At 36.3% G+C, this 72,089-nt stretch overlaps 3 protein-coding genes and 1 long non-coding RNA gene across 5 annotated transcripts; 2 read left to right on the top strand and 2 right to left on the bottom strand.

Moving 5' to 3' along the window:
* Positions 1–14,796: 14,796 nt before the first annotated feature.
* Positions 14,797–18,127, bottom strand: adra2da (adrenergic, alpha-2D-, receptor a). Its single transcript, XM_042737962.1, has one exon. The coding sequence runs from the start codon at positions 17,818–17,820 to the stop codon at positions 16,603–16,605; it is 1,218 nt and encodes a 405-aa protein (XP_042593896.1). The 5' UTR covers positions 17,821–18,127; the 3' UTR covers positions 14,797–16,602.
* A 12,631-nt stretch (positions 18,128–30,758) lies between these two features.
* On the top strand, positions 30,759–36,425 carry LOC122139532. Its single transcript, XR_006156370.1, has 3 exons — positions 30,759–31,196; positions 32,322–32,490; positions 34,450–36,425. It is a non-coding gene; the product is annotated as an uncharacterized LOC122139532 (long non-coding RNA).
* A 2,093-nt stretch (positions 36,426–38,518) lies between these two features.
* Positions 38,519–44,458, top strand: trim35-27 (tripartite motif containing 35-27). The gene is made up of 8 exons (XM_042737721.1): positions 38,519–39,164; positions 41,300–41,793; positions 41,896–41,908; positions 42,021–42,148; positions 42,231–42,461; positions 42,926–42,948; positions 43,032–43,150; positions 43,586–44,458. Exons 2-8 carry the CDS (start codon positions 41,389–41,391, stop codon positions 44,161–44,163), a joined length of 1,497 nt encoding a protein of 498 aa, XP_042593655.1. The 5' UTR covers positions 38,519–39,164; positions 41,300–41,388; the 3' UTR covers positions 44,164–44,458.
* A 3,849-nt stretch (positions 44,459–48,307) lies between these two features.
* im:7150988 (Golgi-associated plant pathogenesis-related protein 1) lies at positions 48,308–51,400 on the bottom strand. Of its 2 annotated transcripts, none has more exons than XM_042737682.1 (5): positions 51,198–51,400; positions 51,064–51,097; positions 49,674–49,883; positions 48,786–48,863; positions 48,308–48,663 (listed from the first exon to the last, which is right to left on the bottom strand). In XM_042737682.1, exons 2-5 carry the CDS (start codon positions 51,080–51,082, stop codon positions 48,506–48,508), a joined length of 465 nt encoding a protein of 154 aa, XP_042593616.1. In that variant the 5' UTR covers positions 51,083–51,097; positions 51,198–51,400; the 3' UTR covers positions 48,308–48,505. The 2 variants fall into 2 exon arrangements, with proteins under 2 accessions (XP_042593616.1, XP_042593617.1); XM_042737683.1 differs by having other exon boundaries at positions 51,076–51,097; positions 51,198–51,394.
* Positions 51,401–72,089: the final 20,689 nt, after the last annotated feature.

Here is a 72,089-nt window from a genome sequence, read left to right on the forward strand (position 1 = left end):
CTGCAGTGATGATGCATTTTGGTACACCAACCTGTAAGTTTGCAGCCCCCTTGGTACTGTGAAAAAAAAAAAAAAAACAACAACAACAGATTCTTGCATGTCTTGTTCTCAACTTAACACAACTTTTATGATTCTTTTGGCCTAAATATAATTAGCAGAAGTAAACTGCTAAACATAGGCTATAAACAAACTAAACCATGGTCACATGACTTCAGCATCACCTCCATTTAGCTTCCAACAACTCTTTCAGCCTTTAACTAAAATATTTTTTCCTGAAAGTTTAAAATCACAAGCTTTAAAACAAAAGCAGGTATTACTGTATTTTATGTCATAAAATAAAATGTGAAGACTTGAGACTTTATTTCAACCACAATAAAAATAAAATAACAAAAAATTAAATAAAACCCAGGAATATGGAACCACAAGTGCTAAAATGCATCTTGGGCATTTATATCCAAATATTACAAGGACCAAAGACTTATATTCGCCAATTTTAACTAAACCACAGTTGATGGAGCTGTCGTGTGTTGTTTATATTTGCAAGGCTGGGTTGCCATGTCTACTTATTGTAAGCAACAATTAAAAAGCATCTTTAGGCTTGTTGTTTGCTCAGCTCATAAAGCGATCCAGTTTATTAGACTTAATAAAGTAGGCAGGTGCAGGTGGTGATATTTTGGTATGTGGCTTATTTCCAACATAAAGCATTTGGATTTAAAGTTATTAAGCTTGTTGTTATTTGCCATTTTTGTATGGCAAGATCTGGCAAAAGTGAGTCAAAACATGTTCTGTGATTTCTTGCACCATGCATACAGACACGACTCCGGTAGAATGTGTCATCACTCCTCTAAATGACTGAACTGTGTGTGCACAGAACAAGAGTACGCACTAAAATGTGAATTTACAACTAAATTTAGCTACAGTGTGCAGATGATGCTCTGCAGGTGTGCTGGTTTAGGCATCAGTCCAAACAAACCAAACATGCCACATTATTGTCTTTCATCTCTCGCTAGGCAATTATTTGTACATCAGCTTCTGTTGTTTCTCAGTAGGGAGTGTCGTGTTTGCAGTAATAAGTCTTTGTCTTTAAAGTAAGCACTAATTAGTGAATTTGAAATGAAAATGGCATAACTCAACAAGGTGCTTCTGTTCACATCTGTCTGCATGAAATTCAAGCTAAACCCCAATGCGAAAGTGCATTGTATTATTTAAACAGCGATGTTAGCGCTTCACTTGAGCTTTTGTCCTTGAACAGCTGTATAGCGTCGCAGTAGACTAACAGCAATAAACCATGACAAAGTACCAAACCCTGGAGTCTGACAGAAAAACACATCAGTCCTGAATGGCGACAGGTTTGTTCCAGAACAGATGTGTGATTTCAGACTCAGAATAAGTTTGAAAGTTAAAGTTTGTGTGTGTATACATGTGCATACATATACACACTTATGATATAAAATCATGGATTTCCTATTAAGGATTTTTGTTGTCAGTGACAATACTTTTATTTAAAATGCATTGTATTGGGGATAGTGATTTGTTGACTTTCCTGATTCAAAAGCTGCACATCAGCATCTGTGGCTGAAACTTAAAATTACATGTTTTATACAAAGTAGTTGTTCAGCAATACTGTTATTATTATAGTTATCTAAAATTATACCATTCAAAAAGAAAAAAAAGAAAAAAAAGAAAATCACACAACAAAATTATACAAACTTTACACTAAGTGCAAACAGAACATATTTGTTTTAAATCAAATTTAAAACATTAATAAAAACTATAATAATATCTAAATGCAACACTTGCTAAATGATACTAAAGTAACTCACTGCTGCACAGATGACTCTGATGATTTAAGGAATTTCATATATGTTTAACTACAGTGTATTCATTTTTTTTTAATAACCATTGCTGCACAGATGAATCTGGTGATTTGAGAAATAGCAATTTTTAAAAAACATTTATTTATTTAATAAAATTACTCTGCTTCACAGATAAATCAGATGATTTGAGGAATTTTTAAACTAAAATGTAAAAAATGTTTTTAATACAAAGAAGAGCTTGTTTGTTTGTTTTTTTTTGCACGGTTAACCACAATTAACGGATTATAATGCTAAAATAATCCGTCCTTTAATAGCCTACCAGTTTATTGTTTCTCCCAAATTAAATTACTGCTGGTTATTTTATTTTATTTTATTTTATTTTATTTTATTTTATTTTATTTTATTTTATTTTATTTTATTTTATTTTAAAACTATAGCATGGTATAAACTTATTATTGCAATTCTACTGCTAGAGGCACATAAGTGACAAGTCTTAATTGTAATGATCTTGTACACGGAGAAGAAAAATTGCACTTTTACTGTCCAGAGTCATTAACAGATGTCTGACCTACTAATGCACAAACACATTCATGCCAGTTTTTGGGCCATGACCTATAAACAACAAGCATTGCCACGGAAATCTCTGCTTCCATTATTTGTTGCTTTGTTTATCCTTGTTTACTGTGAGTGTTACATTACCTTACCTAATTACATCTGCTGCTCACACATGAGTGGCTGACTCAATATGCTAGAACTAATGTTCTTTCTGTCTCATCCAACAGATACAACAATGCAAATTCCTCAACAGTCCAACTTTCCCAAGAATGCGGTTAACTTCGTTCAGGGTCAAATACTTTGAAAAGTGATAACATTACGTCTGATTCCCTCCCTCAAGTCTAGGTTGAAGATGTCTTCCGACTGCCTCTCTCAGAATGGTATTTTGAACCTTTGCTGCTGAATAATTTAAAAATCCACATACGTATACCATGATGATCTGGTAAATTGGATTGCAGTAAATGTCTAGGGAATACACAGTATACAGCAGTTACATTACTTATAAGAAAATATTTATAGACATCAGTGATGTGGCAGAAAAAATACTTATTTGTGCGACGAAAGAAAATGAATGCTGTAGCCTTTTCTGCATATACGTTTGTGAATAAGTGTCTGAATCTTCTGAAAGTGTCTGTGTGAGATTAACTTTGGCAGGTTAACTTCTGGTCAGGGTTAGAAGAAAATGCTCCTCTCTCTTATCCTGGATGAAGATTGCCTTTCATAACGGTCCTTTGAATCTGCTGCTGAATTATTCATAAAATCCACAGCTGCCTCATTTAGTAAAGCCTATATTCTGATGATTTGCAAAATTGTTCCACAATGAATGCCTAGGAAAGTTAATAATTGCGTTCTTCTTTGACCTCTGCCCCAACACTTAGTAGAAATCTCCAGTTATCTCCAAATGCTTAATTTTGTTTTATTTTCTATAAAAAAAACAAAAACAAAAAAAACAAATAGGCACATATTTGCAAAGATGCTTGTGTTGAAATGATAAAAGGCTTTATTTAAGGATGCCCTCCCAGTGATAGCTTTTGTACCTTTTTTTCTGTGTGTACTGTAAGACAAGTCAAAATACTGAAAAAAAAAAAAATCTAGTTTGAGGGTGTTTGTTTTGTGAAGTGTTTTGCTAACTGTGCATTATCCCACTTATTGCTGTTTGTGCTATACTTACAAAGTTACTGGTATGAAATATTGATTTGAGTTGCAATTATTTGACATGATCATTCAGAAAGTCTGTTGTGAGGGTGCATGTTTGTGCATGTGTTTATTTTTCCAGTGTTCAAACATCCTTAGTCTCTCAGTTCTCTGTGGGCACCACCATGATGCCCACTGCACAAAACTCACATCACTGCCAGATTGATGAATCAGAGTTGCTTCACGCAGATTTACATGTTCATACATAAACACACATGCAAGAATTACGCAGGCACACACAAACAATTACAGGAGCTGCTTTATTTATTTTGTAAACATGCTTTTCCTTGTACAAAAACATTGAGTCAGCTATTCTGCATCCTTTTTCACACAGAAAAGAGCTGTGTTCCAAATGTCTTCGAGACTTATTCATTTTCTATGCAGGAGAAATTATAATAACAATGAATACAATTTTTACTGTAGCTGTGATAAGCTCTGGTGCTGTTATACATTGATTTAAGCATACAATAGCCCCAGGTGGTGTTAGTTTAATTATTTAAATAGCAAAATATTTTGCAGAAAATATTAAAATGGACCAATGTTCAAAATTTGGTGTTGGTACTAGTATTTTAATAATAGTAAAAGTGTAATATTTGTTACATATTATTACATTTCAAAATGTCTGTTAGCAATTTGAACATGTTTTAAAATATAATTTATTCCTGTGATGCAAAGCTGAATTTTCAGCATCATTACTCCAGCCTTCAGTGTCACATGATCCTTCAGAATTAATTCTAATATGCTGATTTGATGCTCAAGAAACATTTCTAATTATTATCAATGTTGAAACAGTTTTGCTGCTAAATATTCTTTTTTTTTGATGAGTAGAAAGTAAATAGAATAAATAAATAAATATAAATCTTTTGTAATATTAAAAATGTCTTAACTGCCACTTTTAATTAATTTAATGCATCATTGCTGAATAAAAATATAAATTTCCTTCAAAACTGTTTTTTTTATATACTTTTGAATGATACAGTATAATATATAGGCCTTTTCTGATTTCTGATGCTTTATTAAATAAATAGTTTATGTCCTTTTAAACTTGTCTTGTATCTTCTGTGTCTTTCATGGCTTAGGAGTCTTTTTTAAACATTTCTTTTTAAATTCCCCATAGAGAAACATATGGATCTAAGACCACTTTAAATGTCCCTTTTGTGTGCTTTTGGATATTATTAAAGGACTTAAACATAAAAGAGCTGTTTGTGCCTTGACGTTTGTCTAAACAGATGCTTTATTTCTGCAGGAAACTGAGCTGCAGTTGCAGGCTCTTGACTGGAGATCTGAGATAGAGATGTGCTTAAGAGCTGCATGTAGTTCTGGACAGGTTTAGCTCCATCTGTTACCCATCAGACCACCAAACAAAACCAGCTGACCCAGTCAGAGGAAGAGTTTGACGGCTAGTCATCTAAACCAGCAGTGAGGTGAGAGACTGTGCTACACTGTGAGTATGATCATAGTAAAAGCTGCTGTCATGGGATTATGCTTATTGCTTTTATAAATGACTACACATAAAAAAAGAAAATTAAAAATAACAGAACCATTCACTTTGTAATGTTTTCAAACCTGGATGTCTGACTTGCATGTGGAGGATGCAAAGTGTTATGAATCATTTTGAAAAAGAAAAAAAAAAGTTCAGTTCTTTATTTGTGAAACAAAATGTCTGGGTGTTATTTTCTTCCCTGGTGGCTAGACTGTGAGTGATTTTTTTCCCCTTCAAAACAAAAAGTGAAAAGTTGGCCTTGAGTTGGTCAAAAACTGTGTTTTGTGAACCAAAAAAATCCAATAAATTGATTCCAAAAGTCAGTTGTTAATTCATCACAGTGCTGTGGAGTCTGACGCTCCTGTGTGCAGCAGACTGTGACTTTCACAAGTATTGGGTTACACTTAGTCACATTAGCTGATTATGTCACACTTATGATGGCTTTTTATGAAAAGCGATGTATTAGTATAAATTAGGTATAAATTGAGGTTGTAAATGTCAATTCATTAGAAAACCAAATTTAAAAGCAAGTTGCATCTGCAAACAAAGCTTTTCTCCTCCCCAACTTCAGTTTTTTTTTTTTTTTTCATTGCTAGCATTTCTTGTGCCACATTCTCCTCAAAATAAAAAACACTTTTTATACCCCTCTATAAAACAACATCCTAAAAAAAAAAAAATAAAAAATCACCACCATTGTTTCTGAGTGTTTTTTAATCAATGGGTTTAAAACGCTTTTGTGAATTTTTGGGACTTTTTGCATCTAATGCAATAACATTCATACATAAAGTGTGACATAATTTTAAAGGCAACTGAATTTTACAAGAAAATACTATTTTAGACTTTTCCCGAAGTTTGATGTTTAACCCTCCAATTGTTGGAGTCAATCTGACACGCACTTGATTTTCAAACTGCTTGAAATACTGGTAAAATTATTTGGTCTGTTCCTTGAAATCTGGTAAATATTTTTCCTTTGGTTTAATAAATGTGCATGCAAAGTTTCAACACATAAGTTAGGTGTGTTTTGAAAAGGCTCTACAAAAATTGTTAGGACCTTTGTGTTGACTTCCCCATTGATTTAAGACTTAATTTGAGACTCAAAGTTTACTTAAAAGTGAGACTCATAACCCTAATGCAACAGAAGAAATACAACAAACAATATAAGGGAATTTCTCATATATTTTTGACATGCTACAGTAGAGGTTTTCTGTTTTCACATGAATCTTAAGTAGGTTTCATAATGTTGATTTTTGGTAAATTGCAGCTGTACTCAGTTTTTGAACACAACAGGGGGGTTTTATTTCATTGTGTTACTTGCTGTGTAATTGTTTGTGAAATTTACTAGCAATATCTGAGAGAAAACTATAAATCCTACATAATTTTTTAGTGTATTTTCAGAAATGAAAGGAATTAGCTAACCCAAAAATTACATTTCTGTTATTATTTACAAACCTGATGTCACCGCAAACGAGTATTACTATCATAATTCTGTGGAGCATAAAAGAAGACATAATACATTGAAAACCAATGTTTGGTTCCTTTTGGTCTTCAAAATATCTTGTTTTTGTTTCAGCAGAAGAAAGAAAACATGAAAGTGAGTAGAGGTAGTTTTGGGTGGACTATCACTTTAAATCAAGTTTAGATTGTTACCATGATCTGTAACGACTCACACGGTATATTTTTGTCATACCGCCCACACCTACTGCTGCTTTAAGCACTTCCTGTTGTTAAAGTTGATCTTCCTGTGTCAACTGAAATCCCCAGCAATCCCTCTTCTGCATTTTCTATCTTGATGGTCTTTTTCTCCATTCAAACAAGTGTGCGTCTTTCCTTTGTTTATGGTAGCCCTTTATTTTTGGTGACTGGAATTGTTTTACTCCTTTTCCTCTTGCGTCTGGATCTCTCATTAGTTGTGTGAGAGTGATAGAGAAGGACATACGGGTTAAGGGTGAACGCAACTAGTCCCAATTCCCTCTCTCATTGTTTACAGCTGATATGAGAATGACTTTTAAGACCGAGGCTCTTGAGAAAATGAAATGAATCACGCCGGCGGAGGCCAAAAGCTCAATGGGTTTTGGGAGAGATTGAGAAAAAGCCCATGAGATGCGAACAATGTGAACATGCACTGGATGATTGCTCTCCATAGAAGAGAACAAAGCTAAATCACAAAACCTAATTGAAAGTGTTGTATTTCTTTTCAAGGCAATGAAGCAGCTGATTAGAAAGATAATTGAGCTGGGAGACAAGATCTGGCGGGGGACTCTGTCACTAACCTAACATCTGACACCTGAAATAACCATAGCGCTGGCATGATGCAAAAACAGATTGCATGAGAGGACTTCATTAGGGACTTCAGCGTAAGACTCTGAGCTGTCCGTGTGAATTTGCATATTCTTCCCAAGCTGGAAGCACATTCTGCTGTCTTGCGTGTCATTTCGGCGATCCGACACGCGACTCTTTGTGTCAAAGAATTGTGCTCCATAAAGCATCTTCCAAGATCTACACAGCCTTTAATTAGTTTCTAGCATCCTTTGAGAGCTTCATAAGTCAAGTGTTGATTAATGCATCATTCCATCTACATATTATGGTTTCCTTGAAGCTCAATTAGTTATGGAAGCTTATTTTCACCACTGAATGTAATTGTGAATTTTTATCTCACAATTCTGATGTTTTTTTCTTGAAATTCCTAGTTTATATCTCACAATTCATTTTAAGATGTTAACTTGCAGTTTCTGAGAAGACAAGTTGAATTGTGAGATTTAAACTGGCAATTGTGAGAATAAGTCAGAATTATGAGACAAAAAAGATGCAATTATTATTTTTTAATTTTTTTTATTCTGTAGCAGAAAAAAGGAAACAAAAAACAGAATTGCAAGATGTAAACAGAATTTTGTAATTTTGTGAAAAAAGTCAGATTTCTAAGAAAAAATAAACTCACATTTGTGGGGGAAAACAGAATTGGGAGATAGAAGCTGCAGTTCACTTGTTAATTTTGTTAATTTTTTTATTCCATAGTGAAAAAAAAAAAAAAAAAAGAAAAGAATTGTGGGAAGTATACAGAATTTCATGAAAATAAGTCCGAATTCCTATAGAAAAAAGTCCGAATTGCAAGCTTTTAATTACAAGTTTACTAGTTTATAACCCACAATAAGTCAGAATAATTAGGTAAAAGATGCAATTATTATTTATTTATTTATACTTAGTTGAAAAAAAAAAAATCAGAATTGTGATATGTAAACTTAGAATTCCATGAAAAATGTCAAAATTCCACAAAAATCTGAAATTTGTCATATTTTTGAGAAAAAACTAAAAACTCTTAATTGTAAGATATAAGGTCATTCATAATTGCCTTTAGATATTATTCATTTTGACACTTAAACTAATAACAGATTTTTGACTGGTTGAGAATGAATGGTGTTAAATGTCAGTGAAATCAAACTTATAGCAGTCTGTAAATATTAGCCACATTTCAAGAAACTGATAACTATCAATACACAAACTCCTCCACAGTGTTACATAGATGGAGAAGTATTGTAGCAGGAAATGATGTCGAATTCTGGCTGCATTTCAGAGACAATCAGATCGGAATCAATAGGGTGCAGAAGGAAACCACAGGCATTTGGAGGTCCTGTTTTTCTCATGCATTGAACTCTGTGTGGTGTGGGATTTCTAGCCCAGCACAACTGGATTTGGGCCAAATCCATCCACAGAAGAAGGACATTAGACAAATTCCACAACAGCTAAAAATAGAGCATTTATTGTAAGCCCGCTGCCAGGTCTCAGACAATAGTCCTCATTAGAGTCTCTGCCTTGACCTCTGAACTCTGTTTCCAGCCCTGACCTTCACCAGAGGACTTCCAGACACCATGCTGTTGCTTCTATTTGTGATTCGTTGATCATGGGAAATATGAGAATCATAATATTCTAAATTATTTTTGCTTGTTTGTTTATTTCTTTACTTGCTTATTAATCCATTAGTGTTTGTGCGAAAGACATTAGATTTTTCATTAGGAAAAAATATTTTCTTTTCTTTTTTTCTTTCTTTCTTTTTTTTTTTTTTTTTTGAAAGTGAAATCCGATTTTGACACTTTCACAAGATTAACCGGTTTAGAGAAAATCCCAAAGGAAAAGCTGCAGTCTATCTGTTTGTGAGACTGGTGTGACAAAATAGATTCTGGCTTCCCCTGTTTCTGAGGCTTGGGTGGGCAGAATTTGTGTTTGAGAGCGCAGACGGGATGTGTGGATGAATCCTGGCTGCCTCACCTTACCTGCAGGGAACTGCTCCTGTTTGCTTCACACTGCCATTATAGCCGGTGTTCTGACGAATAATGATACCTATAAGATTATGCTACCAACACTGTATTTATCCTACTGTAAGGGTAGGTTTAGGGTTGGGGTAGGTGTACATGTTAATAAAGTCTCACACCTTATTAATATCATGCTGGAAGCAAAATCTGACAGGTAGCACTTTTCACTATCGAATTACCATCTGTTTTAATGGGAGGTAGCAAAATCTGACAGTGTAACGTAGCACAAATTGTCAGAACACCAGAAATCTGTCACACACGACACGCCTGTGCAGAATGTCTCATAAATTCAGTTCCACTAAAAAACGGAAAAAAAAAAAAATAATAATAATAATAACAATAAAAGCAGAATATAAAGAGTTTTGTTCCAAAATGTGATAAACGCCTTTATTTTTTATTTGTATTTTTTTTTATTGAGTTCCCACCAAAATCAGTATTGTATCTGGTCGGTACTGAAAAGTCCATTTTTAATTTTACGCAAAAATGTGATATCTGCAGTGTTATTCTGTCGTGTTTTCTCCCTTTCTTTCAGAACCCCGACAGTGGCAGTGTTGCCAACTGCTTTTAACTGAAAGTAGTTAAAACTGTTAGCTAAATGTCACTAGATGACATCATAATAGCAAATTCACTGATCTATGTAAAGATGAATGTAGATCAGTGGGCCAAGATGAGAACTTAGGTAAGGTTTGTCCAAGAAGTTGCTATATTTGTCCCTAAACTTTTGAAAAAAGTCTCAAAAGGGGCGGGGAAGTCACTAAATCTAGCTACATAGTAGCTAAATTGGCAACACTGAACGCTAGTCTCCCTCCTATGCAGAATGCGATATATCCGCTTAACCAATCACAGCGCACCATTCCATTCATTGTAAACTCGCAGATGAATTACCTTCAGTTATGAACGCGATATTGCGTAGCTTGTCAGTGATCTACGGCTCTGTGTATTAAATGCCGCTCCATCTGAAAGCATGTGATGTATATTTAATACTAATCACAGAACCGGCTTTACTGATGAGATGCGCATGACAATCGCATGCAATGTATCGTGCAGCACTAAAAAATTATATATTTTTAATAATAATAATCATTTTGACAGCATCGATGAACCTTTCTGCGGCAGGGAAGAAACGTAAGCTTGTTTAGAGGTCATATGTGGATCAGCTTAATTTGCTACTTTGAAATTTCAACAGATTCAGTATGAAAAATTACTTTTATATTGATTCAAAGGATTTATTGCATTTTGGGGAAAAAAATAATTCGGTTTTATAATAAACCTTTTAAAATCAAAATCTGGATTTGAATTTTTAATGTTAGTCTATAATAAGCTAAAGATGCTATATGTGAAAGTTTGAAACAGAAAATAGTGGTTTTCATCTTGCCACTTTCTTGGTAAAGAAAACACATTTTTACTCAAATTAATCAAAATATATAGTTTAGTCATGAAACTCTACATCGCGCAGGCTGATGGGTTGTTAAGTAACCAATGATATTCAGAGAATTAGATGACTTGGCACAAGCTGATTGGTTCATGCTGCATATGCAGCCAATGAGCTTACTGCCTTGCATTTATATGGCTGGCTAGCATTCGGAGATTCCTGCAGCGCACATTTTTCTAGAGTTTCTCTGAAATTCAACAGCTAAGTAAACAGATAAGTAAACGGCCTTCACTCTGATTCAGTGGATTATTGCATCATATTTACATTTTTAAACTAGAAAAACAGAATAAATTACTAAGCATGTCTTGTCAAATAACAGCAGTAGCATTAGCAGCAGCAGTAAGCAGTTTTAGTTCATGTTTGTGAGAATATAACGTCAAGCATCGCGGATTTAGAATAGTATAGTGAATTAGGCATTACCTTATTTGCCCAAAATCTCCAATTTTGCCTGTGGGCAAAATCTCCAAAAAACTGTGAACTTTTTGATGCATCACTACTGTGGGCGTTTCAAAGTTCATTCATAGTTTAAGTCAAAAATAACTGTGAACGGTCATGCTATTTAATGAGCAGCAGATAATATACTCGCACACCTCGTCACGCTATTTTTTAAAGGGGTCGATTGCTACTTTGTTGGCGTTTCAATTAAAGTTGTTTTGTGACAGTTTAAGATCAAATTTGGTGGTTAACCCTACTAATAACCCAATCAGTCCCATGTCATGAACGTTATACTGTCACACTCTTAAACTACCTATTACTAACCATAACAACTTAATCAAGATTGTATTATTAGCACATTGTTAATAGCAGTAAATAATATACTAAGCACAATTATTACTGTCGGGCAAGTAAACTTTATGGAATAGGCTTTTACATGGGGTAAGTACTTTATGTTTATCACTTCGTTTATTCAACAGGGTGTACAGAGACTTTGTGAACTCTTCAAAGTGAAATAGGCATTATTTGTTTGCCTTCCTTGTTTAATAAAGACACTTTAGTAATTCTATGTACTTGCGTGCAGTTGTAGCAGCAGAAGCATTGCCTTATTCAGATCTCAATCTTTAGCAAATTTAATAGCAAATTCAGATGCAGTGTTATAAATAATATTAGCAGCAGTCTGCATAGCAACCAATTATTATTGTTATAGTAGGGGCAACAGAAAGTACTTTAGTTGCATGAAATTTCAGTGATAATGCATGGATGGGCTACAGCAATTCTAGTATTTTCATGAACGTAGCAGCAGTATCCATAATCAGATTGCATTATTAATAATAGCAGTATGCGTAGCAAATCAAATCATGCTTTTAGTTTACATATTTAGTTTTCATAGTTTACATTCACATTTATTAATTTTGCAGACGCTTTTATCCAAAGCAACCTACAATTGCAATTGTTGAAGTTTCATTGACTAAAAATGGATGGTATGTGAGCTCTTCAAGCGAATAGGCATCACTTGCATTTCATTTATTTAAAAGGGGCTTAGCAATTCTAAGTACATTTGTGCTGCTGTAGCAGCAGCAGTATGCATAGTATTCAGATTGCATGTAGCGAATTTAACAGCAGCAGCAAATTCAAATGCAATGTTAGAAATAATATTCGACAGGAAGTCACATTGTTGCTAATATACTGTAGCAGCGGCAGCAGAAAGTACTTTAGTTGCTTGAAAATTCAGTGATAACACATGGGGTAAGTAATTATTTAGTTAAACAGGCGGTTTATTTCCTTGCTATTTAACAGGGCTTACAGTAGATTTTGGGAACCCTTCAAAGCGAAATAAACTTTTTTTTTTTTTTATTGTGTATGCTTGTTAATAAAGACGCTTATAGTACATTTGTGCAGCTGTAGCAGCAGTATGCATAGCTATTCAGATAGTTTAGTGATTTTTAATAGCAGCAGCACACATAACAAATTCAGATGCAATGTTAGAAATATTCGTAGCAGTCTGCATGGCAATCCAGTTATCATTGTTGCTATATAGCAGTGGCAACAGAAAGTACATATAGTTGCATGAAATTTCAGTGATAAGATAACGCTTGGATGGTAGTGAACTTTTAGGTGAAATAGGCATTTTATTACTTTGCTATTCAATTCAACAGGATTTATAGAACTCTTCAAAGCGAAATAAGCATTAAATTTTACTTGTAATTTTACTTGTAAAGGGGCAATTCTAAGTACTTATGTGCATTTTAGTTAAATAAACCTAAGGGTATAGCACCCAGGTTCACATCATTAAGCCACTAGTTAGCCCAGAAACACTTAACTCAGGTCACTAGTTTAAGCTATCTGGTAAACCAGCCCGATCTCACGGCAATTCGTACATATTTTACGAGGTGGCTAATTCGTACGAATTCGTACGACCACACTCGTACAAATTCATACGATTTTTGCCAAATCGTACGTATTTTATTACGAGTTGCACATTCGTATGAATTTGTACGAATTACTTACACCAAACCCCCCCCGCCCCTAAACCTCCCCGTCACTGGGGTCTAGGCAAATCGTATGAAATCGTACGAGTGAGGTCATACATAGCCACCTCGTAAAATACGTACGAATTGGTCGTGAGATAGCGTTGGGTAAACCGATCAGGTACAGACAGCAATAGTTTACTAGCGTTAAGCCATTCGTCACATAGATGGCAAACACACGGTCTCACGGCTCTCCGGAGCAGCAGCAGCAGTACATATGTCTTGGCAATAGATCTGCTTGTTCTCGGGGGTTTTACCTTTTATATTTCTTCTGCCTATAGGGATGATTTGAAGCATATTAATGTATAGCAGCAGCATACATATTTAATTGTTTTGTTTTCTTCTTCCAGCTTTGATGGGGGGAGGGGGGGGGGGGTTATATGCTATTTGTGCAGCAGCAGTATGTCTTAAATACTCACGGCACCGTATCGCCGTATGCATGGCAGTAGCAAGTTCCTGTACTTGCTTGCAGCAGCAGCAGCAGCAATGATCTACAACTACAACAATAACCAACAGCAGCAGCAATTCAGCAGCAGCAATTCAGCAGCAGCATAGCAGATCTATTCCGCCAAGACCAAATACATTAACATTGTCATATCCATCACCATGCTAAAATCTTCCGAGAGTTCTCATGATTAAAATGGATTAATAGCGTTTTGTAACCAAACTCTTCATATTCTGAGTCTAAGCTGTGGGCAAAAACTACAAGGTGTAAATCTGAAAATGGAATTAGTTTCTTGTGACTCTATATTGTGGCTAGATCCTGATGTATTTTATTTTTTATGCTACCAGTAGAGTTTTGAATAATTAAGATTTGAAATAGTCTGTTATGCTCACTAAGGCTGCGTTTATTTGATCAAAACAGTAACATTTTGAAATATTATTACAGTTTAAAATAACTGTTTTCTATGTGAATATATGTTAAAATGTTATTTATTCCTGTGATGCAAAACTGAATTTATCAGCATCATTACCCCAGTCTTTAGTGTCACATGATCCTTCAGAAATCATTCTGATTTGCTGCTCAAAAAAAAAATTCTTATGATTATCAAGGCTAAAAAAACAGTTGTGCTTTTGTATTTGGCCCAAAATTGATATTAACAAATACCATTATTAATAACTGAGCACAAAAAATACATTATAATACAGTACTTGAGCACCAAATCTACATCAGAATGATCATGTGACACTGACAACTGTCCACTAAAGATTCAGTTTAGCATAACAGGAATAAATTACATTTTAGAATATATCAAATTAGAAAACTGTTACCTTAAATTGGAATAATATTTCACAATATTACTACTGATCAAATAAACATGAAAAAAAAAAAAAATCTGAATTATTTCAAACTTTTGAATGGCTTGTTTTACCAATCCTGTGAATTTTAATTTCAGCTTCTTGTGATTCCATATTTTATATTTTGCAAATGCAACTTGTCAAGTGGCTGAAATTAATATTTCAAATTAATGTAGGTTTGTAATTTCCAAATGAGAAGAGAAATTAAATAATCAAGAAATAAAGTCACAATTACAAAAATAAACACACCATTTGTTTAATACATTGCAAATGTGACAGTGATGATACAACCGTAAAACTGCAGTAACACATGTGCTGCGGATGTGTGGGATGAATGATATTTATTTTACACCCTGCTAGTAGTCATTCAAGCACTGTTGGTGGATCAATATCAAATTTTCTCTTACAGATTCTTATATTTGGCTGCCAGGCAGCTTTAGACCTCTCAGTTCGAGGCCCTGCTGGCCTGGTTCATAATCCAAGCATTGCATTCTGCTTGATGGAGCTGATGTGAGCTGTGCATTGCATTAATGCAGTTTAAGCATGAACTTTCACATAGATCTACATTTATAGCACAGTGGTTTTTTTAAAAGGAAGTTTTGACTTTTCTTTAACCTTTTCTAAGCAGCATGTACCATGCTATTTTGTTTGTGAAGGTCTCTAGATCGTGATAACAGTGGATTTGGGAAAGCAGTATATTGCGTCTCTTTTTCGACAGCGTTTTTAAGATAAAACCTCTTATGCAGCCGCTCCCTCAAGAATGCAGGAATATTCTGTCTGACTTTAGATTAAGATACAAAATATGATGGATTGCAGTGTGCATGAATCAGATAATATGTCTTATTTTAGCTTTATCATTCTTGAATTAGAAACCAGCTTCCTTTATGTCTGTTTGTGTTACCAACAACTCATGTAGATTTCAATAAGAGCTTTTGATAGAGTTGTGCCAAAGGTGATTGAGCCAACCCCCCCAGCACATAGAGGATCAGAAACTGAGACCCTGGAGCCCTTACAAAAGCTGCTTTTCCCCACAGATTGAAGAGACCGGGGTTAGTTGTATTTCTGTATATAAATATATGGTAAAATATACGGTACAATATACAATAGAATATTTAATGCCATTTTAGTTCACATTTATACATTATATGTATTTACAGGGAGTGTTGATACTGTGGTGACGAAAGTCAAATATTCCTCATTTAATATATACAAACAATATGTACATCAGAGGCACCAAGAATTATTTGAACACTAGAGTCACATTTTACAGTTTAAAATGTCTGAATGTCATTGGATTAGAAAAAAAATCATACCAGATGGCACATATGGTTTAAATGATAAAACAATGAAAAAACTGACTTTAAAACCACCACAGTGTAAAAAAAAAAAAAAAAAAAAAAAAAGAGTTTACAAAGTTAATAAAACAACGATTATTGAAGTACGCTTTACAAGAAAATACTAGTAAGTCTTCAAAATTGCACATTTGTGTCAAGGTGTAATTGCCATTTCTGAACGAAAATGGTTTCAAAGTAAATCTTATCATTTATTTTCAGTGCAGGTGATTAAAAGACACTGAGTGTTTCTTCAGCTAAGCATGTTTGGCCTTGTGGCCCTCGCTTCAAACACACTTTTACACTCTTTTAACATTTCCATTAACAACATATGCATCACAGCAGAATTCTGTCAATTTTATATAGCATTTTCTGGTGAAAATGTGTGTGTTTTTTTTTTTTTTTTTGAGTAAATATGTCTCACTGATAGTTTGTGAAAATTGACCATGAATTCAAATAATAACAATAACATTTTTAAGCTCATTAGTTTTAAAAATGCACTGTTTGTTGCTTTAAACATATTACATTTATATTTTATAAACATTAAAAGGCATTTGAAAAGTAGCAAAAATAAATTTGAACATGAAAAATGTTATAATGCGAGTCACAATGGTAGAAGAAACAAGTTATAATTAGGCCATAGTTTGCAGATTCCACTTGGTTTGATTTCTGATAACATTCGTGCATTTTAATCGTGCCTAAAGTGCCCAAACACGGGTCTCTCAGGTGCGCTGCGCAGTCAAGCAAACGATTTTCTTAAAAGCCTTTCTAAAGTCCCTGTTGAAAATCGTGTAAATGATGGGATTCACTGAGCTGTTGCAGTAACCAATCCAAAAGAAGAGCTTGAAAAGCGCCTCGGGCGGCTCGCAGCTCTGGCCGCAGATGGCCTGGAGACTGTAAGTGAAGAAAAAAGGGAACCAGCAGAGGACAAACACTCCCATGACCACAGCCAGAACGAAGGTGAAGCGTTTCTCCCGCATCTGAGCCACTTTGGTTTTCGACGCCACCGCGAGCTGTTTGCTGCTCTGCTCCTGACTGGAAACCCAGGAGATCCGGCAGGTCCTCTGAGGGCAGCAGCGCGCGCCGTCCACCCGCCTGCGCTTGGAGAAGCGCGAGCTCTGGGGTTTGTTGTCGGACGTCGCGCTCTCCTCCAGGTCGATATCATCCAGCTCCTCCTGTCTCTGGTTGCTTTCCGAGCTGTTGCTGCTCGGGGACTCCTTCTCAAACTTATCCTTCCTCACAAAGCACGTCTCGGACTGGGAGGGCTGCCTCTCCAGCCCGTTCTTGGCCACGAACACTGTGGACGAACGCTGTTTGGCGACGCGGTAGATTTTGCAGTACACCGTGATCATGATGAACCCCGGCGCGAAAAACGACACCATGCACGAGGAGAGGATGTACCAGGTCTCGTCGTTTATTAAACACTCCTTCTCGTTGTGCTTGGTCATGATGAGAGGTGGGAATGAGATGACGGCTGAGATGACCCACACCACCGCGATCATGGACTTGATGCGCTTCGGAGTTCGCTTCAAGTTGTAGCTCACCGCTTTGGTGACGGACCAGTACCTATCCAAACTGATGGCGCACAGATGCACGATGGACGACGTGCAGAACAGAACATCCAAAGCCAGGTAAAACGCGCACCAGGTGCTGCCGAAGAACCAGTATCCCATGATCTCGTTGGCAAGGGAGAACGGGATCACTAGCGTGGCCACGAGGATGTCCGCGCACGCGAGCGACACTAGGAAGAGGTTCTGTGGCGCGCGGAGAGCGCGGCTGGTCAGCACAGCCACGATGACCAGAACGTTCCCAACAATAGTGACCAGAATGATGACGGAAACCACGAGGATGATGAACGCGGCGGCCGTCTCCGTGTACGGCCACGAGGTGACGGTGATGTTGGCATCTTCCTTCGTTGCATTGGACGGAGTTACACCCATTCTGAGTCCATCTTTCTGACAGCCAGGTAAGCGCTTCCAGACTTCACGCGTTAGGTTGTGTCACCGACGCTCTGAAACACTTGAGCTGTCAGTGCGCTCTGGTGACGCGATCTTCTTATGCTTGAATGGGAAGAGCTGTTCATCGTGTTAGCAAATACTCGTAAAATCCCAAACTGTTTCGATTCGAACAAACTGCCGCGCGAAAAGAGTCCCAGAATAGTTGCGCTGCGCGCGCTCCGGGGAGGCACACGCAGCTCTCCACACACGCGCTCCACACCAGACTGAATGTGGAGATGTGTGAGCTCGAACTGGAGATTTTCACATGACGTCATGCTCTAGTCCAACCCATAGCTAAACACACACACACACATAGAGAGTATGTTGTGAATTTAAATATTTTGCATGACAACTAATCACAAAGAAATTCCAAAGCGTAATCCAAAATGCTACATTCATTTTTACTATAGAAATGGAATTGCTGCATAAATCTTTAATACTTATTAATAACAAAAAGAGAATACATTTTATGGAGTTTTTTTTAAATACATTTCACAGGGTTTCTGCAGGTTTTTTGAAGGTAAATGTAAGACTTTTTAAGAGCAAGTTAAGAAATTTTAAGCAATAAATTCAAGGGAAGGCAATATGGTTTCTAAATGTAATTATCAAGGGAGCACAAAATGAGTCTTTTTAGTAACACTTCAGAGTTTTAAAATACAATCTCTATCAGTTTTCCTTAAAAAAAAAGATTGAGGCTTGAATAGCTCTGTTTTCAAGCTAGAATTTGGAAATAACCTTTACTGTGCATTCTGATCACACTGCAAAAAGACAATGGTTGTCGTCAGTATTTTTATCTTGTTTTTTTTTCAGTACAAAAAGATGTTTAAATCAAGATACATTTATTTGAGAAGCAAAATGTCACAAGATAAATAGTCTTGTTTTCTGAGAGACTGATCAAAATGAACTGAGTTCAATAAACAAGAACAACCATCTGCCAGTGGGAATTGTGTATTTTCAATTGTGTTGTTTCAGTGCAACTGAAAACAAGTTTTCTTTCACAAATGACACATTTGTTGCTTTATGAATAATCTCACTTACTTTTTTCAGTTTCTTAGAAAACAAGACAAAAATACTGAGGAACATATTCGTTGGCAATCTATGAAACGTTTAATGGCCTGACTTTATGAATTTAAGCGTCTCTGCTCTGTTTCAAGACCCATTTAAGGTTTTTATTCCTGGAAGGGGGAATTAAGACTTTTTTAAGTCCTTTTTAAGACCCACAGAAACCCTGAAAATAATGACCTCTGCCCCCTAATTATTATGGATCTTAAATTTGCTTTTGGAAAAAGGAAGATAATTATGTTTTTCTTTTTCCTTTCTATTTAGAACATGTCATATAATACACAGAGGAAGCAAAAGGGATAAACTTTATGTTTGTCAAAGCTTTCCAAATTTGGACCTCTTGAAGTTTCTCAGCATTAGTGGTAACCTCATTCTCGGTGCTGTTGTCTTAGATCGTCCCATGTGTTTTTTTTTTAATTTTTTTATGTTTGTTTTGATTTCTGGGTCATTCTATGAGACTGGTGCTATTTGTGTGTAAAAATAACTTGAACAATGACTTGACTTGCTGATGCAGCTTCGAATGTGTCAGTATAGACAATACAACAAAAATCTGGTGACTATTTTATTTTCCTGTTGTTGTTTTTTTTTTCTTTCACTTTCATCCCAAGGAAGCCTTTTTTTCCCTGTATCTCTCCCTGAGTTTTCAGATTTAGCAAATTCTGATAAAAGCTAAATATATCTGTATTTTTAGATTTTAGTTTACATAATGTATTGTTAAAAATACATTAGGTTGTGACTCAACCCAATTGCATTATTTTTTCTTTTATTTAAGTAATGAACTATTTGAAGTGGATATTTTTAGAAATATCAACTTTACATTAAATTTCCTAAGAGTTTTATGACCTTGAACACCAGACTTGTAATGTCATATTAAACTGTAAAACAGTCTGCTCTGGTACCTTTCTGAACGCTATCATTTATTAAAATGTTATTCATTTAGCTGAATGCAGTGTATTAATACATAAAGGTAATATTCATCTGATTGAAAGCTTAAAATACACCTTTTCAAATTGGAAGAGGTGAAATGACGTCTATTCTAAATCTAAACACTGACTGGCCTTAAAAAACAGGCCACAGTTCTGCTGAGCTCAGACATTTTATGACCTGAATAGAAAATAAAACTGTCCTGGTTATGAATACAATGGTCAGTCTTTGATTAAATCTGAGTATTCAAACAATACAAAGTGTTTCCACTGTACTTCTGTTATTCTATCAAATTATAATGTTCATTTGCGCTTCATTATATTTTCACAATGCTTACATAAATGTGTTAACTCAGTTTTATACTGCTTTTGTTTTTCAATTGAATTTTAATGCTCTTCTTGACATTGTATAAATCAGTTTCGTCAGACTTACTCAGAAATAACAAAATCCATGGCATAATCAGACAGAAACAGATTTGCATTTTGAAAAGCATGCAAAAAAACAGTCAAGACTTGTCCAGGTCACATTTCACCACATAATTAAAAGAAAGAAATAAGAAATGGTATTATGCTGAAAGATAATGAAGCCTATTTTTGACCATAACGATGTTTTGCATTGACATGTTTTTCTAAGTTAAGCACATTTTTAGTGTGAAATACAGTAACAATGTATTTAATAAAATCAAAAGAAAAATGTCAATTTATTATTATTATTATTATTATTATTATTATTATTATTATACATTTTGTAGAAAAATTTGCTCAACTGTCATGAAAGTAATGTCATAATGCAAGACATCTAAATGGTTTAAAAATTATGTTTGTTTGCTAAATACATAAAATGATAATAATAATAATAATAATAATAATAATAATAATAATAATATTAATATTATTTATTATTATTATTATTATTATTATTATTATTATTATTATTATTATTATTATTATTTTCATTCATAACATGTTATATATTATTGTCTATGGTTATTATTAATAATAATTTATTATCTCTCTCTCTCTCTCTCTCTCTCTCTCTCTATATATATATATATATATATACATATATACATACACACAGTGAACAAAAAAATTATACAACATTTTTTATGCATTAAACAGTATATGTGTGTGTGTGATAACAATAATATAGAGTAATGTTAAAATATAATAATAATTATTATAAATATAACAACACTTAATATTGATTGATTGATTGATTGATTGATTGATTGATTGATTGATTGATTGATTGAATTGGACATGTTCTTGTGAGATTCATCCAGTTCATCATTTCAGACTCATCTAGATCTGACATCTCTCATCATACCAGACATTATATTTCTGAGCCTTGTCTTTCATTTTGATATTTTCTGCCTACTTTCCTGTGAAAAAAAAAATCTAATTATGAAGAAACCTAATTATGCAGGGCACCAGACGAGCCAATTAGTGTGTGTGGTCTGAAGATTCAAATGAACCAGCGGTTGAGTGTCACGACAAACATCAAGTGGTGCCGTTCTCTTCAAATCTGCTCAAAGCTTTTATAGCTGCAGAAAAGTCTTCTAGATCTTTAAGAATTCCTCTGATTCCCCAGCTGCGTCTGTGGCGTCTAAACACCGACTTTAAGTCCTTAGATGTAAAAGAAATACCTGCTGCACATCCTTCTGGAACAAATGTGCTTTGGAGGGCTTTTTTTAGATGTGGGTGTTGTGAGGCAGACCGCGCCACAGAGGTGGATCTGTTTATGACAGGGAACAACTGCCAACACTGTCATTATTTGGCAGGTTTCAGCCGAGGAGCAGGACTGACTGCTGGGCAAGTGTGTGTCCGACCAACATCCAGGTTAGACAGAGAAACGTGGTGTCTTTCTTTCATTCAGCCAGAAACTGCTTCATGGTGTTGATTTGGTCAAATGCCATAAAGAGATTTTGAGGATGATGAAGAGAGAGAGAGAACTTCGATGACAAACATAGACAACAGCGAGTTTAACTTTGTTCATAATTCATCATCACCATCTGTGCTCTTAGGTTTGCATGAATGAGTTTTTGTTTTCATTTTCTATCATTAGGAATAAATTATGTATGTCTTTATTCAGACAGTAACAACGTTTTGGTCTCGACCCACAGTTTTGATCTAACTGGATAATAAAATGCTATTAAACATGATAATCATGCATCATTAGGATAAAAAGGGGCTTTTAGGAATGTTTGTATTGTGTTAAGTTAACCACAAACATTTGACAGTTTTAAAGAGTTGCTGAGATTCTTGGTGAGATAAAAATAATGGTAGATCAATAGAAATGCAGTTCCCTTTCAGTTGGTCACTCTTGAAAAAAAAAAAAAGTGAAAGTCGTGACATTTGTCAAGTATGGTAACCCATACTCGAAATTGGTGCTCTGCATTTAACCCATCCAAGTGCACACACACAGCAGTGAGAAGTGAACACACCGTGAACACACACCCGGAGCAGTGGGCAGCTATATCCAGTGCCCGGGGAGCAACTGGGGGTTCAGTGCCTTGCTCAAGGGCACTTCAGCCATGGGTATTGAGGGTGGAAGAGAGCGCTGTTCATTCACTCCCTCCCCCACCTACAACTCCTGCTAACCATTAGGCCACAGACTCCCACCTTCTTGCAAAAAGTCCAAATCGCTAACCGTTAGGCCACAGCTGCCCCCTTGACATCACATCGGTGACTGGCGAATTGGGATCTCGCTTCGAGAGACCAATCTACTTCGAATGTAAACTAAACGAGCCAATGCAAATTGGCATGCAATTATTGCATCCATCTGCAGCTGATCACAGCGTGAGCATAAAAAGGCAGCAGGTGCAATGCATACCAGCTTTTCACTTCGGAGCCGAGCGACAACATCATTCTGCTCCATCCAAGTCTCTTCAGTGAGCTATGAGTTCAACGCACTCTTGGAAGCTTCTGGTGTTGGCGGTACTGCGCTTCAGCGGAGGCCGTTCCTGTGTCGAGTGGGTTGCACACTTCAGGCTGCACTACACCCCTGTTGTGCTGCAAACAGCCATTCCACTGTGCGCCTCAGCACTAAAAGAGCATTTCCCTGAAAGTGCAATTTCTCTAAAAGAGCTTACACTGGTGCGTCTTTGTAAAGACGACGGATCGTATTTTTAAAGATGCCGTTTCACCCGTGCGTTTCTGGATGCGGTCGTTATCCTGGTGATGGTCATGATCGCTGCCTCACATGTCTGGGCATTAAACATGCTGAGGTGGCGTTCGTGGATGAGTCATGTTCCCATTGCGGGGAGATGACCATCTCGGAGCTGAGAGCCAGGCTCTGTTTCCTTGAAAAAAAGGGGGGTGAAGCCGTGATCTAGTGCTCATCCTGGCGGCTGCCAGGTTGCCAGGCGAGGGCTGAGAGGGTTGGGTAGGGCTCGAGTGGAAATCTCCACTGCGTCTTGTCTCCTCAAAGCTAGATGATTGGTTTCTCGGGGTGGCTCACTCTGGTTCTCAGTGCCCCGCCTCGGTGCCTTTCTTCCCGGAGGTGCATGTGGAACTCACCAGGTCATGGACGGCACGTTTTACTGCCAGAAACCGATCTGCTGTTTCTTCCTCCCTCACCATCTTCAACAGTGGTGCAGCTAGGGTGTTTATGGGGGTCCCCCGGTGGAGCGGTTGGTTGCGATGCAGTTGTGTCCTAATACCACCTCCGACCGGCAGGGTGAACCATGCTTTCCCTCCCGGATCTGTAGGTAATCGTCTGGACAGCTTTGCTTATACAGTCTGTGGAGAAGCTGCCTCTGTCTTTAAACGCTACAGTGTTACTGCAGGTTCATCAGGCCAAGGCACTGAAAGACCTGCATGAGGGTGGTCACGATCTGGGAGTTCTGAAAGAGCTCCAAACCGCTACTGACCTCATGCTCCGAGCGATGAAGGTCACCGCGAGTTCTCTGGGTCATGCAATATCCACACTTGTGGTCCAGGAGTGCCATCCCTGGCTGTGTCTGGTCGATATGAGGGATGCCGACAAGTTCAGTTCCTTAATGCCCCTATGTCCCAGACCGGGCTCTTCTGCGATGAGGTCGAGAGCCTGGCTCAGCAGCTCTCGGCTGCACAGGAGCAGACTGAGATGCACATCCTGCCCCGGCGGTCAGCTGCTGCCTCCACCCAGCTGCAGCGCCCCTGCCTCCACCCAGCTGCAGCGCCCCTGCCTGCTCATCGCAGAGGGCGGCTCCCGTGCCGCATCCGCAGCAGCCTCCAGCAAGTGGTGCCGTGGAGCTGGGCGTAGGCAGGCTGCCCCACCCATCCTGGCGCCCGTCAAACCTGGCGGTGAGGGGAAGAGCAAGAGGCCCTGGGATGGACGACCCAAAGAGGGAGGAAGCTGCTCTTTGGGGAATGGTGAAGGCACCTCTCCCTCTCCCAGAGGAGGGCCGCGTGGAGGATCTGGGAAATCTCAACGAGAGAGCAGGTTTTCTCTATCTCTGTGTCCCAGGAGGGCACGGAGAGTCGCGGATGGCCCAACACTGGACCTCATTCATCATCCTCCTTCGCCAGCCGGAAGCAGAGGGCAGTTTGGGAGCATCAGCAAAGGCTCTACTCACGCACCCTCTGCCAGCCCGTGGAACCAGGTAAGCGTTGCACACTCAGACCCCTCTCCAGTCCGCCACACTGCGGGTTCCGTTGGTCCCACTTGCACGGCATTCAAGGAGCAGAACAACCTGCAAGCACTGCCACCGGAGGAGACAGACCCAGCCCTAGCTTTGCTCTGTCCCGTCCGAGCCCTGAGATGCTACATACGAAGGCCGTCTCTAAGCAGAGGATGGCCCACTGGATTGTGGACGGCATCACCCTGGCTTATCAGGCACAGGGTGTGCCCTGCCTGCTCAGGTTGTGAGCTCACTCTACTAGGAGTGTTGCATCCTCCTGGGCGCTGGCTCGTGGCACTTCGCTGACAGATATTTGTAGAGCTGTGGCCTGGGCGACCTCCAACACATTCTCTAGATTCTATAGCCTTCGTGTGGAGCCAGTTTCCTCCTGTGTTCTCACCTCAAACGAGTAGTGGCACTGAGAGGCCCCGGTTAGTGTCGGCTTGCTAAAACTACTCCAGAGTGTCTGTACTGTAGACCCTGTCAAGCTCCTCCATTCCCTCGGCTGCCAGACGTGGCGGAATGTCCAGTGCCAGGCCTTTCTCCTGATGAATCCTTGAGAACTGGTAGTAGGCTGGGTTCCATATGTGAGACCTACAGTAAGTGGATCCCATATGTGTACAGTCCACAGTACAGCCTCAGAGCCTGTGTTTCTCCGGCAGACTTCTGCCATTTCCAAGAGGGTTTCAATCACCTCCAATTGTGCAAATGTACCTAAATGGATGTTCATATGTATATTGGAGTTGGTAGTGCTACGACAATGGTGAGCAATTGCACCAAAAAGTGGGCAAAGGTGGCTCACACAGGGCACTGGAAGGGGCAGCATCCATGGCGCTTTGGTAGAGGATCCCAATTTGTCGGTCACCGGCTTGACGTCAAGAGTGACAGACCGAAAGGGAACGTCTCGGTTACGTATGTAACCCTAGTTCCCTGAAGGAGAGAATGGAGACGTCATGTCCCATGGCCACGGCTGCTGTACCACCACTGACTGGCCGGGTCACCAGCTCAGCTCCTCAGCGAAAACCTGGTATACATTGCACCTGCTGCTTTTTTATGCTCACGCTGTGATCAGCTGCGGCTGGATGCAATAATTGTATGCCAGTTTGCATTGGCTCGTTTAGTTTACACTCAAAGTAGATTGGTCTCTCGAAGTGAGATCCCAATTTGTCGGTCACCTATGTAACGTCTCCATTCCCTCCTTCAGGGAACGAGGGTTACATATGTAACCAAGACATTCTGAAACCTGATTGAGGGTCACTGCAGATGCATGCAGTGTCACTTGTTGCGAGTGTTCAGTTTTTCTAACATGCTGTTAATTGCAGCAGTAGCAGCACATTCATTGGAAAAGGTTTGGAAGAACATTTCCACCATAGAATAACAAACAAAAATAAACAAAATAATAACAAAATATTTTTTTTCCCATAATTGTGAGACATAAACTCGAAACTGCAAGATATAAATGCTGCTGGATATGAACTCAAAATTCTAAGATATAAATTGAAAATTGTGATATAAACTGAAAATTGTAAGATACAAACTTAAAATTACAAGATACAAAGTCAGAATTATGAGATATAAGTGAAAGTGACGTGACATTCAGCCAAGTATGGTGACCCATATTCAGAATTCGTGCTCTGCATTTAACCCATCAGAAGTGCACACACACACACACTGTGAACACACAAACGGAGCAGTGGGCAGCCATTTTATGCTGCGGCGCCCGGGGAGCAGTTGGGGGTTCGATGCCTTGCTCAAGGGCACCTAAGTCATGGTATTGAAGGTGGAGAGAAAACTGTACATGCACTCCCCCCACCCACAATTCCTGCCGGCCCGAGACTCGAACTCACAACCCTTCAATTGGGAGTCCGACTCTCTAACCATTAGGCCGCGACTTCCCATATAAAACTCAGAATTGAAAGATATAAACTCAGAATTGTGAGATAAAAAGTCAGAATTGTGACATCATCTTAAAAAAATTGGGAGATATGATGTCAGAATGGCAAGATATAAAGTCAGAATTGTGACAAGCTAAAAATTGGGAGATATGAAGTCAGAATGGCAAGATATAAAATCAGTTTTGCAAGATATAAAGTCATAATTGCATGATATAAACTCAGAAATATGACAAATAAACTCAAAATGGCAATATATGAAGTCAGAATTGTGACATAAACTCAAAATTATGAGATATAAAGATAGAATTGTGCCAAGATCAAAATTGCGAGATATAAAGTCAAAATTTTGAGATATAAAATCAAAATTGTGAGATATAAACGCTTGAGTTGTGAGATAAAAAGTCAAAATTTCATATAAACTCGGAAAAAAAGTCAGAATTGTGAGACAAAAAGTCACCATTTTTATTAATGACGTTCCCAACGCAGGCTAGCCTCGTGTTCAAGCCTCATTCAAGGACAGCAAACCAAATTCGTTTACCATTATCTGGCAGGGCTGAATGGTCAGGTAAACTCTTGAATTATTATTGTTTTAATAGCTTGGTGGAAAAATCTTCCCTAAAAAGTGCTGGATTATGAGCACTGAGTATTGAAATATGCATACTTTTTTGAGCACTGGAGGCTTCAATGCATTTCCAGACTTCCCAGAATTATGATAATATGGTGAGCTCTGTGCAGATCTCTGGTGGCCCATAGATATGTTGTTTCTGTTGTTTTTGCTTTTTTCAGTTTTTTTTTTTTTTTTTATTCCAGCTCACTGGCGGATACACATGAACCTCTGACAGGAGGTGGGTGTAAAGAAATCTCTCTGGAACAGCTTCCTAACTCCAAAACCACTAAACAATGCACAAGTTCCTGAGCGACACCACATTACTTCCTTGTAATGCCTAATCGACACCACAGTCTGTCAGTTTGATGTTAGCTGCCATGTTCATGTTTGTATCATTCAGTCGGTGTTTTACTTTTAGTAAAACTATGAACTGGGGAAAAAAATAAATATGTGCATTTGATGTAGTCCATATTAATTGTAGTGACAGATAAATAAATTAAATATCAACTCAATGTACTTCATTATCATTACGCAGTGATTTAAGGAAGCAATCAAGTGCTCAGATGAACTTGACAGGTCACTTCATTCCTTCATCTGTCACAGTCAGGCTCAGGATTTTGTAGGTCAGTGAGTAAATGTGTACATCACCAATTAAACATTAATTGGGAATCATTGGCGTAGTGCTAATGCTTTTGTTTTGTGTGTTCTGGGTTCTTTGTGGGTCACTAGAATATATTTTTATTTTAATCAATCTAAATTGCATCAGGAGTGGGGAGACATTTGTTTGCATTTGGGTTGCATTTATTTTTATATTTATATTTTATTTTGTATATATTATATTATATTATATTTTTTATTATTTCAGAAAATATTTCTTATTCATTTCACTTTATAACTTTTTTTATTTTAAATGTTTCTAAATTAATTTTTAATTTTAAGATTAATCAAATGTATTATGTTGTTTTGTGTTGTGTTGTGTTGTTTGTTGTTATGTGTTTGGTGAATTACTGCATTGTGCGCTTGTCTATAGCCACAATCCGTGACTATTATATTATATTATACTGACATGTATTATTATTTCAGAATATAGCCAATTTTCTTATTCAATTAACTTCATAATTTTTTTTTTTACTTTTTTTATTATTTTATTTTAAATGATTCCAAATCACTTTTTAAATGTTTTTAATTGATTTAAAATTAATATATATAATTTTTTGAGAAATTATATTATGGAAATGTTTTCTCAATATGTTTCTTAATAATATACATCATAACATTTTTTTTTTCCAATTCCCTTCTGTTTAGTATAGTATAATACATTTTGAATATCTGATTTTCTGATTTCAGTGTGGGTTTTTTATATACTATTTGCGCAGGTGTGCATGTCTGTTTGCTGAAATTGCTTAATTTTAAGATGGGCTAATTGCTTTCATTGAACTTCAACCATAGTTTTAAATTAGAAATGATCAGAAGCCCTTCATTACAGCTGTAGCGATTTGTCTTGTGTGAGAGGATGTTAAAATTCAGTACTGAGCTGAAACAGTCTTTATGACTTCATATATGACTTCACAGCTTCAAAATTCCACTCTGATACAGCCTGAATCTCTCTCTCTCTCTCTCTCTCTTTCTCTCTCCGTCTACCTCCACTCACTCGCTCGCTCGTTCTTTCTGTCTGGCCAAGCCTTGGGTAGAAAAATGTAGCATAGCTTTGACAGCTATCCCTGATGGTTATTTTTGGATTCCAGGAGAAACTATCACTAAATGTTGTACGAGAGATATGTACTGTGAAGACGCTCAGATCATGTTCCTGCAACGCAGTTTGAGTTTGATCTTCCATTATCATCTGATTTTTCAGGTATCATTTTCAAGAAATGCTTTAAATTTTTCTCAGAATATGTGTGTGTCAGAGATACGGAAGCTGCTTTGAAACCAAAGCTTGCCAAGATACAAGCTATTCATCATTTGAAGGAGATAAAACTACCGTTTGCAAAAACATTTTTGCAAAAAGCATTTTTACCCCCTCAAGTTTAATTTTTTATTTAATTTTGTGTAAAAATATCTAAACGTTTGTCAGTCCAATCAGTCATGTCAAGGATAAAATTGTGGCTTATATAATATTTCTGGTTTATTTATCACACTGGAAATAAAAAGTAGAGGCACTGTTTGGAAGCTATTATTTCAGCATTGCGCATCTATCTATCTATCTATCTAGAGTAGTACATGTTGGTATTCAAGCTTGTTACTAAAAAAGCTGCGGTACTGAGTTACTGTCATTATAAATTTAGTTACAGTTAGTTGGTGGTGTCACTACTTTTAGTTTGCTCCTCCTCAACACTGTTCTGTGAATATCAGAGTGGAAGTGATGGAGGGAGAGAGCGAGAAAGAGAAACATCATCATTTGTTCATTTGTGTTGCTTTGCTCATTAGTGTGTGTGTGTGTGTGTGTGTGTATGTGTGTGTGTGTGTTTCTCTTTGACAGCGTCATGTCACTATGTCATGCCCCCTTCCTCTTCTTCCTCCTTTTGCAGTGAATGTTTCTATCCACGTTCTTCTAGACCCTCTGGTATTGCCCAATTCATCTGACACGCAGCTATCAATCTTTAATGAATTCATAGATGAGCACAGAGACTCTTATAAGAAATATATAACAGAGAAACTCAAAGACTCAGGTACCATAGGCTACCCACAGTTCCTCCAAAGACAAGTTTATTACTAGTCATATAATCACTTCAGTACTCTGATATAGACAAATCTTTATTTGAATTAAAATAAATGTTGAGTGAAAAAAAAAAAAAAAAAAACTACTAGAAATGACAAAAACACAACAAAAAGTACTACAGCTTTGACTAAAATTTAAATGAAAACATAAAATATATAAATAAAAATATAGGCCTATCTGATTAATACTAAATATTGTTGGTTCATCAGCACATATACAGTATATTGTACACATTTCAGGCAGAGCATATTAGATTCTTGATAAATTTTATGATATATTTTCCATATGCCTAGATAAATGAAGCTATATGTTAAAAGCTATAAGCTTTTATGTAACACTTTTTGTCAGTTATGCAGGTCTCTAATTTCTTGACCTGACCTGCTGACACAGGGACACAGGGACAGTCATCAGCATGAATTGGGGTTAAATGTCTTGCTTGGGGCCACAATGGCTAACCACCGACATCACATTTAAATACAGTTTAAGCTTTTCAAATGATAAAAAGTGTGTTATTCTGTGTGAGCTGTCTGTCTGAGTAATGGCGATTTTCTCTCTTTTCATGGCTCATATCTTTGAGCAAATGTGTAATTATTGATTTCCAGATTTCACTGATGTATTCTGACTTTTTATGTTTACAACAAATTAATCTTAGGAAACTCAGGGTTTTGTGATTGACTTGGGATTTTTTGAGAAGATTGTTGTTTACCAATTAAGCATAGCAGAATTTATAGGCCCTATTAAGTTTCCACAAAAATATATGAAGCAGCAGAAATGTTTTCAACACTGATAAAATAAGACATGTTTCTTGAGCAGCAAATAAGGATATTATAATGATTTCCGAAGGATCATGTGACACTAAAGCCTGGAGTAATGATGCTGCAAATTCAGCTTTGCATCACAAGAGTAAATTACATTTTAAAATAATTAAAAATTTACCTTTTAAATTTTAAAATTTCACAATAAATAAATGCAGCCCTGGTGAACATAAGAGACTTCTTTTAAAAAATCTTACGAACTTCAGACTTTTGAACGGAAGTGCACATATTTGATTGAATTTAAATCATTATTTTTAAAAATTTCAGTTGTTGCATCAAAGCAGGCCGTGATGTTTCAGGTCTCTTAATGAGGAAGTAACCTGCCTGATCTCCAAGGAGTAAATTGCATCTCAGAAGGAAACAATCTCAGGAAACATTAGTTCACTAAACATATGAATCGGTCTGCTGGATTTGAGGGTGAGATGAGTCACTCAACTCCAGAAACGTTTTTTCTTTTACTGACAGAAGCAACAGTTTAAAGTTGAAGAGCTTTAATCATGGGTTTGTTTCTTGGACTAGATGGACTAGCATCATGTAGATTATTGTGATGTTTTTATCAGCTGTTTGGACTCTCATTCTGATGTCACCCATTCACTGCAGGGGATCCACTGGTTAGCAAGAGATGTATTTCTACATTTCTCCAAATCTATTCCACTGAAGAAATAAACTCTACATCTTGGATAACCTGTGGGTGAGTACATTATCAGCAAATTTTCATTTCTGGCTGAACTATTTCTTTAAGACCTGCTATTATTTCTCAGGCCACAACTTAAACCCCATGAGATCCAAGTGGTCTCGCACAGTAAATCACCTCCAGTCTTGTATGCAGCTGTAAATTCATTGTGTGATTGTTTGTCATGTGGGTTTGAAATCCCGCAGCCAGCGTTCAGTTCAGTTAGCGGGTCAGTGTGACGCCCGGCCACCATTCAGACCCATTGTAGTGTGAGTTTACTAACCTTCTCTCTGGCTCCAGGCTGGGAAATTGGCTGGACTCCCTGTTCTTCCAGCTTCAGTAATGCATCTAATCCTGGCTTTGGTCAACGCTGTAAACTCTGCACAATTACTCTGGATGTATATTTAGCTGGGCTTTTATTCAAAGTCTTTTTATAGAAGTGCATCTTTTGAAGAAAAAAAAAAATCACTTAGCTATTTTATTAGCCTTGTTTGATTTCTGTTTGTTTAAAGTATGATTCATGTTCAACCTTCTGGAATTATAAATTCGGAACAGATTGAATAACGATTGAAAAGCATAAGCATGTTCTTTCTCATAAATAAATCAACTAAAGTGTTAAGCCCAAAGCCAAAAGCTTATATAAAATTGTTCTGTTTTAGTTTGGAGATTTCATAAATATTTAGTTGCACCTTATGAAGATATTACATAATAAAGGCTCTAGCCAAGAATAATTGTCTCATTTAACTCCTCAGACATCTAAATCGAAATCAAAACTTTTATGAAATGAAAAATAAAACATGCGTGTGTGCATCAACTCAGTCAACAGGTCGGACTGCCATTTGACTAAGATAACTGCCTCTGAATTACAGTTGTGTTACTGTGTAAAAATTTAAACCAGTACAAAACAAATATGTAATAATTTGATACAACTTTGATGTCTTTTTTTACGTTAATCACAGCAGCCATAATCATAACTTAATATTTTATATTTGATTAATTGTGCAGTCAGTTCCATGGTTAAATGGGTGAATAGGTAAATGATGACAGCATTGTCATTTTTGGGTGAACTATCATCTTTTTTTGTTTTTCCCTCTGTTGCGTCTTGCATATGATATTTCTGAATGCTGATTGATGTGCATGCAGGGCCAGTGAGGGAAAGAGAGTTTCAGTGGAGGAAATCCTGCCATCATCTGAGACCCAGTCCCCCATGAGAAATGATTCCTGGCACGCTTGCTGGGACCAGAGGCTGGAGATATATGCTCATACTGTAATTACGGGATGTATGGAGCATGACCTGTCAGACTGAGGGAAGGTATGAATGGATTAATGGGGAAAATGGCAGAATGTGAGGGAGGGAAAATAAGTTCTAGTGAGTTAATAAAGAAATGTATGTGTTTGCATACAGGTGTAAATGTGTTGTATGGCGCTCATATTTGTTTGTTTTAAAGACAAATTGTATCCACAACCTGTGCATCTATGTGGGTAAATGACACATAACACGTCAATAGACTTTTTTTTTTTTAACATCAAGCTTGTATGTATAGTTAACATAAAAAATAAAATAAATAAATAATAAAAAAAAAAAAACATCTTTCTACCTTCACTAGTTTATTGTAAATCCGATAATAAATGAATGAATCTTAAAGGGATTACTTCACCGAAAAATGAAATTTTGAGGTTTATCTGCTTACCCCCAGGCCATCCAAGATGTAGATTACTTTGTTTCTTCAGTAGAACACAAAGATTTTTAACTCAAACTTGTTGCAGTCTGTCAGTCATATAATGGAAGTGATCTCTGATTCACCGCAATGTGTAAACTGTCCAGACCGCGTTCTGAGAACTGCATTACCGCCACCTATCTCTCAAATGGACCATTGACACTCCTAATTGAGATTGTAGATAGAGTGTCAGTGGTCCATTTGAAAGATAGGTGGTGGTAATGCACTTAAGTCTGCGATCCGCCATAAAGCAAGAAGAAGAAGGTGTGTTGCGCACCAGTTGTTGAGAACACGTTCAGGACAGTTCGGAATCAGAGATAAAAAATGATATAAATGCTGTTCAGTTTCTTGCACAGACCGATCGTTTCATGTCTTTATACATCAATGTATCATCACGAGCCGCAGGGTTTAATTTGGTTTTGTTTGTGTATGTTGTTTTTTTTTTTTACTCTCAAAGCCGTGATTTCCATTCACTTCCATTATATGACTGACAGACTGCAATGGTTTGAGTTAAAAATCTTTGTTTATGTTCTACTGAAGAAACAAAGTCACTCACATCTTGGATGCCCTGGGGGTAAACAGATAAACATAAAATTTTAATTTTTGGGTGAACTATCCCTTTAAATAGGCAAGACAAGCACATTTCATACATGATGGTAATTCAAAATGCTTTTTTATAAAAAGGATTTAAAAACAATCGTAAAATAACAAAACCGGTCCGCAAGAAATAAAAATAGCATTTAAAAAGTAAAAAAAATAAAAAATAAAAAAATATTAAAAATGTATTTAAAATGTATTAAAATTTGTTTATAGCGGCCTCCATCTATTCATTCATTTCTTTGGTCATTCAGTGGTAAAAAAGGTTTATATAAGAAACAATGCATAAGAAATAAAATTAACAATTAAAATTTTTTAAAAATTAAATGTATTTTAAAATTTATTTAAAATGTTCTAAAAATAAATAAGAATACAAGAAAATTCCATGTAGTATCTTAGTTAATATTCTCATGAAACGGCATGCTTAATAATTATAAAATAATTAAAGAATGCTATTTGAAATCATTCTAGATGGAATTTAGCATGTCACACCACAGTGCAGGTCAACTTTCCTGAAGTATCCAGTCATATTACCCATTACCCATCTGCCATTTTCTGTGTGTTTGTTTTAAATGTGCATGTCTTAATTTTCCTTTTATCTTTTTTACTCATTTGTTTCTGGTAGTTTAAGTTATTAAACTAAATAATCTTGTTAACACCAAAGTTTAAAAAAAACTAGACAAACATGTAAACACCTAAGGGGGTCTTTAACTCTAAATGTGATTCCTAATTTGTCCTGTTTGTTTTACGGTAATGAAAGATGTCATGTTGCTACCAGCCACTTAGAACAATGTAGCAAGTGCATAGCACTCCTGACCACCCACAACACATTGGCACCGACAAGAACCGCTCACTTTTACTTTTTTTTTTTTTTTTTTTTTTTGCCTCAGGAAGTGTAAAAATAGTTGAAACTTCTTTGTGAAATCTCCCTGATCTTCTGTTCTTCTTTCCTCCAGTGCCTTGATCGCTCCTTCATCCTTCTCTCTTTCTCTCCGCACTGATGTGTGTCCACAGCCCACTCTTGAACCATCTGGAGGAGTGTGTGTGTTGTATTGAGGATGACAGGAGCTCTGACTCTCGCTGTGGGTCACTGTCAGACAGGCAGCAGGTGTTACGCAGATTCTCCAGCCACACGAATCCACATTCTCATGCATGTTTACTCATTTGATCAACATTCATGGTCACTTGCTGATTCAAATTCTGAATATTAAAATCAGGCCGCAAAAAGTCATAGGTCATAATGTGTTTTTTTATAAATTATATCAATTTTAGGAGTCATTAAAAATTCTAAAAATGAAAACCACTTACAATGTTAATCAGTAATTCATAATTTAGTTTTACATCAGCACTTTGCACTCTTTCTCTGCCCCTTACATTTAAATTGGCCTTTTTTTGGCTGCTGTGCCTTTTAGACTTCTATACAAATGCCCTTTTCACATGTGAAATGAGCAACCACGCTCTGCTGTCGGATCCAATATAGTGTTTAACTGCTCCATCCTTCAATAACAAGCTCTTTGCAAAGCCTGAAATTACATTGTGACGCTCGAACTGTTAAGGTCACACGGATGTGACTATTTCAGGGTTAAATTTAAAAATACTCTGTTTCGAAACATCAGGGAAAATTTGATAATGACCCCTTTAACCCTACTGCATTATATTTGATACACATTTCTAAGGCCTCTAAATGATGAACATGATCATTTCTTCAAAGATGCTTTCTGTCGTCTGATTGATAAATTTATACTTTTTAACAAGTAAAAAGCCTTTTAGTATAATTTAACAAACGTGCATCTTCAGCTCGTGCTCCATGTGTCTACTGACTTTTATCAAGTAAACATAAGAATAACTTTGATATTGTTACTAGTATTTCAAGATAAACATTGGACTGAGGAGACTTAGCTTTTGCTTATTCACTCATCATTTTTTAGAAAATATTAAAATGCAATTATCAAATATGATCATTCAGGCTTTTGAGGAATGTCTGTTTGCTCATCTCTCAATGTGTTTTCATAAAAAAAAATTGGCATTTCAATATTCTTACTAAGAATAAGATATAGATTGACAACTAATATTTCTGTAATTTTATGTAAGGTATCTGCTATACTGTTTTCTCATTGACTTACATAACAAGCTTTCAATATTTTATCCTGCTTTTTGTCTATATAAATATCAGCATCTGCATCAAACTGCAAGTTTTGCTCAGTTTGTGCCTCTGAATAAAACTGAGCTGTTTTCCCTCCATATTGTCACTATGTCATACTATATGAACCATAAATGAACTATATGAACCACCTGGTGCATCAAATATGATACTCAACAAAAATCACATATGCATGCTCTATTTATATATATATATATATATATATATATATATAAATCCATTATATATATAATCCATTCCCACAGTGAACCTTGAAATTAATGCATTCAGTACCAAAGAATCTGTTCTGATCTGAAGTGTAATCAATTCTACTAACCTTTATAACCATAAATCTATAAATCAAATCACTTTGATTCATGACTGTTCGTATTGCATCATGATGTGGGTTTGGTGAGTGGAGTCACGTTCATTGTTCATGATTAGTGAGCTTTAACAAATTTTTGGAAAGGTTTTGGAAGCAGTCTATACATTAGTAAAGAGAGAGAGAACTCAGACAGGCTCCTGAAAAAATATTACGCACAATTGAACAGGTTATGCTTTTTATATACACTAGTGTGATTGCCAAGAAAAATTCTTTTGTATTTGACAATGATAAATTACATTTAGTCTGATTAGTGCGGCACAAGCTGAATATTTTGTCCATGTATGGGACAGTGTGACTGCAGAATCGACTGGGCTTTAAGATTCATTTGAGACTTCATTTTATTTGTGTGGGTTTTTTTCTTCATCAGGCTTTTGAAGAATGTTTATTTGTTCATCTCTTAATCATCATTGTTTTGCATTGCATTTTACGTTTTGCCTAATTAAGTCAAACTTGCTTGCTTGAAAAATACTGTTTTAATAAATAGAGCATTATTACTTTTGTTGGTTGTTTTAATTTTTATTTAACCTGAAAAATGTTTCAACATTAAGCGTAACTGCAACATGAATTTGCATAAAAAAAAAAAAAAACCTTGAGGATTTTGCATTTCTGAAACACGACTGCACACCACTGGTCTCTATGGCTCAGGTCTCTCTGTGTGAGAGATTTTCCCATGTTCATAGCACAAACTGTGCAAATTACCTGTCAGAGTTTAATAGTTAGGCTTAATACTTAATGATTTGTTCAAGTCACTGACTCTAAGTCCAAGCACTAGTAATACTGCTAGTCTTGAGCATTCTTGTTTGATGAAGTTGTGTCCTGACCTGCTCCTCACTGTCAGCACCTGTTCACACTGCAATGATGTGATTCAGTGAAGCGCATGGCCTCAGTCCAGTGTCATTTTCAGGGCGGAACAGTCTCTAACAGTACAGTATGTACTGTTGAAAAATCTGGCTTCACAGTGAGGTGAAAAAAAAATCTAATTTCTGTCTAAACATAAAAGTTCTTCTAACATGTACATATGCATTCATACAGTATAACATGTACAGTATACTGACTTATGCTATTTACTTATGGTATTTGTTGTTATGATTTCACTCAGTTTTATTAGTTTGATTTATAAGTTTACAAGTTTCTGTAGGCCTAAGTTAATTTAGTATAGCCTACTCTAAACATGTTTTAACACACGTTACTTAATTGTACTTACTTCAAGAATTTGTTCAAAACTTGTCCAAATTGAGTCATCTGACCAAAGAATTTTAGTGTGAAAAATTCTCCAGTAACTGTTAATAAAAATTATAATTATGTTACTTTACATTTTGTTTTATATTATTTTGATGTATGGTCTTAACATTCTGATTGGTATTCATTTTTAGCATTTATTGCACTTTGTTAATCTTTTAGTTATTTACTTATTGCGGCTAATAAACCAGAAGTCTCACACATTCACATTCACAAAAAAACAAAACAAAAAAAAGCGTACTTTCGCCACTCAAAATAAGGTGAAAATCAGAGGAAAACAGTCCTGGATTTGCTTTCAGAAGAATCTTGAAGTATTATTTGGCCTTTTACCAATTCCAAAAAGATAAATTTATAATATAAAATTAATCAAATTAAAATTAAGTTTAAAATTAAACTTTTTTCTTTTTACTTTTTAAATAAGAAGTAATAGCAGCTAAATTATTTTTTTCTTAAGAATGCTGCATGGGTCTGGATTCACAAAAATAAATTGCAAAGATGAGATCTAAAAAGGAAGTAAAACTGTGCAGTTCTTGAAAATTTCTTAAATGGTTCTTATCTTAGAAACATAAGAAGAACTTTGAGGTATTGCTGTTTTCATTTAAATGTTTGTTAAAGTTTTACTAATTTTGTTTTGTGTTTTTGGTATTTTTTATTATTATTTTAAATATGTCTACATTTTATTATAATTTTTATTTCAGGTTTCTTTTACTAATGTAAACCTGTAAGTGAAGTGAGTGAGTTAATTTTAAGTGACGTGACATACAGCCAAGTATGGTGACCCATACTCAGAATTCGTGCTCTGCATTTAACCCATCCAAAGTGCACACACAGCAGTGAACACACACCCAGAGCAGTGTGCAGCCATTTATGCTGCGGTGCCCGGGGGTTGGGGGTTCGGTGCCTTGCTCAAAGGCACCTCAGTCGTGGTATTGCCGGCCCGAGACTCGAACCCACAACCTTAGGGTTAGGAGTCAAACTCTCTAACCACTAGGCCACGACTTCCCCCCTATATGCCAGGGCTCAACCCTGGATGCCCTGTCAGGGTCATAGTTCACCCCAAAATCTATAAAGAAAGTAAGAATATACAGTTTGCAAATATTATAATTAAAAAGCATCATGTAAAAACAAAAACTGTGACTGGTAACTTTACATGACAACCAGACAGACTCGGTTCTTAACCAGAAAAAGCTTGTTCTGAAAATAAGACTTTATGTAGTTTAGTCAAAGTTCTGGCTACAGGAGAGCAATGAGCTGTAAGTGTTTCTAGCACCCAGACACAAATAAAACAGCACTTCTTTTCTCAGCCTGAACACAAGAGTGACAGGCGTGTTAATAGATAGGAAACAGCTTTCAAGTTCAGGGAAGCATCACTGGTGTCACTGTTACAACGGGCCGAAATAACACAGGGCTCTCTGGAGTGCCACTAATTACATCTGTTTACTGTTTCCTCTGCCAGTGCCATCACGCCCCGGAGGTTAAATGTCACTGATAATTGGTTCCTTTTACATCACATCAGTAGATAATACACCCAATTCACAAGGGCGATTTACGAGGTCCTGAAGTGTGCAACTTGGTGCATGCTTAATATTGTATAGCTATTTGATTAAGAAGTTCTGGACATTTAATCCTACAATACACAGCTGACATAGTGTTCATCCATTCAGATGGAAAACGCCTAAACCGGAACACGCTTCAAAACAAGCCAGTCTATAGAGCCAATGCAATGGCTCCCTCTAGTGGACAATGGAGTTACACTCTTTATTATTTATTTTTGATTGTTTGTGGTGTTTGCTAAGGTTGAACGTGCGAGGATACCGGTGTCATTCGCATACAGTAATTTTTAGCTGTACATTGAAAACTGGTGTTTATTATCAGATTATTTGAATGGATTGTCTTAATCACACTGGGTTTGTATTGTATTCATTTTTTAGCGTTTAGTGCACTTTGGTATTCTTCTAGTTGTTTTCTATCGGCTAACCAGAAGTCTCGCACATTAACAAAAAATAGCTTACATTTGCGCTGCAAAATAAGGAGAATATCAGAAGAAAACAGTTCTGAATTTGCTTTCAGAAGAATCTTGAAGCATTATTTGGCCTTTCAAAACCAATTCCAAACAGATGTATAACCCCTATTCTATAAAAGTTGGAACGTTTTGTGAAATGCCATAAAATTAAGAATATGTTATTTGTCATTATCGTTAACCTTTGTTTAATTGACTAAAGGATAAAGGGAAAAAAAAAAACTCCATTGTTTGCACTGGCCAACTTAATTTTATTTTCCAAATATAAACAAATTTTGATTTTGATGGAGGCTTTTGAAGTTTAACACTCTGTCACACTAACTTTCCTTTTAATACCAATGTTCAGTTGTTTGGGAATTGAGGATAGTTATTAGGTTTTTAAGCAAAATCCTTGTGCAATCTCGCTTGATACAAGACTTCAGATGCTCAGCATGTCTATGCCTGCAATATATGCCTCCATGTCAACCTTTGCACATATGCAGTCACCCATACTGTTTGCACTGATGCACCCCCATATCATGACAGATGTTTGCTTTTGGATCTGTCTCTGATGAAAATCTGGATGGTCCCTTTGGTCTTTGGGACTAATAATTTAATTTGTTTTTTCCTAGAACAAGCTGAAACGTGGACCCATCTGACCACAGCACACATTTCCATGCACTGTCTTTTTGACTGTCTGGGAGTAGCTCTCTTGACGGCTTCTTATGCAATGCCATCTGAGGTTATGCATATTGCATTTGATGGCAAAGACTAAGATGCCCCTTTTACCCAAACATGATACTAATTCACCTGCTTACAATTACAATTTGCCTGTGCCCTGTTTCATAACGGTTTAATTCGGATATTCTATAACCTTTTCAATTTTTATTTTGCCTCTGTCCCAACTTATTTGGGGTGTGTTGCAGTCATCAAAATCAAAATTTATAGTTAATATTTACAAAATACATTAAAGTTGGTCATTGAAAACTTTGGAAATATTTTCTTTGTACTTTTGTCAGTTAACATAATAATAAAATAAAGTTCTTATTCTTTTAATAAGAACTTATGAAAAATAGGTGTGCCAAGGTGTAGCATCATACTCAAAAAGACTTGAGGCTGTAATTGGGGCCAAAGGTGCTTCAACAAAGTATTGCGCAAAGGCTGTGAATACATATGTACGTGTTTGTTTGTTTGTTTGTTTTATATTTGCAAAGATTTCAAACACATTTCTTTCACGTTGTCATAATGGGGTAATTTTTGTAGAATTTTGAGGAAAATAATAAATTTTCATCATTTTCATAATCAATTCTGGAATAAGGCTGTAACATAACAAAATGTGGAAAAAGCAAAGTGCTGTAAATACTTTCCGGATGCACTGTATAATATACTGTTCTGATTTATATTCCATTAGAAAGAATAAGTAATCATTTTCAGATATTTATCCAAAGTGATTTACAATGTGAAAACAACCTGAGGCTATAGACACATACACAAACAATGACATTTCATACTGCGTTTTACATACAGCCTATACTCTTGTGGACAACTTAGCATAGTTTTCTAATGTTAAGATTAATTTGCATTAAGCTCCTGTTACGTCAGTTTACTCCCTACACACACACACACACTTGTTACTGTCATGTACAGCCATAATATATGGAGATATATCGCATTTTTTGCACTTTTTGTCACCTAAACTCATAGTTTCCGGTTTCCCCGCAGGCATCACATTACAGTATTTACAGCATGTCAACTCATGAGATACACAGATAGAGACTAACCAAGAAGAGGTTAATTTTTAACTTAAATATACTCTGTAATTCAAAATGAAACCAACAAAGTAACCAGGAAAAGGTTCTGATTCGTTTGTAGGTCAACGGATCGAAAAGGAAACCCAAATTCTTTGGAATCTTAAATGTCTATTTTTTTTCCAAGGAAAGACAACAACATTGCAGACATGCGCTCACGCAGATTCATTCAGCCATTCTTTGGAAACCTTATGCACTGGCATAACTCGTTTTTTTTGTTTTTTTTTTTACAAAGTGACATCACAGCTCTGCTGTATTTGAATCTCTCCTTCACACTCCAGTGAACAGAAAAGAAAGCTCTCTCCAGCTGAAAAACACTACGAAATGGCAACTCCGCCATCTCACTTTGAGGAGAACCTTCTGTGCCCTGTTTGCCGTGACATCTTCAGAGATCCCGTTCTCCTGCTGTGTTCTCATAGCTTTTGCTGGGCCTGTCTGGATCAGTACTGGGAGCTCAGCGGCTCACAGAAATGCCCTGTATGCCGGACAGACTTCTGCATGGACTGTCCTCCATGCAACCGCGCTTTAAAGAACCTGTGTGAGATCTTCCTTCAGGAGAGAAGCAAGACTGCGTCAGCGGAGCCCGAGTTATTCTGCAGTGCACATGGAGAGAAACTTCAGCTCTTCTGTGTGGAGGACCAGCATCTCGTGTGCAGCGTGTGTGTGACTGATGACATGCATGTTAAACACACATTTAGACCCATGGATGAAGCTGCAGTGGCACTCAAGGTACATTATCCAACTGCTTTTTAGAAAAATATTACTTTACATTTACTATTTAGTTTTAATTTAAGATATTTTAAGAGCATGTCATTTCACTTTAACTTACAGATATTCATAAGCAGTTCGAAATTTCACATATTGATTAAAAAACAGATTTTGTAATAAATATTAAGCCATTAAGTTTTTTTAGGAACAGTTTAAATTCTTAAAAAAAAGTTTGAATTTGGATTAAGCCCTGAATATTGTAAATAAATTTTCTTTTCAGGAGGTGTACAAAACAAGCCTGAAGCCTTTCCAAGAGAAACACAAACTCTTAAAACTAGAAAAATTCATCTGTAATCAACGAGTGAAACACATCAAGGTAAAATCAGCAGTTGAAAACCCTTCGTGTTCACAGAAATGAGTAACAGTTATGTAACTTGTATCTTTGTAATGTGTTACAGAATCAAGCTGAGCAAACAGAGGCACATATTAAGAAGGAGTTTGAGCAGCTTCATCAGTTTTTGCATGATGAAGAGGCGGCCAGGATAACAGCTCTGAAGGAGGAAGAGGAGCAGAAGAGGATGCTGTTAGAGGAGCAGACGATAAGAATTAATAGTGAACTTTCATCTCTGGTAGAAAGAATTAAGATCACTGAGGAAGAGATAGAGACCGACAACATCTCATTCCTGCTGGTACGACCAATTATTTATTATTCTTTCTAACCAAGATCTGATTTTATTCCCCTATTATTATTATTAGTAGTATTATATAAATGTAATATATTTGATATTTATTTATTAGACGTATTTATTTAATTAATAGTCAAATATTAATCATTTAGTTACTTGAACAAAGGCACAATAAAGACAGTATTATAATGAAATATTATTGCAAATAAATGTTTTCTATTTGAATACGTTATTACATTTGAATATAATTACATGTAATTTATTCTTGTGATCAAAGCTGAATTTTCAGCATCATTACTCCAGTCATCAGTGTCAAATGATCCTTCAGAAATCACTCAAAGTTAATTTGAATGCTGATTTATTAGCATTTATCAATTTATAATTCTAAACTTTTATGATTATTTGATTATGAGATTTGTTTTTAATTACAATGTCTCTTGGTCATTTCCATGTAAATCCATCTGAAGAAGTACAAAGGCGCACCTGAAAGGTAAGTGTTATTTCTCGTTTTTTGTAACTGTTTTGATTGTGACCCAAAATAACGTTGAGCACTGACTGAGGATGTTCTTCCAGCACTCAGTGCATCAGTCCATGTCCAGAGAAGCTCCCAGAAGTGCTGATCAATGTGGCAAAGCACCTGGGAAATCTGAAGTTCAGCGTGTGGCAGAAAATGAAGTCTGCTGCTCAATACAGTGAGTCTCATGAATCAATGGTTCCATGAAGAACCTTTAACAATCATGGAATCTTTTCATTCAACAAAAAGTTCTTCATTGTGGAAAAAGGTCAATTAATTTTTTAGTCACAGAATAATAAGGTAATTGTGATTTTTTTTTTCCCCCACTCATTTTTATAATTATAGTATCTCACAATTCTGAAAAAAAAATTAAATAAAAGTCCTAATTGTGAGACGAAAAGTCACAATTACCTTTTTTATTTTTATTTTTTTACTGTGGTGGAAACAAGCTCCTATACTTTTAAAAACTGTTCACTGAATGGTTCTTCTATTGCATTAGTATGAAAACCCATAACTATAATTGGAACCATCATTTTTAAAAGTCTAAAATATGTCATAAAGCTATTTAATTTATGTGAAAAGCAAATGCCTTGACATCCTCTTCCATCTGTAGTTCCTGTTGTCCTCGACCCCAACACCGCTCACCCATGCCTGCATCTATCTGACAATCTGAGTGATGTGAGGTTTGGTCAGTGGAGTCAACAGGCCTTGGGTTACTCAGACAAACTTGAGGGCTATACGAGTGTCCTGGGCTCTGAGGGCTTCAGCTCTGGGACTCACTACTGGGATGTCGAGGTCGGTGACAACACCACCTGGGCCTTAGGAGTGATTTCAGAGTCTGCCATCCGGACTCGAGACAATCTGCCCAGTTCTGGTCTGTGGCGTCTCGGCTTTCACAATGGCACATACGGACAAAGCCTTTCAGGGGAGCTTCTCACACCGCTCGCCGTGAAACAGAAGGTCCAGCGCGTCAGAGTCCAGCTGGACTGGGACGGAGGGCGAGTGTCATTCTTTAATCCTCTCACCAACACGCATCTCCACACCTTCACGCATGCTTTTAGCGAGAAAGTTTTTCCGTACTTCTGTAACGTGTGTTCGTCTCAAGCTCTGCGGATCTTGCCAGTGGAAATGGCTCCAGCAGGACTGGAGGTTCAGAGATTTTCTGCATTAATCAGCAGAATAGAGAAGTAAAAATCCTGCTCATTTTCTATGCAGAAAATGAAAGGAAAATGTGAATATAATTTTTTTCCATTGCATTACTGTGAGAAGGCATTACTACATTTCTTTTTTACTTTGACTGACAAGAAGTAAACAGTACACAAACACACACACAATCATAAGACAGCACTCAGGAATTTATGTATGATGTAGGATTTTCACTGTATTTGTCCAATGCAGTTTAATGTTGTCTTGTCATTTTTTGGCTTTTATATATTATTATTTCTGATATTTATGCATAACTGTGAAGGTTTTTTTTGGGGGGGGGGGGGGGGGGGGCTGTAGCATGACAAACAATCCTGCTGTAAATTGCAACATACTATCTATCCCTGTAATTATGAAGAAGACCCTTCCCACCAAAAACACCCAACACATTGCACACATAGCTCTGTGTCAAAGAGCACACTCTTTTGGTTCTTTCTTCTGTTTTATTCTGTATTTATAAATACAGGTTTATAAATCTTCTGCAGTTATGAAGTTATGAAGCCTTGAAAAATAAATGTATCTATTGTCCAGACTATTTTGTCACCAGGCTGTTGGTTAGAGAAACAAAAGCATGTTGTGATGAGATGCTTGCCAGCTAATACAAGATTTATTGTCTGTGAGATTAGGGAAACTGTAACAATGTTATGAAATGCACACAAAAAAGTATGATAAACTGGAAAATTGGATGATTAAAACATATACTATTATAGAAGTATAAAAATATACTGTTAAGTATCTAATTAATGGGACTCAATGTTTTTAGTTTTGTGACTCATCAGCTGATTGACACTGTACTGTATATTCTCAGTGCAAAAGAATTGAATGCATTTCCAATAGTAGATCACAATTAGTCCTTTACTTTAAAGACATATAAAAAAAAAAGAAAAAAGAAAAGAAAAGCTGTTTAGCGATATTAATAAGTGTTTAGGAGTTACGCAAGTTTTGAGCAATAATATTATTTAGGATCTCAATTTAAAATTATTCAGTTTATTCAGAGTGTGTTAATAGCCTAAAATCTGCCACATGACATGATATATATATAATATATATATATATATATATATATATATATATATTATATAATATTTTTTTTTTTTTTTTTTTTTTTTTTTTTTTTTTCCAAAAAATATGTTTGCATAATTGACCCTGGACCACAAAAGCAGTCATAAGCAGCAGAGGTATATTTGTAGCAATAGCCAAAAATACACTGTATGGGTCAAAATGATTGATTTTTCTTTTATGCCAAAAATCATTAGGATATTAAGTAAAGATCATGTTCCATGAAGATAGTTTTAAATTTCCTATGGTAAATATATCAAAACGTAATTTTTGATTATTAATATGCATTGCTAAGGACTTCATTTGGACAACTTTAAAGGCAATTTTCTCAATATGTATCTTGGCCAAATATTGTCCTATCCTAACAAACAATACATCAATGGAAAGTAAAATTTAACCCTTATGACTGGTTTTGTGGTCCAGGGTCACATATGTGGTTTGATGAGTATCATATTTTATACATCAGGTTGTTATGCCTCATAAATGATATACGAGGAAATGGAGATCATACTAAAGGAAAAACACCTCAGTTTTATTCAGAGGCTCAACCTGAGCAGTTTGGTGCAGATACTGAGATTTATATGGACGAAAAAAAAAAAAAGATGAAGTTTCGATAGCCTGAAATGTAAATCAACTAGGTCTAATAACAGTATAACAGACTACTGACATAAAGTGATATAAATATCAGTCATCACACTCATCTCCAATAATATGTCTCAGTAAAATTAATTAAATACTTAGTTTATTATCAAAGCTCTGTCTTTTGTGTTTTGTTGACCTGAAAATAGACATTTTAGAATGACACTAAAAGGCCTTTTACTAAAAAATAATATAAACTACAAATCAGATGACAGAAGGAATATAGATTGTGTGCTGAGATCTTTCAGCAAAGTTTTTATCATGTAGATCATTTAGATGCTTTAGAAACAACAGAGTATGTTTTGAAGGGTTAATAGTAATACTATTGACATGTATGAATTATTCTAATAGTAAAAGATGATGGGTAGACATAGGCTGTGAGTTAAGAAGGAAAATCCACAAATGTGTTACAATCGCCCCATCAGCCGCTCTAGGAGATGAGACAGTCATCACTTTTATTGGCAAGCACCTTTTCAGTGCCAGATTTGCATGCACTGGATTCCTCTATTTATACTAAAATGCCCTGGAGTTTTTTTTTTTTTTTTTAAATTTGTGTGTGCATAACTGTTCTTAAGCAATGATTAAACTGCGAAGTCTTCCTTTATGGTTTCAGCTATGCATATTCAAATCTGCACAGTAGTCCAGGTCACTGATTATTCACTGGCTCTTCACTGGAAACCAGTCTTTGGCATTCAGCTTCTACAGTACACAATGGTGCACTACACTCAACAGTGGCTACAATGACAGTAATTAGAGCATGACTCTTGACATGTTATCTCAGCACCTGTGATGGTCTATAATTGTTTTCCTCCTATGAGATGGACAAAAATGTTGTGTAAATGCCAGAGAGGCATTCCTCTGAACTACTGCTCACATTTGTAACACTGCTGCCAGTAACAGCAATATTCAAAACAAGCTAATGACTGAGTACTGTCATGTAAGGCGTTTGAAAAATAGCTGTAAATGTTTGAGCAGCATGCAAAACAGGACCTACAGAACAGGTATTGCTGGAATTTCAAATAACACTATTGAAAAACAATAATTTAAAAATCACTTTTATCAATCCTATATAACATTCCCAGATGATCACTTTTTTTTTATTTTTTTATTTTTTTTTTTAATAATTAAGTTTGATTACACAATGCCTTTGATTGTAGGTGTATAAATTAATTCCTTTAACTTGAAAATAAATCTTCTAAATAAAATAGAATTTAATCACAATTATGCTGGAGATGTATTATCCGTTAATTAATCCAAAAATCATTTTTACTGTGGTGTCCAATATATTTTCAGGCTATGAGTTTTGAGCCTGGAAAATATATGAATTATTGCTTTTATGAAACAAAACTATATACAAGGTTTCTGCAGGTCTTAAAAAGTCTTAATTAACACTTCCACAAATTCATAGTCATATCATTAAATATTAAACTGCAAAAAATATCTTCCTCAGTGTTTTTCCTTGTTTTCCAGTATAAATGGCTAAGCATTTTTAAGTCATGATATATTTACAAAATGTAACAAAATTAAGTGATACATTTTTCTCTGAGCCCATTGGCAGATATTTGTTCTTGTTGTAATTATAAACTTGCTTCATTTTGATCCGTTTCTCATTAAAAAAAAAGAAGAAAAAAAAAAGAAAACATATTCTAGTGGTTGGGAGCAAAGTTGTTTTCTTAACTTGTTTATCTTGTATAGCCTAATTTCCAAAATGCTTCTAGAAAACAAGTTTCCAAAGCAACACGCACACTGCTAGGTCTGGCGGTGTTCAAGTTTTCGTCAGTTATGCAAAATCCCACTGTGCTATCAACCCTCAAATCGACGAACGAACAGGGCAACTTCGCAGTAAAATTCCTGGGAAATGATATGTTTATCTTCTTGTACTTTATGGCGCACAATATAGGTCTCTGGCTCCCTCTAGCGATCACAACTGACGACTTGATAAAATAACTAGAAACAGTGCTTTTATTCCGAGGCCCAAACTGAGCAAAAACACGCAACTTTATGTAGTTGCAAGTAAGAGAAAATTCTAATAGCTTGTAATGTAAGTCAAAAATATAATTGGTAACAGCATCATCAGAATGCATCTACTGATAAAATGCATTGGCTATACTGTAAATAGGCTATCAGTCGCCACTCATAGGCCTATCTCCTATCTCTGTAGTTTCAAAAAACATAATTAAACCCAACACAAAAACCACATAGAGACCAAAAAATAAACACACATCAAAACACTAATCATATTTGATACATTTGAACATGATTTGAAAATGAAAAAAAAAAAAAAGTCTGGTCCCAACCCAAAGACAAATGCACCTTCTCTTTCAGTCTTCATATGAAAGTGAAAGGGTCTTGCTTCTTTTGGTATTTGTTTGGCAATTTCAGTGTTTTGTGCTCATAATGTCAGTTTTAGTATAAATAAATGCACATTCGCTTATGAGGCAATGATTCATTACTTTTTTTTTACACACAGGATTTGATCACAAGGTTTTATACAGTACTATTCTTCACATTTAAACTGGTTATGGTGATGTACTGTAAGTCATTTTGAATTAAAAGCATCTGCTAAATCATAAATGTTTAAATTTAGCAATAGACAATGATTGTTTTCTCTCCTTATAGGATTTATCAATCATTATTCAATTTTAGGTAGAACATTTTTCTCATAGTAACCAGCATTGGTTATATTTCCAGAAGGTTTGTATTGACCAACGACAAAAACTGTGTTTCCATCAGTAGCCAGACCTACTCCGAGCTCTGTGGATGACTTCCACACAACCTGGGTGAAATGACCTGCAAGTATATTCAATTATATATAAGTCAATAATAAGAAATGTCAATGTCTGATTAATTTATAACATCTACGTAATGCCATATTTTCAAATCAACTAATTTATTCCCAAAATTATTATTACCTGTGCTGTACTGAAATCCTGGTGAGCTGAAGTTGTAATCCTTGATCTCACTGTACCAACTGTCTACAGCCTCCTTCCCTAAAATATCAAAAAAAAAAAAAAAAAAAACAATTCAGTGTGATGTGCTCAGTGCTGGATCCACTTTTTTTTCACAGCTAGAATTGTTTTAGCATTATTTGAACATGTAAAATTAAATCTATCTATCTATCTATCTATCTATCTATCTCTCTCTCTCTCTCTCTCTCTCTCTCTCTCTCTCTCTCTCGCTCTCTCTATATATATATATATATATATATATATATATATTTAAATCTTTACAAAATAGTCTTGTGTAGATACAGTGCTTGAGGATCTTAAGGCCCTTTCATCATCTTTGTATTTACTAAAAACTAAATAAAACATAACGGTAATTTGTGTTTGTGTCATTCTGCCATTAGCTGTTGTCATGTCATTATTGACCTTTTTTTGGCACAAGTGAAGTTGTTTTTTATGATTTGCCTAAAGAGCATACTTGTGAGGTTACGATTGAAGTAAAAAATTGAATGAAATATAATTTTATTTATGTCTCTGTATGAGATTTTAGATGGGTGATACAGTTCTTGGAAATCTATTACACTTAAAACAAATTTATTTGCATTACTAGCCTCGAGCAACTGGCCACTTATTTAGAATACCGCAATTTTTTGCACATTTAAAACAAGGTTATAAACAAATTAATGTGCTATAAAAATGTGCTGTGAATAAGGTTTATTTATTTATTTTTGTGTGTGCGTAAAAGTAGGAAATAATCCACGCAATTTTTAGTGAATGAAGTCCACTGAGTCTATACCTTCTTACTCTGCATCAGTTTGATGATACTGGTTGTAATTATTAAGCTGTAGATTTTACCTTTGGGTGTCTTTTTGACAGAGCTGGAGGAATAAAACACATTCTCCCCGTTTTCTGTGTCACTGTGGGCCAGTGATCTGATGCTCAGCAGGTGATCTGCCCACTTCTGAGCAGCGCTGCACAGCTCGTCACTGTACCTCAGCTCTGGGGCTTGATGCTGCTTCCTGTACTGGTTATGAGTCTCCAGAAACTCCTTTTTAAAGCTGTCATCTGTGGAGAATCATAAAAACACCAGCCCTTTATTCATAGACTAAAACTAGAAAATAAATACATTTGTAACATATTTAAACTTTTCAGTATATTAACAGAAGGTCAAATCAAGTCACATTTCTTTACAGTGATAGTGAAAAAAATAAAAAGTGTTCTAAAGTTCTTCATTAGTTATTATTTAACTCTAGAAGCTCTATGGAAGATAATAGCATCATTATTCAGCTCAAGTCAGTTCAGCGTTGATTCTGTTTAGTTCAATAATAGTGCAAAATTCACTAAATTATAAAACAAGACTAATTCAGCCGTAAACAGCTCTACTGAATGCAATAGCGTTATTCAGCTAAGCACCGATTTAATTCAGTTGATTCAAAACAGTGTTGATGTTGCAGTGTTCATCAATTATGAATCAAATTCAATTCAGGTATATAAACAAGCTCTACAAAAAAAAAAAAAAAAAAAAAGCATTGTTGTCCAGGGCTGTGTTTCCCAAAAATATAGTAACCCTAAAGTACATTGTAGACCCATTGCCATCAATGGAGCTGCGATCAACTTATAGGCTTATGATGCTTTTGGGAAATGCAGTTCAGCTCAGTTTCAAGTTCTGTTGTTATCCGATAGTGTCAGTGTAGTCAAATTGATATCACTGAATATTAAGGGTCTTTTAATCCCCAAGATGACTAAATAAAGAGCTATCCGGAATATAGATTTATCACTTTAGTTTTATTTTGGCCTTAAATCAGCATTTGGAAACTGCTTACACACATTTTCAAAACTTTGCCTCTTTTTTTTTTTTTTTTTTTTTTTTTTAAGTTTACACACAAATCCAAGAATTGCACACATAAAGTGCAAAATGCCTCACATCTCTTGCAAAATTAAGCACTGCATTCAAAATATCACAAACACATCTCAAAAGCAAACACTTGCAAACACCTTTGCCATAATATTAATTCCTGTTAGATTTTTGTGTGTTATATAGAGAATTGTGTGTTGTGTTTTGCAAAAAGTGTTTTATGAAATTGAAAACTGAGTCAAAGGCCCAGAATTAGCATATTTGCATGATTTGGTGTGTGGTTCTGGTGTTTGAGTGTCAGGTTTCAGAAATTGTGACAAGTAAAGATTTTGTGTCTAAGCAGTTAAAAAAACTGTAATACAGAAATACATATTTCAGATAAGTACATACTGTATGACTCACCTGCCATTGTTTCCAAAGTAAGCTATAAAGAACACAGATCATTTATGTTATTAATTCAATTTATAGCAAAAATACTATTTTATAAACTACAGTATATTTGGCTCTTCGTCATTTCATATTACCTTCTCTTAGAGCTGAAAGGATGTTGTGTTTTCTCAGTCTGTCTTCAGCTAGGAGTTTAAAGCTCTGCACACAGATGAAGTATATATACCGTTGGATTTATCTCCTCCTCCTCCACTTCCATAGACATCCCTCAACTCCATGTCTTTAATTCAATCTGAGGGTAAAATTGGTCCTGCTAGTTGAGGAGAAAGTAATGTGTGTGTGTGTGTGTGTGTGTGTGTGTGTGTGTGTGAGTGTGTGTGTGTGTGTGTGAGAGAGAGAGAAAGGAGGGTTGGGGGGGGGGGGGAAAAGTGAGTAAGAACTTAAGGAGAAAGGGTGTAGGGTACCTGTTGATTCCAAAGAAATATGAAAGACTAAGGCAAGGTAGGTATATCTGTGACAAGCACAATTCATTTGAAATATACTTTAATGATCAACATTACAATGATTTTAAAAACATAATTCAAAGAAAAAAATATATAATGCAATAAAAAGTAGGATACAGTGCAATACAGTATTCAAAACTGTGTGTGTGTGTGTGTGTGTGTTTGGTAAAAAAAAAAAAAAAACTACATAAATAAATTTTTTTTTGTTACAGTATGAATCTCAAACTAGAGATTAGCTTCTTTTTTTACAGTTATTTAGATTTACATTTATGCATTTGGCAGAGCCATGTATATGCTTTTAATGTGATCATTTTGTTTATGAATTTAGCCTATGGCTTTAGCATTACTGTCAGCATCATGCTGTTAAGAGTAACATTAACCCTTGTGCGACCCTTTGGACATTTTTGTCTTTTTCAGGTATTTTTATTTTTTATTTTATTTATTTTTTTTGGATAATTTTGCCTGTGTTATTGCCAACTGCATAAATTTTGGCAAAGGTGTGTATTTTTATTGGAATTTTACTGTTTTACCCTCATTTCCTTAAATAAATCTATTTTGCACTAGGTACACAAACTAGTTCCTCTCAGGACCTTGAAGGGTCATGAAACCCCCGTTTCAGCACTGGTTATCTCTCACCACAGTTTTAAAAAAAATGCTTTAAAAAAAATGGGAGTGGTGCGCTGAGGAGCAGAGGGGGAAGAGAGGAGACAGACAGCACAGACAGCTGAAACCCATTAAAACTGCTATTTTCAATCACAATGGCATTTAACTTTAAAATTATGAAATTTTTGTTAATAGGCTTTCATTCTGTTGGCAAGGCAACTTTTTACTATTTTTTACTAGATGGTGCCATTTTTTTTCCTGTAAAGCAAATACTTATTTTATTCCTATTTTCATAAAACTTTTTTTTTATTCACTTTTTTTTACTTCAACAATAATCTGCCAAGGGTCTTCTTTAAAATGAGACCAAACTTAAGTCTGTGCTCCCAAGCTTCAAATCTTTATGACAGTTTTTTGACACAAGGGTTAATAATTATTTAATGCCCCAATGTTTGATTTCGCATGCTGCACTTAATTTGAATGAAATTAATGGGGGGGGGGGGCTAATAGTCCTTAAATGATTTATTTCATTAAGCATAATAATTTAAATAAAATTTCATTTGATTCTGAGTTGAAATATTACATAAACTTTAGTGCAATTGGTAACTTATTCACACAGTAGATTGTCCGGATATCATGTCACCGGTAATTTTAGTGACTCGTGTTAGACACTGGGTGTTTTAGTATTTGGGTTTTAAGCTCTGCAGCTAACTGCCTGTTAAAATAATAGCTGGTATATAAAAGGCATTCTAGTCACGCAAGTGGCTTTACAAGTTGCTCCCATTAACTAGTAAAACAGGCAAGAGCTCAAAAGACACAAGAAACTCATTAGGTGGCAGATACAAACTTCTGTTTGGGAGGCGTGAGGAAAGTACTTTTTAGGGGTGCGCCGATCTGATATCGGTATCGCTCCGATACTGGTATTTTTAGCCGGATTGGGGGTCTCGGTCAGATGAGACCGATCCAAATCAGGTATTCTGCATATACTATTCTGTGTTATTATTAATTAAAGTTGTCCTAAGACAAGAACAGGTATTGTTTTGGTTTTAGGACAACTTTGATGAAAGGTTTTGATTCACTTCAAATGTTAATTACTATAGTATATATTTATATATAAATGCATTACTTGTTTTTCATAAATGTATTTTACAACAATACAAAGAGCAATGTGTAGGCCTACCAGATTTAATCCTACACTTATTCACTTTTATTTGTTACCTAATAAATGTTTTATTTTTTCCACTAAAAGTTTAGGATTTTATAAAATTATAAATTTTTCTAGAGTAACATTTGCTACTGAATCATCCATTAACCTAGATTATAATAGTATTTTTTATGATTATATATATTTTCGTTTGTTATTTCTCTTTATAATGAAGCTGTCTATATTTAGTAGATTGTGTGTAACATACAAAAGAGTGATGGTCGACCAGCACACTGAGGTATAGAAATTCTACATAGATTTAAAGGGGTCATATAATGCGATTTCAATTTTTCCTTTCTCTTTGGAGTGTTACAAGCTCTTGGTGACTAAAGAAGATTTGTGAAGTTGCAAAGACTAAAGTCACAAATCCAAAGAGATATTCTTTATAAAAGTTAACAATCATCCATGCCACCCTGAAATGGCTCGTTCTAACACGCCCCCACATATCTACATCAGTATGTGGGAAGATTTGCATAACGCCGCCTCAGATGTTCACGCAAAGAAAGAAGGAGTACCTTTTATTCTCATTGTAGTATTGTTGTTGTTGTTGCCGCCGCCGCCATGTCATATAGACTTTGTTTGGCCTTCCAAAAGAGGACGATATCCGCTTCGTCATGCCTGGAGCTGATCCGTGCTGGTTGCTGAGGAAACACATTAACTTTGCACTGTGGATTGCCGAATCAGCTTTCACCACGGACGAAGTGGCGTCCAGTCCGCGGTCATCACATGTGGTTGCTGCAAGAACAAGGTACGCTCCTTCCTAGAATACGCCTGCTGCACCGTTCTCAAGCCGCCCTCCTCTGCTCATGTTTATATCACGTTTATAATGGGTTTTATGTTTATGTCTCGTCGCCATGACTGGACAAGGCATCACAATATGTCAAGAGGCATAACATTTCCGTCACACGCTTGAGGCATTCGGCCAATCACAACGTGCTGGATAGCTGGCCAATCACAGCACACCTCGCTTTTCAGACCGATGAGCTTTGTAAAAATCGATGTGTTTCAGAAGGTGGGGCATAGAGGGGAAACAATAATGTACAGTATGTAGAAAATAATGTGTTTTTTTAACCTTCAACCGCATAAACACATTTCATTACACCAAATACACAAAGTAATGTTCTTTTTAGCAGCATCATATGACCCCTTTAAAAAAATAAAACTGCACTGGTATCGGATCGATATCGGTATCGGCAGATACTCAGAATTTTTGGCACCGGATGAAAAGGTGGCATCGTGCCAGCCCTAGTACTTTTAACATGAACATTTACATAGAATTTAAACTTGACAGAAGATTTAAATAAAAGTAAATATATGAAACAAACACAAAGAGACAAAAAGTTCCCTCATGGTCTTACAAGCACAATTAACTTCCATTGAGCACTTAATGAAAAGTAGACATACATACACACTGGTTTGCAAAGACGTACAGTATGTGAAGCGTTTCTAATCAGTATAAGATCATGAGCTGCATGAGTGTCAGGCAGACACACATAGATATCAACACTTTGTGTGCAAACTAGACCAGAGGTAAAAATCCAGAAACATATCATAATTTTAGGAAAAGAAAAACATTACTGTTGAGGAGAAACAGCAAGTGTTTCCCTTATAAGTTCCCATGTGATCCATTTCAGGTCAGTGTAAGTGTTCCTTACTAATTGTTAATCCAATATGCAATAATAACGATCATTGCTTATTAAAGGAATAGTTCACCCAAAAATAAAAATTTGCTGAAAATTTACTGACCCTCAGGCCATCAAAGATACACATGGGTTTGTTTCTTCATTGAAAGAGATTTGGAGAATTATTGCATTACATCACTTGCTCAGCAATGGATCCTCTGCAGTGAATGGGTGCCTTCAGAATGAGAGTCCAAACAGCTGATAAAAACATTACAATAATCCACAAATAATTCACACATCCTCAGTCCAACAATTAGCATTTTTGAAGCAAAATGCTGTTTGTTTGTAATAAACAAATCCTTTTAAATGTGAACCGTTACTTCTAACCAAAATACAAATCCATAATACATAATAATACTTCCTCAAGTGAAAGAGTTCACCACCTGTTGTCCTGTCACCACCCACATATTTGTTTAGGGTTGTTTTTGCTTGTAAACAGCGCTTGATCTTTGCATATTTCTCTCCTGATTCAGACGAGATTATCTTTTCATTGGAGAAAGCAATGTGATGAAAAGAGATGATGAATTTATTTCTTGCGAACATGCAGCTTTTTGCTTCTCAAGATGTTAATTGATTGTTTGTAGATTATTTTTATTTTATTAGCTTTTTGTCTCTTATTCTGACGGCACCCATTCACTGCAGAGGATCCATTGGTGAGTAAATGATATAATGCTAAATTTCTCCAAATCTATTCCCATGAAAAAACAAACTCATTTATACCTTGAATGGCCTAAGGTTGAGTACATTTTTATTTTGGGGTGAACTATTCCTTTAATAATTACAGAATGGAAACATTTTGATATGAATATTTGTATTTGTTCCTATTAACATGTAATGAAAGAAACCCCAGTGTATGCAAATTATAGCTGACTAAAATGCCCAGTAAAATATTTTGGTATGCACTGTGGCCTGATACACTAGAAAACAGATGGCTTTGTGTGATACAGAACACTGTAACTGTTTTTTTTTTTTTTCTTTTTTGGAACAGCCGACATCCTTAACAATGACAGGAAAGCTCTCTGATTACAGTACAGGAGATCAAGGAAATGATTTTTTTATTTGAGAACTTTAAAATAACATGGTACCTTCTTATCTGCAGACGGTGGAACAGCAGCCCCACACAGTCAAAAACATCTAAAACCATTTTACTGATGCAATGTGTTGGTTCCACATTCTTGTAAATTCTCATCCTTTACAGTTTTCTTTGAGGACCACTATTTACCGAGTTAAGAGCATTTTACGACAACATGCCATTCCTTCAGGGTCAGGATCAAAAAGGTTTCTCTGTAGCATGTTTTTGGTCATAATCACCTCTTTCTGTGTTCAGCGTTTCCACAACTTAGTAGATGTGAGTACATACAAGTGAAAACTGTAATAGCATATGTTTGCATTAAAGTATTAGTTGAAAAAAAAAAAAAAGCTGAAATTCTGAACATGTAAAAACTTTGTTTTATGATAGCATTTTTTTCCATGTGTGATGCATGGTATTAATAATTTTTACTTTTTTTCTGATCAGTTTTCACAACAGTCATGAAGCATATGCTCATATTTCCACTTTAAGTTTGCATTTGTAAGATTAAAAACAACACTTTCTGTTTCTGATATGAAATCTAACTGCAAGTCGGGGTGTGCGATGTTGACAAAAAATAATATCTCAATATTTTCTGGGATTTTATCGATAACAATAATCGGACGATATTTTGCTGGGTGTGTTATTGTGCAGGTACCTTAAGGACTGCCGTGGACAGCTGAATTCTTCATATTCTGTGTGTAAGTCAGTTGACACAGAGAAATTAATATTTTCCAATAAGTTTAAACCTAATTTTACATTTCATGGGCATTTTTACCTTTATAAAGCCATTTTTTTAAGTGTCCATTATCTTTTGAGTGAAATTCTTGCATTTAATCAGTGAATTAGAATAATAAGACATTTGGGCTGTTACCAAGCAAATGTGACGGCTGGGTGAAGGAAGGACTGGAAACAATAGCGAGTTATGGGTTTTTAATGAAAATAAATAAACAAACAGGGAAAAGACAATGATGCTGGGAAGACAAAAATCCAAGATGGTGATGAGGTGGTGAGGAATCCGGATGATGACGGGTGAGAAGGCAGCAGGAGGGGATGGCACAGGAACTGCGGGGAATAGAGCCGAAGGTAAGTATTTGTGGCTGAGTGGAAGTGCGTAGAGTGGATGAGGTTCCGGGAAAACACGAACATCCAACGCATACAACACTGAAGCCAAACAAAACAGGGGTGCGACATGAAACGGTTTTTTTTTCACGGAGGCAACGATCTCACAAACACAAGACGTGAGACCAAGCCAATATAAAGGGAATGAGTAATGAGTGACAGCTGTTGCTGATGACAATTAACGTCATTTTTTTTTTTGAGACGCCCACAAACTAATCAGTGCAGACGCGAAACACACAGACTTCACCACAAAGTGCCAACACCCAGAGATCACGGTTTACCAACCGTGACAGCAAATGAAATCAACACAGAAGCTGCATCTGAAGTGGCATTTAGATGTTTTTAGATACTGTATAATGCAAGACATGAATGAGTTTGAATGTGAAATTAAACCGGCAGCAGGTGGCAGCAAGTCACTGTTAATAATTGAGTCATTGCGACTGAACCGAATCATTTAAACAGTTGATTCATTCAGGAACGAAACGCCCTCATGTTACTCAGAGACGCAAAACAGCGTTGTGGCTTTGTTTGGATTTATTTTTGTTGTCGAAATAGAGCAAAAACAGGCAATATGGTGTCTAAAACATAAGTCCCTTAATTAACGTCTTGTTTATTGAACTGTTGTAAAAAATCAATATCACATTTGTAATCATAGTAATTTTTGGAGAAAAAAATGGCTCTCTTCGAGTGAAACTGGTTAACTACATCAAGTGGTATAAATATATACATGTTCTGCCATAATGTCTTGAATTTGTGATAATTCTAAAAAATTTTTATTAGACTGAATGATGCAGTGAAAGAGCGCACTAGTCTAGACTTCACGTAATGTATGCGTGCGCTCTGTAGGGGCGTTTTAAATGGTTTTTGCAAAATATTCGATGTCAAATCGCACATTGTTAAAACAACATTTACGATGTTATCGCAGACGATATATATCGCACACCCCTAACTGCAAGTATTTCTAGTTTTTTGATATATCACACATACCTGGCGCCAGAAATGCCAGTTTAGTTTAGCTCATGCCCTTTGACAAACAGGAATGTATTCCCAAGAACATGGACAAGCGTGCGAAGACACAATGATGCATGCAGGTGTAGTGTAATTCCAGTTGCATACAAATCTAGATCAGCTATTACAGTATATTGCAATGGATGTATGTTGTTGTTGCATCCGGGCAATAGGTTTTCATCTATTCAGTTTTCTTTTCTTTTCTTTTTTTCTTGTCTGTTCTTTTCAGAAGTTGTATTGCTGGCATCCGTGATATGTATCTATATATGTTATAGATTAGCATCTTGTCTCAGTTACAAGAGATATGAACAAAAATGAGAAATTCTAAAGAAAAGATAAAGTAGCTTCTTCTCTCGCCATTCACAGGGCTGCGTGACAGCTGGCAGGTTCTCTGATTTAGTTTTGTGTGGAAACTCTTTGAAATAGAAGCAGGCTGTTTGTACTGTCCTGTATTGATCATATGAAGAGTAACCACTGAGGGGCAGCACATAACCATCAACTACCACTGGTCCATAACGGTTCTTATTAACCTATATTTATAAGGTTAATGATGCTATAATGCTTCTAGGTATTTTATATCCTTTAAACCATGCTGACGAAACAATAAGCAGTCATTATAATCCTTTATGGTAACTGCAGTGATATTTTCCAATTTTTAATTTATGCTGAGCATTGATGGAACATGTCAGTTATAGATAAATTAATCTAAAACGAAACCTATAAAAACGTTTTTGTTGCTTGAAAACTGAAAAAAACTATATAGACATTTTTTAAAAATGAAAAATTTGCACAAACATTTTCTGAAAACAGAAAATCTAAAATCTATTTTTTTTTTTTTTTTTTTAACTGTATGTTGTAAATTACAGCATGCCCCTTAATTTATCCAGATCTTTGGTTTGTTTTGGTCTTGTCCTGTTGTCCAGGGTTGTTTGAATGCTTGATTACTAATTACACATCACAGATGAACCAAAATGCAATCAGAGGCATAGCAAGATTGTCCCAGCATGGACGACTCTCACCAGCTGTCTTTACAAAAGCCTTGAAGATTACTGTTCTCACTGTGCGGCGCTGCTCGTGCTAGCTTTTTGCTGCACAATCGGGTTTAAAACCAGCCTTTCCAGCTCAAAATAATGTATGTATATATATATATATATATATATATATATATAATATATATATATATATATATAAACCAATTTTATTCCCTGAATTTATTTATAACTAAAGAATAATCTTATTAATGTATATTACAACAATTTCATTTATCCACATTAATCACTTGAAAAAACAAACTGGCTGGTCATGAATTTCTAAAGTGAAAGACATTTTAATAAATTTTAATGACATTTTAATACTTGAAGATATATTTCTAATTACGTTGTTTGAATGATTTCTTTAGCTCATTAGGTGTGATAAACGAGAAAATCAGGCGTCACATTTTAATGCACATCTTGAAGCTTGTGGGGAGAAAAATCTGGCTTTATTGTAGCTGAAAGAGAGCTAAAAGCAGTGGTGTAATGTAACGAAGTAATAATACAGTAGGCCTTCTTAAGTCGTTTTTTGGGAATATCTATACTTTACTTAAGGTTTTATATTTCAGCCAACTTTTACTTTTACTCCACTACATTTCCTAATTAAAATGTTTACTTTTACGCCAATACATTTTCCTGAAGCATATTCGTACAATAAAGTTGGAAGAACACAGACTGCAAGAAAGCAGATTTGACGAATCAGTGGTCTGGCACTTGAAACTCCTAAAAACACCTTTGACACCATCTCTGAGTGATGGTGTTTACTTATTGAATGAATCAGCTTTTTAAACGGTTGAATAAATGATCCAGTGATTCACCAAATTAACACAGTTAAATGCTTTGTTACTGCATGAATCAGTCGTTGAATCGGTTGAATCTCAGTGACTCACTCATTAACAGTCACTTGCTGTTACTGGCGGTTTTAAGTTAGACTATTTTTTTCATGTTTTAATTTTTTTCCAATCATTATATTCAATGTTTTATGTTAAAAACAAAACATTATTTATCCATCTGTAACTCTAGGTTAAATGTATCCATGTCCCCTCTGAGATACATTAAACTATGTAAATACATCTAAATGCTATTTCAGAGGCAGATTCCATAATGTTTTCATATATTGGAATGAAAGACATTAATACTGGATGAAGTGCTTCTTATTCTTTACCCAAAGATACAAAATAGAAGAAAGAGTTAAAACTAAACACAATCTTGCTACTCAGTATGAGCATTTTTTTTAAAATATATTTATTTGCTCCTTTTCCATTTTGCATTTACTTGTACTTTTACTTTCAATACTTAAGTACATTTAATATAAAAAAAGTTTTCATACTTAAGTTCAATAATTATCACATACTTTAAGACTTTTACTCAAGTAATACTCTAAATGGTGACTTCAACTTCTACCAAAGTAATTTTCTGGTAAGATATCTGTACTTTTACTTGAGTATGACTTTCAGGTACTTTGTACACCACTGGCTGAAAGCTAATATTAAAATAAATGAATTCAGTTGCTGGTTTAATCTGAGCTAATAATACCACAGAGCAGAGAACATGAGCTTGGTTTGAAGAATAATGTCTGCTGTTTAATGCTTGCTGTAGCCTGAGGAAGGAGCCACCGTTACTGCATATCAACCCGAGGAAAATCAGACAGCAAAAATAATTGGAAAAGCAATTCAATACTGATCCTCGCCTGTGAAAGACCATTACAATACTGCTTACCTCAGCAAATATAGACAACACATGCTTTTAAATTCACTGTTATTTCGTGTCTGCCTGAAATTCAATCTTGTATGTTGTGCTTCAGGTGATGTGTGTATGAAGAGAGCGCATTAAAAGGGAAAACCGTTACTAGTTCGGATATTTGTAATTTCCTTTGACATCCTCTCTGTCTTGAGCTGATTAAATATCCCTGGTGTGGTGTGCAAAGATATGAACCCAGTGAACCGTGAGCCTAAAGCTGCTGAGTGATGATAAAAAAGGGACATTATATTAGTGTACAAGGCATGCACTAAAGCGTTTTGAGGTGATAACATAGTATTGTGCAAAAACATGCAAAAGTGACTCTTCATGAATTGATAATCTGCCCAATTATCATGATTTGCGTAAAAAGAATAAGACTTGCTGCTGTTTCTTTGCCGCTAGTATTCATTTCAGCTGACAACTGCAGCGAACTTTATTATTTTATGTTGATATGCTTTTGGAGTTTTGGAAAAATGCAAAATTATTGCATTATTGTTGTTTCAGGATAAATCATTAGGTTTGCCATTACAAAACTTTTAAAATATGTATTTATTTAGCTTTTTCCACATTTTATTGGTAGTCAGACAGAAGGCAGCTTCAGGATGATGTTTCCATGCACCTGTTTCATATACTGTAAGAGCAATTAAATGTGTTTTTCAGATGAAGAGATGCAGTTTTTATAGTATGAATTGCACTAACATGCTGATCCACAGATGTTATTTCAACTTTGCTTCAGGTTATTGGATTCATTATGCCAGCCAAAAATATTGTATTTACTAAGCTTTATTTGAGTAAGTTTTTACTAAATGTGATATAAGAATGAAGAAAAAGACTTATAACCACTAGCAATAAAATTAACTTTTATATTTTCTAATAATTCATATACATAAAGAAACATGAGGTACAAAGAGGTAAAATTTTAATATACTGAAATAAGTGGAAACAAAATAATGTTAAATATATCAATGATATACATTATACATAAAATGCTAAGTTAAAAGATCTCTGTGGTTACATAATTAAGACATAATATAAAACTATACATGTGTAAAAAGAAGCCATGTTCAAAATGGGGTGGGGGTTAGTCATGGCCTAGTGGTTAGAGAGTTTGATTCCTAACCCTAAGGTTGTGGGTTTGAGTCTTGGGCCGGCAATACCACGGCTGAGGTGCCCTTGAGCAAGGCACCGAACCCCCAACTGCTCTCCGGGCGCCGCAGCATAAATGGCTGCCCACTGCTCTGTGTGTGTTCACGGTGTGTGTGAGTGTGCACTTTGGATGGGTTAAATGCAGAGCACGAATTCTGAGTATGGGACACCATACTTGGCTGTATGTCATGTTACTTTTAAGTGTTTAACTGAAGACTTTATTTTCTATATGTGAGTAGACAGGATGTTGTTGTAGTGCCACAACACATGGAAAATTATTAATTGCTATGACAATTAATTGACATCTGTTTGCCTGTGCTTCCTTTTTAAGCCACAGAGAATGACAGAGAGGAAGACATGAGCCTGAAACACTGAGATAAACACACACACACACACACACACACACACACAGAGAGAGAGAGAGAGAGAGAGACAGAGAGAGACACAGAGAGAGAGAGAGAGAGAGACGCTTGTTTTAAACTCGACTTTTGTTCTCGTTCACAAAGACAGTCACAGTCCAGAGGACTATGTCAGTGCTACTGTAGTTCAGACATGGGTGAGCCGGATGAAACCTCTTTTTTCTGTACAACTTTAGGAGAAAGCACACAGTTGAACTTAGATGTCCTGTCTTTCAGAGATGTAGAGTCTGTTTTATTCAAAATCTCTCCACTGTTAGCATATGTTATGGAACTCATTTTACCTACCTGCTGCCTACCTATCAGTATGACCAAATGAAATTAAATGATTAATGGAGAATATTCTAACAGTTTTGTAGTGAACAGAACTGTGTAAAAAGTTTTTAGAAACATTTGTGATGTGAAAATAATCAGCTAGTGATTTTTAGAAGATTGCTTTAGAGTTGACAAAATGTAAGAATGTTCAAAGGTTCAAAACTTGCAGAATTGTGTTTATTTGTAGTTTTTATTCCTTTTTTAAAAGTAATTCATTTATTATTAATTAAATAATATTAAATTTAATAATAAATTGTTATAAAGTGTCATGGTTCTGTTAAGACATAGAGTAGTTGTTGGATAAGTAATATCCCGTATGGCGTAAAATATATATAGATATATTTTATTTTAAAATTTCAAAATATACAAAAAATTGCCAAAAGCATATTTATTTTGCTAAAACATATTGTTTTAAATAACATATACATAAATATATTTTCGATATGTTTTAGGTACTTATATTTCCTAATATAATTTGAGCAATTTTATTTTTAAGTCATTCTCTAATAATGTACAATAAATAAATAAATAAAGATAGACAGATAATAAAGTTGTCACAAGTTCACCAGCTTCTGTCATCATGCCTGTCACAAGACCAGTCACCTCAGCACACTACACTTCCCAGAATCCTCCCTGGTTCACACCTGCTCACAGTCCACATCATCGCACCTGTCTGCCATTAGCTTCATCAGTGGGCCTTTTAAAGTCAGCATCAAACACTCATACTTCATCTGGTCTCGTCTATGCCTAGGACAAGTTGGTGGTCCCTGTCAATACTTCACTCAGTCGACATCTTGCTAAAAGACGCTATGGGGAAAAGCCTTTTTTTTTTTTTCCTGAACTGAGGCCTTTTTTCAATCACGGCAGTGAAACTGCACAGCCATTGGTTTGTGCGGTGCATTAAAGGGGTCATATGATGCTGCTAAAAAGAACATTAATTTGTGTATTTGGTGTAATGCAATGTGTTTATGCGGTTTAAGGTTCAAAAAACACATTATTTTTCATACGTTATAGTTTCCTCTGTGCTCCGCCTTCTGAAACGTGTTGATTTTTACAAAGCTCATCGGTCTGAAAAGCGAGGTGTGCTCTGATTGGCCTTGAGTGCCATCTATGGCTAACACTAATGTAAATCAAAGATGTGAATAAGGTCCCCTTCCTTGACGCCCTGATCTCTCCCAGTGGCCTTTTCGGACAGACGGTCGAAGGATTCACTGAGTACTTCACGGAGGCACAGAAGTCGTCCCAGGCCATGTGACACTTCCTGCCAAAGTGCTCCAATGCCGCTGTGGCTCCTATTCGCCCTCTGAATCTAAGCCGACTCAGCAACCTGCGATGCCAGCACCTGGCACCCCTGCCGTTCAGCCTGCCAAGACTCAGCAGACACAAGGGCGTTCCCACTAGGCCAGACGCTACCCTTTTTCTAAGCGCCAAGGACCCCAACCCAAGGTAGTGTTGGACCCAGCACCTCTTGCGTCTTTCTGATCTGCGACTCAGGAAGAGGATGGGGCCAGGTTTCGCTGCAAACGGACCACCTCCAAGTGACCTCTCTTAAAACTCCTATCACCCCGTTCAACCCTGGGTTCAGAGGGAAATGTGTTTGTTGTGAACCCTTGGCCCATTTAAGCACCCAAGAAACCAACTGCTGTCATAGCAGGAAAATAAAACACATACACTTTCAAAAAGAGAGAAAATTTCCTCTTCCTTGTCCCACGAGTGCCCTGCCTTTGGACAGCCAGTCACTAGAGCCAATCCAACCCCTAGCCATGCAGGCCGGGGCCTGGCAGGCCATCCCCGGAGTGTCAAAGTGGGTTATGGGGATAATAAAACAAGGGCAAAGACCCATTTACCTCTGACCTGTCAGTGATTTTGTCATTCCTACAAGAGCTGCTGGATAAGGGATGCTCCCCATCCATGCTCAAAGTATATGCAGCAGGTATAGCGGCCTCACATGTCCCCATAGCGGGCCAGTCAGTGGACAGGAACAACTCAGTTGTCCGCTTCTTGAGAGGGGCCAGGAGGCTGAATCCACCTCACCCACTCACTATCCCTACATGGGATTTGACTACTGTGCTGAGGGCCCTGAAGGGCCCTACTTTTGCGCCACTACAGTCTACAAACCTAAGGTCACTGTCACTAAAGTCTGCTCTGCTTCTAGCACTAGCATCAATAAAGTGAATAGGAGATCTGCAGGTGCTTTCTATTAGCCCTAGCTGCCTGGAATTCAGGCCCAATGATTTCAAAGTCATCCTGAAACCAAGGCATGGTTATACACCCAAGGTGCTCTCCACCGGCTGGGCCTCGCTGTCTACATTTGCTAGGTTTTATAACCTAGAAGTCCTGGCCTTGCAAGCCAGGGTCCTTTCTGCTTAAGGAGACACTCGCTGCATTATGCAATCATTTATCACTAGAGTCCTTGACCATAACACATTCAAGCTCTTGGGTTAGTTTACTTGTCGGTTCTTGGCTCCTGGGGTGCCGAAGTTGTACGAGCACTTTGGAACCCTTACCCAGGCCGGGCATGACCTTGGTGAGTTGGTGAGGCCCATTTTAGCCTTGGAGTTCATTGTTAACTTACCTATGGGCATTTTTGCTTATGGAGATTATAATATGCAGTCGTTCCTCTACCATAGCATGGCGTGATTGAACTGTGTTCCCATAGCATCTTTTAGCAAGACGCAGTATGAGTGAAGTATCGACAGGGAGTGTACTCGGTTACTAATGTAACCTCGGTTCCCTGAGATAGGGGAACGAGTACTGCGTTCCTACCCATGCTATGTAGCTGCATGACTCCGTCATCACTTCAGTCGAAGTAACCTGAGAATCCTGTAACGAATGCTTATATAGCCAGATGGCTCCACCCATACTGGCAGGCTCTGGCGGGCTTTGTCGCCATAGGTTTGTGCAGCACTGCTGCCGACCCATTGGTTCGTTTTTAATGCACTGCAAGAACCAATGGCCGTGCAGTTTTACTGCGTGATTGAAAAAAAGGCTTCAGTTCAGGAGAAAAAAAGACTTTTTCCCATAGCATCTTTTAGCAAGATGCAGTACGAGTGAAGTATCGACAGGGACCGCCAACTTGACCTAGGCATAGACGAGACCAGACGATGTATGAGTGTTTGATGCTGGCTTATAAAGGCCCACTGATGAAGCTAATGGCAGAATTGCAGAAATGTCTACTAATGTCTACTACTAAGTTCCAGATCCATTCAAGATACTCACCTGCTGTCTTGCATTTCTGCTTACCTGTTAATCACTCGTTTTATAAAGAACATTGTTGCACTTACCTGAAGTCACCACCTGACTCACCTGACTCCTTAAGGCCCTGATATACTTCAAATGTCATTTCGAACATAATTAGGCCGAAATGAAGTTTGTTTGGAATTTGTTTCGGCAGTTCGAAACAGCTCACCAAAGCAAACTTTCTAGGGGAGTTCGTTTTGGCTCCTAAACATCTTTGAGCTACCATTGGTCCGTGGCGATTACACAGTCAGTGGGTGTGTTCATGGACTCCACCTTCTTTGACATGCATTTTTTTTTCCCAGTTTGTTTCTCATTCAAAGGAGGTCAGGGGCCCGTTCCAATAAGGAGGTTTAACCAACTCTTAGTTAAAACTTCAACTCTGAGCTGACTTACTTTGAGATGGGAAACTCTGCGTTTTTGGGTTCAAAACAGCTGACTCTGAGTTTAACGCGTGCACCATGACTATGAAAAGCCATGATCAATAGAGCTCCGAAATTATGATTCACCATGGCAACAGCAACCAACAAAAAGTCTTCAGCATACTTCAGAGTCAATATGTAACTTTAATTCTTAATCATAAGATATAAGATATTATAATATAAAAGGTAAAAAGTTGCAGAACAGTAAATTAAGTAATATTAATTTCCATCGTATCCTACATGCAAAAGGAAAAAAAAGATAAAATGAAGTATAAAAAAAAATATTTAATCAAGGTAAAACTTTAAGCGTAGAATGTTCATGAGTGTAGGATACATGACTTTAGAAGCATTTTGACATATTAAATAAATATAATTCAGGGTCTATTTCAGCAGCATCTTTTTCCACATAGTTTAAATGCTCTTTTCACATAATTAAATGTTCTCTAATCCAAACTGATGCTTTTCTAAATTGGAATAAATTAAATTAACATCTGACTTCTACTCAGCCAACAGCAGGAAGGTTTGTAAAATATTGAAAAACAGATGAAGAGGAGATGGCCACAATACCAAGTATTGAAAGAATATTAAAATCCAACAGGAAAAAGAATAACTGTTGTTTTTGTAATTGTAGAAAATAAAGATGACCAAACAAATTTAACAGCTGTGGTTACGGCATATATCTTGATTTACCCTTCCATCTGGCATCATTCAGCTTCATTTTCGATGGGGTTGTGCTCCAAAAAGTACACAAATATTATAAGAAAGAACATGAGAGCGAGACACACTTTCCTCACCACTCTGCATACAGTGGCCTTACTAAGGTGCTCTGCATCCCTGATGTTATATAGAAGATTACCATTTAAAAAGGGTACCGCTCAAATAAATATGTATGTGGATATGGCAAATTTTTTTAAAAAAATCTAAATAATCCTCATCCTATGTAAATGTAACTTTTACAAATTAATGCAGCCTCCTCATCTACAGGACTTTGTATAAGAGGACAGGCTATTTTTGTCAGTTTCAGAGTGTCTACATGATGAAAATATGTGCAATGAATGAATGTACCTGCAAAAAAAAAAAAAAAAAAGCTTTTCTTACTTAGTATTTTTGTCCTGTTGTTTCCAGTCAAAATATCTAAAGATTCTAAAATCAAAATACATTTTCTACAGAAAAATAAAATGGCATAAAGTATTTAGTCTTTTAAGTGTAATTTTTTATTTTGCAAATTATCCGCCAATGGGGTTAGAAAAAATAACAAAACATCCACTTGCAATAATAAAACAGTCCTTTATAAAAATAAAACACAAACAAATTAAATAACGAAAAAACTAATGCAGCATGAATGAATGAATGAATGAATGAATGAATGAATGAATGAATGAATGAACGAACAAAGTATTTCAACATCACTCATGCTTTAAAAAGAGGGGGAGGAGAATGAAAGAAACTCAGGGTTTTACGAAGAATACCTGCTCCCGACCATGTTAGGTTCAAAGAGTAAATTAACATGGCAACTGACTCTGAGTGTAAGTTACCTTTCTTTCTCGGGTTTGATAAACATTCCATTCTGAAACAGAAAACACATATTTGCCCTCATTTCAGGGTTAACATAGCAGGAGAACAACATCTCCAAGTCACTAGCAACATAAATACACTGTGTTGAATAACTGAGCTGCCAAAACTATATCCACACCTGTATGATCGCTCGCGGAGAGATTTTAAAGATTCAGAGAAAGCATTTAATTCATAGAAAGAAATTGCAACAAAGCTTGGTGTTGATGACCCAGAGTTATGCAAAAAGCAACGTAGAGAAACATGAGATGCAAGTTTTCCAAAGCCATGAAAAGAATGACAGTAAAGAGTAAAGATATAGCAAGTACCAAATACGTGTGTAGCGTCTGGACCAATCAGACACACCATTTTTAATTTGATTTAACAAATCAATTATTCATTAGATTAACAAATAATCACAGACCTCTCACCCAGAAAACATACTGGGTGCCAGCATGTCTGGGAATGACACCTGGTCCCTGGTTACCATGGCAACCAGGACCCCTCAGACAGATTTACGACCCAGTGGCATGTTGAGAGTTCTCCATCTCACTACATTTACAATAGGAAAGACACAAAATGCACAGCAAAATGGACTCTTCTATAATAAATTCATAGGAAAACCTTTCTTTGAATGAACACATATATACTTAAGGTCATTGTTTATATTATTACATACCTTTTATAATGTATATGCATATGTATACTGTTTTATGCATGCTTATGATAGAACCACTCTTTCATTCATCTTCTGATGATCTAAACGAGAGTGTATGTTATATTTAGTGTTCTAAGAATCTTTAGTAATTTTGCATCAACATGCAATTGAGTTCCATATGCAAATTACCAAGCTCTAAGAGAAAGCGCTGTAAAACTCTCCAGTATTTCCGACCTCCCGCTTGGAATTTCAGCTTTTCTCATTGGACAAGCCCATCCCGAGAGGCGTGAGTCTTCTCAGACCTTAAAGGCCTCACATCAGTAACCCGCCTTCAGTCTGCGGTTTTGTTAGATTCTGAGAAGATGAGGATGTGAGCTAGAACACTTCTAAGGACACCCTAAGCTTGTGCCAGGCCTCGTGCCTTGACTTTCCATTCACCAAAGATCCTAGGATCTCAGCTGACATCTCTCTTAGCTCTTTTTCACTTTCCACTGGGAAGAAACTCTCAATCACCATCAAGTCAGAACATCTTTGGAATTTATCACTTTTCAAACCCGGAAGAAGGTGATCGCCATGAAACCATCAAGAATTTCATGAGACTGCATCCCAACACTCGTTCCAGGCTAAGGCAATGCAAGTATCATACGTTTAACTAAACGAAACAGATATTTAGTATAAGCTTTAGACCCCGTTACAAACAGTGCTGATGGTTTTACTCAGGTGGTTAACTGACTCTTTTCATAGCTTCATTCTCTGGTTTTCCTGATGGTATCATCCATCCAATCTCATTTGCCCTTTCCCTGTATGAGTGATTGTTCGTTTGTTTGTTAGAATAGTTTGTGTTAGTGTTAAGTTAATAAAACTCTTGTGCACAAATTACATGAGTTTCTGATTCTGCCTTGCAAATTAATTGTCCCTTTACGATTTTGATCCTTGCTACATGCTTTACTGTAAGAAGGTTGTTTTCTGTGTCCACAAAAATATCCTTTCTTAGAGTTGATATGAAATTACGCTAAATGTTCACTGGATGAACAGATCAGTTGATGGCAATTTAATTCTGCTACAGTTACTACTGGCAGCTCATATAAATAATGGTAATTAATTATAATTAATTTTAATTATTTATATACATTTTCCTTTTGAGCTAATTTACTACGTGTTTCAAATAAATGTTACACCATACTGCTGCTGCTGATACTGCTGTTCTTTCAATAAGCAAATTTAAAAGGTATACAATAAATTAAATGCCAAAAGAACATACAATAATAAACCTTTGTTTTTATCAAATCATGACACCACATACAATAAAAAAGGTATAATAATTTATCCAGTTTAATAAAATAAATTAACACTAATAAAATAAAGTAACAAACAGGCTTGTGTTATTGAGATTACTCCAATATTTTTTTTTATATTTATAATTTTTTCATGAGCCATTCACACTTAAAGGACTGATTATGGAAAATTGCTCTTTTGTACTGCAAACATGATACTTGACTCTGAACTGCTGCTAATCATTATTCTTTTGTCTATAATATTCTGACCATTGGTACCCATCTCACACCTCGATACACCATCATTGCATTGTTGTTGTGTTTAGGGCATACGTGCAAGTGTCGCAACACGTTTACATTAATCTACACCCCGCCTCCAGCAGCGTGGGGGTGTTGGAATGTTCGAAAATAGTATACAGTCGCTCAGCCTTTTCAAACTTCTTTTTGCCCCCAAACGAAGAACGAAAACTAATTTTGTTTGAAGTATATCGTGGCCTTTATCCTACTTGCAATATCCCACAATCCTTCTCTTCATCGTCTACTTCATTATCTCCCCTCTGGAAAAAAGAAAAGAAAGGAACAATTGCAGTCAACTAAGTCTTGAGAAACCTGCACATCTATTTACCTACTTACCTGCTGCCTGCTTGTGTTGAACTCTGCTCGAGCCAGTCAATAAACCGGTATCATCTTACCTGTGCATTCTTGCATGGTCTTTCCTCTGTGTTGTGACAGAAGACCAGACCTAACAATATATGAACTGGGTTGAAGTTTTCACCCTTTCTCTCCAGCAAGATGGTCAACCTCCTCTGGGGCAAGACGACTGATCTCTGGAGCGTTATGTGGAGGAGTTTTTGGAGTTCTCCAATCTGGGGAGTTGGAGCGATTGAACGCTCTATGATTGTTATTAGATGGGATTGGATGAGGATGTGATTTGTTTTCAGTCTCCGGTGGGGTTGTTTACCCTTAGCAGAGTCTGTTAATCTCATTCTTTGGCTAAATGGTTTAAAAATACAAACACCAAACACCAACCAAATTCCGTATGGAATAGTCAAACCCGCCCCAAACCCTTACATAATACCCTCCATAACCCATAACAAAATCATTAAACAAAGAAACCCAAAACATCCACCACAACTCGCCCATTCCAAATGCCCCCTATAACTTCTGCCAACATTCAGCAATGACTCAAGTTCCCAAGCTCGGCCTAGAATTGACATAATTCACAAAATAAACCACACAGACTTAAGATGTGAGTTATCAAGTCTCACAGAGGCCACAAATTCAGCAATCAGAACAATTCTAATCCCTGAATCTTCCTCAGAGCCTACTCTCACTAGTAAATTCCTTTTAAGTTTATCTTCAGTCCTAAAGCCCATATGAGAATTGTAAATTCCTTTTAGTTTATATTTCATGGCCCCATATTCCATCCAGACCATGCAATCTCAGAGCTGCTCCAGATGAAACCAGGTAGAGAAGCTCTAGCCCTTGAGAGTCGAGAGGGCTCTGGCCCCCAACCAACTCAAGTTCCCAAGCTCGGCCTAGAATTGACTTCAGTTCCAGAATCAATTTCAGAGTCAAGTTATGAGTCTGCTCCAGAATCAATTTCAGAGTCAAGTTATGAATTCTAGCCCAGAGAGTGCTTCTGTTCCTGAGAGGGATCCTGTTCCCGAGTTTAGCCCAGAGAGGGCTCCAGTCTCTGAGTTTAGCCCAGAAAGGGCTCCTGTCCCCGAGTCTAGCCCAGAGAGTGCTTCTGTTCCTGAATTTAGCCCAGAGAGGGCTCTTGTTCCCGAGTTTGGCCCAGAGATGGCTTCTGATCCCAAGAAGGTATGTGTCCCAGAGTTTCCAGCCCCTGCAGAGTCGGAACCAGGCAGTGTGCAGCCCACCAATACTACCAATCAAATACTACTTAATGGGTTTTATAATCTTGCACACATTTTCACTTTCAATCCAATGCTACTGTTTACTTAGGTTTAATGAATTATTTACATAGAAATCCATTCTACTCATGTTTCATGAAGGAGGCCCAGCTTTGTCTAAAGCCCAAAACACAC

This window comes from Cyprinus carpio, chromosome B14, assembly GCF_018340385.1.
Source record: "Cyprinus carpio isolate SPL01 chromosome B14, ASM1834038v1, whole genome shotgun sequence".
In the NCBI taxonomy this organism is placed as follows: domain Eukaryota; kingdom Metazoa; phylum Chordata; class Actinopteri; order Cypriniformes; family Cyprinidae; genus Cyprinus; species Cyprinus carpio.

What these genes read in the sequence shown, in the direction of transcription:
- adra2da (XM_042737962.1), bottom strand. Translation starts at nt 17,820, where the DNA reads ATGGGTGTAACTCCGTCCAATGCAACGAAGGAAGATGCCAACATCACC.
- trim35-27 (XM_042737721.1), top strand. Translation starts at nt 41,389, where the DNA reads ATGGCAACTCCGCCATCTCACTTTGAGGAGAACCTTCTGTGCCCTGTT. An exon ending in ACAACATCTCATTCCTGCTG is followed by an intron (nt 42,462 to 42,925) that starts GTACGACCAATT and finishes ATCCATCTGAAG; the next exon opens with AAGTACAAAGGCGCACCTGA. An exon ending in TACAAAGGCGCACCTGAAAG is followed by an intron (nt 42,949 to 43,031) that starts GTAAGTGTTATT and finishes ATGTTCTTCCAG; the next exon opens with CACTCAGTGCATCAGTCCAT.
- im:7150988 (XM_042737682.1), bottom strand. An exon ending in TGTCAAAAAGACACCCAAAG is followed by an intron (nt 48,864 to 49,673) that starts GTAAAATCTACA and finishes TTGATATTTTAG; the next exon opens with GGAAGGAGGCTGTAGACAGT. An exon ending in AGGATTTCAGTACAGCACAG is followed by an intron (nt 48,664 to 48,785) that starts GTAATAATAATT and finishes ATATACTTGCAG; the next exon opens with GTCATTTCACCCAGGTTGTG.